General features: G+C 38.6%; 1 protein-coding gene across 1 annotated transcript; it reads right to left on the reverse strand.

Annotated features, from left to right (window-relative positions):
- Nucleotides 1–866: 866 nt before the first annotated feature.
- Nucleotides 867–37,362, reverse strand: cacng2a (calcium channel, voltage-dependent, gamma subunit 2a). The gene is made up of 4 exons (XM_056244175.1): nucleotides 37,320–37,362; nucleotides 36,652–36,810; nucleotides 9,593–9,733; nucleotides 867–1,919 (listed from the first exon to the last, which is right to left on the reverse strand). The coding sequence occupies exons 1-4, from the start codon at nucleotides 37,360–37,362 to the stop codon at nucleotides 1,375–1,377; spliced, it is 888 nt and encodes a 295-aa protein (XP_056100150.1). The 3' UTR covers nucleotides 867–1,374.
- Nucleotides 37,363–57,355: the final 19,993 nt, after the last annotated feature.

A 57,355-nucleotide genomic window follows, 5' to 3' on the forward strand; every position in this document is an offset into this window, starting at 1 on the left:
ATGAGTAAAAGAAATACATGTGGATACAAAGAAACAACTCAGCATTAAAAAAGCAGTTTTGTCGGAATTTGTTTGTTTGGCTTATTGCCAAAGGTATGTTATTATAATGATGAATAATAATTAATAATAAAAACCAAAACAGAAAGAGTACACAAAACATTAATATTTAACATTTTTAACATTGCTTTTCCCTTTATAATTATCATTATCCTTTAAAACTTAAGTTTCAAGAGCAGGTTCGCTGTAAATTTATAGCATGCATTTAATCTTTGTATTCGTGAGTCACTTAGCTTCGTTTCTCGTAATATTTCGTACTTTATTTGTCGCTTGCGTTCTTGCAAGTATTTATTTAGAGTTCAGCATCCTCTTCTTTTCCTCCCCCCTCCTCCTTCCTTTTTTTCCGTCTTGGCAGTCGTTTCTGGAGTCTTTCAGTGAACTCCGACCCCTTTTTTGTCGCTCGTGTCAGAGAAGGGCATTGCGTTTGGTTTTCTGTCGTTCGCTCCCATGACGACCGAATGCGATAGTAGAGAAAAAAAGGAAGCAAAAAGGGACTGAGAAAAAGACGAGAAGGTTCTTTTAAAAGAATAGAATTTTGTCTAAGGTTGAACGTCTTTGTCAGTCTCGTGTTACAGCAGCTTTGCAGTGAAGATTCTCTGTGATTTCGTCCATCGTCCAGCCACAGTCGCAGCTTAGGGACACAGAGTCTCTTTTCCAACAGATCATTACCCAGCAAACAGGTTTGACTTTTTTGCCTCTGAAAAGTCTTGATTATTATGTTAATTTATTTATAAAATGAATAGCCTACATACATATATGTATGTATATATATATATATATATATATATAGCCTATATATATATATATATATATAGTACCTTTTGTAAGAGATTGCAGACCAGGCTATTTCTTACTGAATACCCTACTGCTGTGGTTCACAGTTTTTTTATGCAAATAACAAATTAAAAATATAAATAAATATGATGAATATAGTGGAGAGGGGAAGAAGACTTATGAGGGAGCAGTAGCTTGCTGATCCATGTAGACCGACGACGGGTGGTGAAATGTTTTCTTAACAAAAACATGTCAAATCAATGCCACAAGCTACAGCTCCCGTGTCACGGCACAACCCTTCTGCATATCTCTTATCGCCTCTCTCCATTTCAAACCAGCCTCATTTTGTCAATGGCAAATGGCAAAATCATGCATACATGTGTAATCTTTGATCGAAACGTAAAAATCCTCCCGGTTCCTCCGAATCGTGAAAACGCATGGTACATGAAGTTTGATCTGTAGCCTAATATTCCGGGCCTCCGCCCCCCTCTGCCCTGCTCCCGTCTCCCTCGCCCTGCTATCTGTACGGGGGGAGGTTGTGGCTCATACAGGGGTGGTGCGTCGGTTGGCTGTGTTAGTGTGGGATGAGTCTTTCAGGTCCTTCTGGATGCAGTTGTGGACCTGCAGGAAGTTGTGGTCCCTCTCCGAATTGTAGGTGGCAGTGGGGGTGCCGTGGCCACCCTTTAGGGTGTCGCCCCCACGGGTTAGTGTGTACATGGAGATCTCGGTGGAGGGCAGAGCCCCGAAACCCTTCAAGCCCACCGGCGAGGTGTCGCGGGAGTGTGAGGGGTCCGTGGAGCGGGACGAGGAGCGGGAGCGGCGCCGGTAGCGGTACCGGTAGCTGGGGATGCGCGTGATAGCCGAGCCCTGCAGGTAATCTGCAGCCCGCGCACCCGCCCGCAGCTCCCGGTGCCGGTCGATGAACATGTGCACGGCCAGCACGCCCACCATTTCAGCCATGATAAAGGACAGAGCACCAAAGTAGAAACTCCAGCCGTACGAGTAGCTGTTCTTTTTGGAGTCGCTCTTTGAGGGATCCCCCGCATTGGCTGATATGTACACGATCATGCCAATGATGTTACTGAGGCCTGTGGGGAAGAAAGCAGAGATTTTAACCCCCTAGCTATGGCTAAAATGCTTATTCACAATCTAGCACGTCTTCAAGTGACTTTTATAAAATAAAAAAGTGCCATCCCTGCAATAGAATATAAAGTCATTTACATGTAAACTAAGGTTAATAGGCCTCTAAGGGTGCTGTGCAGTGATATACACGTCAATAACAGGGGTAAGAGATATGATGAAAAGAAGAAGAATCATTCCACAAAATGAGAGCTATTTGTGTTTGAAGACGTGTACTAAACACAAACATTTGATATTAAGTGTTTTGCAAATGAAGGACAAGCATTTACCATGTGCACATTGCCAGTCATAGAATAATTATTTCTAAATAAAAATATAACCTTTATAATTAAATATAGTTCCCCCTTTAAAGGAGATCAGTCATATTAAAAAAATGTTTTGAATTAAAACAGGATCATTCATTTGCCTGTGTCTGTGAGTTCTGATGCTGCACCAATTATTTACCTCAAAAAACAGTGACTTGTCCCTTTAAATGATCTGAGCATGAGGAAGTGACATCAGTCTTCAGAGGAGCCATCTTTAAAAGCTGGTAAGTTTGACTCTCATTCAACAGTTATAATTTGATGGGTTTAAAAAAAAATAATGTTTGACAAGTTTTGTCCAGCCCAGCATGACAAAATAAACGGTGTTTATTAATGCTAATGCTAGGAGGCTGTGTTCTTGATTACATGGATTAAAATGTGAAATCCCACCACTTTCCATCCTGGTATGAATTGAGGTACAACCAGTCTATGGGTACAACACGTATACACTTCTGACTTTAAATCCGAAAAAAAGTGAACATTTGAATTTTAAATCAGAAATTGAAAAGATGTTCCTTATACAAGAGGTTTATTCAAGTTATTGTCTGTATGAATGTTTGTGGTTTTGAATAGATCTGAAATATAAGAATTGCAATATTATAAATCATACAAAGACATACAAATTAACATTTAAAGAAAACCTGACATGCGGTGCTTTCTTTAAACAACTTATACCTCAGTGGTACAGTTATCATCAGAAGTTGATCTTTCATCATTTCTATAATCTGCACTGTGTTCCACAAAGGTTGAAATAACTTAAATTAGCACATTATCACAAGAAAAAAATATGTAATTTCAATAATAGACAATTTTTTTTCTTCACATTTAATACATTTTCTAAATGTATCCACCATTAGTTGGTAAAAAAAAAAAAAAAAAAAAATTTAGACCCTGGATGTGGCTGAGGATGACAGAATCATCCTGTCATCTCGATGCCTCACAAAATAAACTGTGACTGCCCTCTAAATGGTAAGGTTAACACAGGCAGTTTCACAATATCCTTAACCCCTTAGCCATAAACTAAACACTGAGTGCCTTAATTTGTCAGAGGGAGCAAGTAAATGAGAAGATCAGAGTGAAGAATTGAATTTATAACGGAGACTAGAGTGGGTGACCTCACAGGAACATGATCTGTGGCTCACTGCTGACTTCAGTCACACTCTGGTGGAGTCGTCTGTGACGGAGTGAAACCACCATGATGGATCACTGGGAAAGTGTGTCAGGGACACCATATTTTTAGAGTTTAATCCCAAATGGCCTTTCTAAGCCTAGCTACAGAATCAGGACCAAAGTGAAACAAAAAAAAAAGAAAAAAAAGAAAGAAAAAGAAATCGACTTGCTAACTAGCTACTGTATATCACTGAGGCAGCTTGTTGAAAAAAGTCCAGTGCAAGACTGTTTCTAAGTGATATCGTGCTGATCTGGGCATTAAGGTCAAAGGTTTGGTTTCAGAAAATCTTTGTTTTACTGAATTGCACTGCTAAAAAGTATCGGGGGCCAGTTGACTGAACTGTCACCCTGTTGGGTCAGAGAGATACATGCATGTACATGCATTATATCTTGCCAAGTTAAAGTTTTTGTTGCAAATTCTGCTTGTCAACTTGTCAGCTTTTCAGCTAAATAAACTGGCTAAGATGAGCCTGAAAGCGATTTGTGGTAGCATGTTTAAGAAGGGGTTGCAATAATAATATATATGGTTGATAATAATATATATCACCATATAGTTTTTTGTTATATTATTTCATTTTATTTTTGTCATAAATTACAAAATTACATTCAATAGGACAAATTCAATATAAAAAATTCAATTAAACTAAGTTTTTCAGGTATAGGTTTATTTAACATGTAGTTAGAAATGTAATTGCAAATGATGGGCATTTTGACATAATTGTGTGTATATTCGACCATTCAAGTACACCGCATCAAGATTATTATTATTTTTTTAACATCAAGCACGTCCCAAATTCATGATCGCCTTCTGAAAGAGGCAGCTTTCCGTGCACGCACGTTGGCAGTGTGCCACGTATTGCGCTTTATAATTCTTTTTTTTAACATCAATCATGTCCCGCTCTATTGTCTCATTCATGCGTTTCATGACTCCGAAGTGTCAATAGGGATCTCCCAGTCACGTGACCCCTAGCCGCGTGTCAGCCATTTTGACGGAATACATCTGTCGGCTACTCATAGGCCCTGTCCCAAATGGCACATTCCGGACTTGTGGACTTCCTCAGAGTCCACACTTCGGTGACGTCATGTAGTGCAGACCTATAGGGCCCTTCGCGCGAGTCCGCGAGGGCGCATTGAGAGGTATTTTTGGGACAGACTCGATCGCCACGCCGGAAACAGGAAGACGGTCTGATTGTTGTTATGGACAGGAGCTACAGGTTCGGGGAAATATGCTGCCTATTGTTGTTGTGTTTACATATGACTCAGTAAAGCCCTGACATTCTGTTCTATTTATTTAATGAATCATAATGCGATCGTATTATTCAGCTCGCTATTATTAGCCTATGTTTGAGACATCAACCACTGGTCGATGATCATAATGTTTGTATAAACTTGTCATAAAAACCGTAATGATAATTACACTTAAATATTTTCTTCTCAGCCATGTTAACAATTGTCCGTGAGCGAAATCTCCTCCCATCCGTTGTCTGATTGGCCTTTCGCAAGGATTCCTGGGTAGTTAAAGTGCGTGGAGCCTGCATCTATGCGGGCTTCGCGGAAGACCGCTTCAAGGGTACAAAGGGGGCGCTGCTGAGCACACTTCAGAGCGTTAAAATGCTAAATGGGACGGCCTACGGATTCGTAGACTCGGCGAGCACGCGCAATTTAAGTCCACGAGACCGAAAGTCCGCATGAAGTGCGCCATTTGGGACAGGGCCATAGATCCATTGCCGTGGGTAATATATATTATAATATATATTATAATATTATACTAATAATATAATTATTAGTATAATTAGCCTAAATATTGCAATACTTTGCGCTACAGTATTGATATAATTGCATGCGCAAAATCATGGTGCAAAATATTTTATCTTTTTACAGGCATTAAATGTGTAGAAAAACTTCCTGACATTGAGTTCGGTGACATTACAGCTACCTTATTCACTTCCCATCACGCTACACCGGAGCTTCATTAAAAGAAAATTATTTTTCAATCATCACCGCAAAGGTTGGTCAATGTATTTTTATCACCAAATTATAGTACCTGTAATAATTTTTAAACTGAGTTTACAGGGAAAAACACAAAACAAAATCACCAACAAGATTAAGTGTATCTTTAATGAATTTGTTTTATCTGGTTTGATCCAAGAAAAACGAAATAATAGCCTATTCTTATAAGTTATATACTTTTTTATACTTATCACTGACTGTCACTGTAGTATGATAAACTGTCATTGAGACTGTTGTCTCAACCTGTGTTTCTAACGATTAAAGAAGTGTCAAATAAAATACAAGATCAGCTTTTGGTATTTGAAAACGAAAGAATGTAATGTGATAATTATACGCCTAGCGAAGTAACTGATCTAGGAATGCATACATGCGTTTTGCCTGTTTATTGCCGCCAACCACTTTTCTCCGTTTTGTTTCTTTTGGGATACGGTATAAAGATATTCCTTTTGTATTATCACGTATCTGATCGCATCCAAATGCACAGCATCGCTCGGGCATGATAGGAATATTTCGCGACGAGCTGTATTATCACCGGCGGTTTAGCATTTTCTATTCCGTCAAGATGGCAGCTCCAAAAGGCGTGACGTCACGCGGGACGTCCCTATAGTGCTGTGCGACACATACATATTTACATACCGCGATATACAAGATAGAGCAACATCTATAACTACGTTCACACCGCCGCCGACTTGAGCGTCAAAGAAGCTCTGGCCGCCCTGTCAAGGATGCTTGTCAAAAAGTACGGGGAAGCTTGTTGACGCTTTGGATGCTTTGAACGCTCTGACGTTACAGGGAGAATAGAAGTGTCACAACATGAAATGTAATAAACAGAAAAAAACAAGCAATACATTGAAGAAACCTTTTATAATGACAATTATAAACACTAGGTAGGGTTAGGGTTAACCCTTCCACAGTATATCTATTAGGTCTATTTTTATAACCGTTTTGGTCACATTTGGTCAGGAAAAAAAGAATAGTTAACTATTATTATTATTATTTGCGGTCAAATCGGTGTCACCGTGAGCAAATGAATTGCATTCCCGCTTTAAAACGAGCGTTCGTAAATATTTCAAATAAAAGTTCCACTTATGCGGTCCCTATAAGCAAACAACGTCATGTCATAAATGATAGGAAACCTGTAGGAATCCCAGCAACGGCGATTATTAGCTTCTCTTCCATTTTCTTGGAACTAATGTTTTGGTAGGAACGAAAGTTTACATTGTATGTTTCTCCGGAATCAGCCAGCGCGAAGGACGTCTATATTCCGATTGGTGGGCTGGCGTTTTGCCGCTGCTTGCCGCTGAACCACATCACAGCTCATTACCATAAAGTTGAGCTTCTTTCAACTTTCTGATTTACGCTCAAAACGCCCAAAACGCGACGCCGATGGATTTGACGCTCCTTGCAGCTGAGAAAATCCAGCTTCCATTGAAAATGAATGAATTCCGGCCGCTTTGGAAGCTCAAGTCGGCGGCGGTGTGAACGTACAGTAATGATAGACATTTTATACCGTCGCCACAACATATACCGTCATACCGCCCAGCCCTAATGTATGCCATTTATTTTCTGACAAGTCCAGCTATAATGCCAAATTTATTTGTAAAGAAAAAACTACACATTTGAGAAAGAAATGTGTGAAAAATCTATAATAAATAACTTTTAAAAATGATTTCATTATATAGTATAGACTACCGTTCAAATGTTTTTTTTTTCAAGATATTAATACTTTTATTTAAAAATGATGCATTAAATTGATCAAAAGTGACGTAAGACATTTATAATGTTACTAAAGATTTCTATTTCAAATAAATGCAGTTTTTTTACATTTAAAATACATGTCGTATATTTTACATATAAAATATATTCAAATATAAAATGTCATTTTAATTGTAGTTTTATTTCAGTAAATACAATAAAAACATTTTTACTGTATTTTTATGATCAAATAAATGCAGACTTCTTTCAAAAACATTAAAAAGTCTTACCAATCCCAAAATTTTAAATATGTAAACGGAAAATGATAAATGTTATCATTTATCATTTCAATTTGATCAATTTAATGCATCATTGTTAAATAAAAGTAGGCTATTAATATCTTTAAGTATACATACAAAAAGATACATAAAAAATTTAAATATTCACAAAATTGATTAATTGGTGGGCACGTAGAAATTTTCTGGCATGAGTCGGCTAGCAGGAAAAAAAATCCTTACTGTTGAGCCCTGATTGGGGTTAATGCATTACACAACTGAAAACCTGTGTTGGGAGAAATAAGGGTATATCTGAGGAATGCAGGCATTGTATGAGTTGTAGTATGTGTGATCATGATGAGTAATGTATTTCTAGAGAGTGTGTGTGATGACTATCAGGGTCATTCTGTGTCAAATAAACCTGAAGTCCCTTGCATGCATTATTATATGCATTTTATTTTTACACAGAGATTGGTAGGTCTATTAGTAAAATCTGTTGACTTAAGCAATCTTTGTTTCATTATATGCCAACGGTTTGATCAAGTTTGCATGCCTGAAACTCAAAAAGTATTATAGATATCTTAATATCCTTTTACATTCTGGTTCTTAACAATTTTTTCTTTTGGTCTCTTCATTTTAAATGCCCTCGATTGTTCAATCCCAGAGGGACTTGCTAATGTGGCTCCTTGAGTAAATTGGTAAATTGTACAAATTTTCTTTTAAAGAGGAATATCGGAACAACAAATCATATTAAAACTAGAAATGTATCAAATTTTTCAGCTCAATTGTATAATATATATACCTGTCTAAGTGTCATAAATATTCTTTTTCTAAAGTTGTCATGCATGTAACTCTAATAGTATTCAAGATATCTTAATATCAGCTGATTTTGGAACCTTCATTTTCAATGCCCTATATAGTTCAGTCCCATAGATATGGGGATCTAAAAGCAGGTCAATGTTCAAATTGTTCAATTTTATCCATTTGAAATGGTCAAGAATCAAATGTAGGTAACTTTTTAAACAGCTGATACTATTTAAAGAAGAATGTCTGAAGAACAAATAACACAGAAACTAGAAATGTATCTAGTTTTCCTCTATCAAAAGAATTGAATACAACACACCTCTCTGAGAGCTAAGTTTACATTTTAGATTCTTGTTCTATGAACATTTTCTTTTGGAATCTTCATTTTTAAGGCCCTCGATTGTTTAATCTCTTTGATATAGGTATGTCAATGCGGTAACATAGTTACGAAACTGCATGTTTGTACTCTTGGTAGCTTCAGAAGCTGTTAAAATGAACAAAATCCCATCTTCCAAATATCCCTAACAATGATTAAAATATAGATTCTTATAAATGCATGTTTGAGAGCAAGTTAATGTGCCTCAATTTAACCATTTTCTGTGGATTTCTGGTACTCAGAGAGTTATGTTTTATGAAGTTCTTTTGATAGAGGGACACAAGATACATTTCTAGTTTAAACATTATTTGTTCTTCAGATATACCTCTTCAAAAGGAAAAAGTATCAGCTAAAAGTGACCCACATTTGGTTTTTGACCACTGAAAATTTGTACAATTGACCAATTTACTCATGGAATCGCATTAACATGTCCATATCTCTGGGATTGAATCATCAAGGGCCTTAAAAATGAAAATACCAAAAGAAAAGTTTGTTAAGAACAAGAATCTAAAAGGATATTACGATATCTTTAATACTTCTTGAGTTACAGAAATGCAAACTTGAGGCAAAAAAACACAAGAAGTGCTTTTGGCCATTTTTGAACTGTCACCGTTGGCATATAATGAAACAAAGATTGCTAAAGTCAACCGATTTTACTAATAGACCTACCAATCTCTGTGTAAAAATAAAATAATGATGCTGCCATCTTTCTAAAGTCATTTTCACCCCCCTGTAATTTGGCTCCAAATCTCAGGGGAAAATTGTCATTTTGACCCCCCTATACAAATAGTGGATTACTCAGTAAATTTTATATTTTGGCTTTCATCACTATTTAGGTTTGTCTTTCTAAAGAAAGAATATTAACAAAATAAAAAATCTGAGCCAGGGGAAGTTTCCAAAATTTGTTTGATTTGACACAGAATGACCCATCAGTGACGTACAGGCTTCAGTAAATGTTGGTCAAATACTCTTTCATTCCATAGTCTCACCTGCAGACACAAAGAGGATTCCTGCACTGAGGATGATATTGTGGCGGGACTTGTAGAACTCGCTGGCAGCTATACACAGGCCACCCATGAAGAGCAGGATGACGCTGAGGATGGGGAAGATACTAGACGCTCGCACGGCCCCTACAAATGGAGAGACAGAGAAGAAGGTGGGGTGAGTATAAGATGTTCTGTTACTTGTTGAATGAATCCGTGTAAAAGAGCAGAGAGAGGGAATGAGACGAATGAAGAAAGCTGTCATTTCGGGTGATTTTTAGCAGCTGTTCTTCTCTGAGCACATTGAGCACAGCCAATCAACACTTTGCCAGCAGAGTAAACAGCTCCCACACCCTTTAAAATGCCTGTGGAAGAGCAATCAGAGGCCAAGAGCCTCACCAAACACTTGTGCCTAACTCAAACACTCATGTAGTCCTAGACTGAACAGGACAAGAGACATTAGGCTGCATACAGATGCCTCTATTTGCACGCTTTAACAAAGTATGTTCATAGTGAGACTTCAACAAGACTTGGCTTCATTCGAGCCATGAAATGACAAGTGAATGTGTTAATGAATGTTTTTAGGCCTGTCTGCCAAGCCTTCAACTCACCAATAAGTTTTTCAGCTGAACATTTGTGCTGCTTAAGGGATAGTTCACTCAAAAATTACAATGTTGTCATACTTGTCTCATCTTTGTGTCATTTTAGACCTGTTTTCCTTCTTCAGTGGAAAACAAAAGGAGATACTTTGCAGAATGTTCATGCAGATCTTTCCTATAAGCACACAGTAACCAGTGCCAATCTCCAACCTTTCTTTTTTTTTTTTCGCACTTGGCAGAGACTTTTATCCAAAGTGAGTTACATTGCATTCAATGCATACATGTTCATACTTGTCCTGGGAATCGAACCCTTGAACCCATTGATAACACCATGCTCTACCATTTTGAAAGCTATAGTGACCAAAAAAAAGTGCTTCATAAAAGCGCCATGCATCAATCTGTCTCTTTCCCTCAGTTTTTTTTATTTATATTTCAGGTCTTCTGAAGCTATACAATTGCTTTGTGTGATCAATAGTTTGAAATTATAGACATATTTCACTTAAACTCTTTGCTGCCACATTGGTTTGCAATGAACAATGGGTGAGAAAACGATAATGTTCATTTTTGAGTGAACTATCCTTTTAAGATTGTCAACATAATATGACTCAAACACTTAATAGTTCTGTCAACTCGTTCATGGGTTTATGTGAAGAATGATGCTTATGCAGTATTATGGGCTGTGACATTAGAGTACAATATTTTGTAGTTTGAGATGCACTGTAAACCCTAATGCTCAAAATAATTAATTGGTTTAAGTAGGGTAAACTTACCCCCGATGATCCGGGAGCTGTGGATTTTTACAAAACAAATAACACGCTCCAGGTGGAGTTAGAAGCTCGGGGTTTTTTCTAAAACCACTTTATTTATGTTGTTCTGTCGGATTATAGTGTCGATTTCACTGAATATGATCAAAAAAATGTTGCCGACGGCAGCTTTAAGAGCAATTAATATATATGAATACAAAATAAAAAAAAACTGCCAGTTCTGCTTACTTAAACGTAAAATTTCTTAACTTAAATTTTTTTATATAACTGATTACCACAAATTTTTTTTGTTGCGTTTTTCCAACTTATTCGGATTTAAAGTGTACTGTATGCGCGCAGCCCGATTTTTCTAACCATGTGTGTACGCTCATCTTGCAAATGCACCTTGAATTTTTGCACTAATTTGTTGGTCCACAAGGTGGCAAAACTGATTTGGGCCGTTGTCAAAAGAATTGAATAAAATAATGAGAAGGGACAACAACAAACTACTGGAGATGGCAACAACAATAGACTTTTGTAAGAGATTCACGTAACTCAAGTTTAAGCAAGTATAATGTTTATCAGTCGTAACTTCTGGAAAGAAATAGAGCAGGAACTGGACAAATCTTTCTAGTGTGCATGTGTCAAATGCCTGTTTGCACATGCAAAGTATCAATGGAGTATACTTTGAAAGGCTATGCATTTGGTTGTATGCATATGCTAAGCATTCACGCCAAAACTGAAGTATACTTTAGTCTGCTTTTATCATGCAGTAGTGTTGTTCTCTCCTGTCCTTTTCCTTTTACAGTCTTTCTCAATTCTTACTGCTTACTCATCTCTTACCTCTTCTCCTTTATCTATCTCCATTTATATAAAATACTTGATATGCAAAGTTATGCTTTCATCTGGCTAGTTAAATTTTCACCACTTCATCTAGTCTGCAAGCACAGCAGTTTTTTTTTCTGTCTCTCTGTCCCTCCCTGCTGTGCTGTAAACCCTGATGTGTGGACTGCATGACAGGACTGTGAACTCTTGCTGGCTAAAGCGGGGTCTGAAGGTCCCCTGAGAGGGTCATCTGCTCTTCTGTCCTGTGCTGTCCTCACCTTCACCCTAAAACCACTGCACTTGTGCCATCTGCTGCAGATCACACGAGAAGCCAAAGTCAGCTACCACAAACGTGCGTCAGTTTTACTGCTAAAACAACTATAGTGCAGTTTTAGCAAAATGTTGCAAGATAGAAATACCTAAAGTTCTTAAACTGTTCTTTTATGAATATTTTACTTGGTAAATGCATTGAATATGCACTGTGCTAAATGGCGATATCTGCTGCATGTGTTATATAAGGTGAGATTTTTCTAGTGCCGCAGTTATTCTCTCACTCTCTGAGAAAACTAAACGAGACTTCACTCGAAGTGATGAACGGCATTTTAATTTTCTTGCGCTTTGTTCCGTCCTCTCCTATCTGTCTCTTTCTCTCTGTTTTTCTCTCTTTCCACTCAATCTAAGTGAGTCCCTAATAATTCTCAGTGTCTTGTTTTATCTTTTACTACCATGTTCCACTAGTAAAACCATATGAGGTCAGGAATTGCCATTTGTACATGTAATTGCTTAAACACATGTCTTGAAACTATGCCTCGTATTCTCAAAACAGTAAACACAAATCCATAACGTCTCATCCAATTCCCCAAACATCCTATTTTCAGGTCAAAATGATGCTCCACAATTAAAACCATTCACTCTTGCTGGAAAACCAAACTTTTCCCTCACACAGGACACACAAGACGTCAAAAATATACACACTACAACATAGTCTTACACACTGGTGCAATAATTTTAAAATTAACATTTCCAACATAACAACATAACTTGTATGTTGTCGTTACAACATAACTGGTAAGTTATGTATGCCCCCCCCCCCCCTCCTCCTCCCCACAAACCTTTTCACATGATGAACACAAAAGACACAACCAATGGATACATTGGCACATTTTTATTCATTCATGTACTACACAGTACAACACACACACACACACACACACAAAAAAACAAAAAAACTTTTTTTTACTCTCGGCTCTAAAATTGTTTTTATATTTACTTACGTAAGATGTGTGTGAGCATCATATGACAGTAAAAGGGCACACACAAACCTTATTCAGATATGGAATTGTATTGGACTGGTAAAGAGTGTTTGTACATACGTGACAGGAGGGCCTCCACTCAAGGATACAATATGATGAACAAATCTAAGAATGTTCCACATATGGTTGAAATACCATCACTGGCCTAGAAAGATAACATTCTGGGAGTCAAGACTATAAAGGAGAAAGGATGCCCTCCCTTCACTGTCACACTCTGCAGCCACTCTGTGTGACTGTACGACTGCACGACTGCTGGCCTTTTCTTGCAAGAACGTAAACCTCATCAAAGACAATTGGAAATGTTTGTCTCTTATTCAGTGATATAAATGTGTTTGCCACCACACCCACCTGAAGGTTCTGATGATGGAGGCGACAGTGAAGCGACTCAAACTTGGCTGTACTCGTTGCCCATCCTCCCTCATAGTCATACCATGGACAAGGACATGGCCAACTAAAGTGGCTTGAATTTCATCCGAGACTGCTTGTCTTCTTGCCCTTGCCCTTCCTCCTCCTCTTCCTCTCCCTCCTCGACCTATTGCTTAATTTCTCTGTGGATCCATTGTTCCAAAACTCAGTAAACTGATTTTTTATATTTTATAAAAGATTTTATAACATTTTATCTATCTATTGAAGGATCTGATTGATGTGTTAAATTTTGTTTTCACCTGCATGGGTTATTGTGTGCTAACTGAGCTAAAGCTGTGCTGACTTGAGTGAACAATATTGAATGCTAGTGCATTCTAAAGGACCACATGGTGTGTAGGCAATGAGAAATGAAGGGATTTTTGTGTAGAGTTTTGCTGTGACAGTTCAACAAATTTGACTAATGTGTCAAAACAGGGGAATTGGTGTTCATAGTTTAGTGAAATGGGTGTGCTTTTTGATAAATGGCATTATGAAATGACATTGAAATTTTAGTTCAAAAGCCTGGTTATAGTGTTTATGCAATCGAGAAAAACTGTAAGATAAATATGTGACTGTACACAATATATATTCATTATAAACTCTCTTTCTGTAATATTTATTCCACATTTTACTTCTATGCCAAACTAATGCAATGCTTTTAAATTAGCTTTATTTGGATGGTTAGGATTAGAAAATATCACTATGCAGTTAATTGTGATGAATGGATGAATATAATTCAGTTGCGTTGATTACAGGTTTAATCAGTCGACAGCATTAGCATTTTTTTTTTTCATTTTGAAAAAAAGGAAAAATACAGTTTCATGGCCTGTGAACATTGTCTATTCCTACGCCATTGGCAGAAAAGTTTATTTTGGACCCTGTTTGCAACTAAATAAAGGTGGATTTTTTTAGATGGATGTCCTTTCATGTTCTCTTTATCCTGACTCTTTTTCCTCATCCCCCTCTCTGTAGGGTGTAGAGTTGCTGGGAATGGTCTGATTAAATATTAAGGTGTGTTGGGTGCTGACCCTGGTCCTGTCTCCCAAATCTCTTTCTCTCTCACACACACACACACACACACACACACACACACACACACACACACACACACACACACACACACACACACACACACACACACACACACACACACACACACACACACACACACACACACACACACACACACACACACACACACACACACACACACACACACACACACACACACACACACACACACACAACACCCCCCCCATCTCACATTAACCTGGGGATATTGACATGGCCAGTCACAGAGAAGACATATCACTCCTTCTCATCCATCAGCCTCATTCACAAAGACACGAGGGGGGCAGGAAAGAATGTGAGGCAGGATGTGAAAGTGGGAAAGGAAAATATAATAACCTAAATCTATTGATTGTTGACACAAGCGTTTTTTAAAACGACAGGCTTGATGGTGACAGAAGTGTCCTCGGAGACCAGGTGTTGATTTTCAGCTGTTGTCAATGGGATTCGCCGCAAATGTTTCAAGCTTTAAGGTAACGGATATTTTCAACAGACAGAACATGCTTTACAAAAATCATTCCAGAATACCTAATATGTAATATGTTCTAAAAGCTCAGTGAGATGCTGAGACATTCCTAGAAACAGTGTGAATCTCTCACACAGACTTCATACATTCCTAATCAGCCCTGTGAACTCACGTGGGCTCATAGAGACATGCTTTCACTCATAAAAATCTCCAGTCGGCACTCGCAGCTCTGTGACCTTGGCTTTGACCTCTCGGATCAAGCAGCAGCGCTGTATCCATGGCTGCAGAGGCTCTGGAGGAGGAAGAGAGAGAGGCGGATTCTCCCCAGGCTCCCTGCACTGATCACAGCCGGAGACTGACCAGCCTGAGGGCCTTTTCACACTGAGGCCGAACATTTGTTGGCAAATTTTCATTGCAAACAAAATTTTGAATAGAAACAATGGGTTTCCATTCTACCCCGTGCACAATATTAATCTATCATCAGACCTATTTTTTTTCTTTACGAAGAGTGGTGCAATTTTATTTGTTTGTCCATTAAAAAAATTGACCAATAAGTGATGAGCTTTTGATCATGATTCTAGAGCCAGTTCATTTCATGAACCATTTGTACTACAGAAATGTCTCTTTTGGAAAGACTGGTAATATACACTACCGGTTAAAAAACAGGTTATTTTAAATTTTTTATTCAGCAAAGAAAAATATTAAGTAGCACAACTGTTTTCAACATTGATAACAATAATTAATGTTTATTGAGCAGCTAATCAGCATATAGCAATGGCATCATGTGACACTGAAGACTGGAGTAATTACTTTTCCCTGGCACTTTGAATTAATCATGCATATTTCCCACAATGTATTGAAAAATGCTATTAAGCTTGTTAAAATTTTCATTTTGAAAGGTGTGTGCACCTAGTCTCACGTATAGCCAGAGCTTTAGACTAACGGCAAAAGGTCTGGACTCCATTGCAGCTTTCATTGGCCAAAGACAGACCCAGATGATGTCTGACTGACATGTAAAGGTGTGAATTTCATTTTAATTTAGCCCTATGATTATTCATTTCATCTTGGTGTGAATATACTTTTTGTCTGTGATCTATTGCACTTTCATCTTTCCATTTGTTATGACTTTGTTTGGCTCCATTCTGTAAAGTTACATCAAACACATTTTCGTGGGCTTTTCAATTTATGTATGAATAAGTATATTTTCATTGTCTCCTGCTCTGTTAGTCTGTGAGGCTATTGTGGACCGAAGGCTTAGGATGGAGGTTTGTTGGGGAGCTGGACTGATAATGATGCCCCAGGGTAAGCGCGTCTCTTTCGGCAATCTGCCCAGACTCCCCAGGCATGACACTGGCACGAAGCACAGGGAAATTTTCACACAAGCCCTGTGTAGCGTTTGAGGGTCTGTCAGGGGCAGAAACACTGCCTAGGGGTTGTTATTAACATGGTGGAATGGGCAAAGAGGAGAGAAGAGTCATGGGCAAGTCAAGCCTGAAGCAAGGAAAAGAGAGGAGCATAGCAGCAGTATTTTTTTTTATGCCGCCTTCTATTAGAACGCTTTGTACTGGTGAACTGGGGCTTTTATCAGAGGTTGTTCTCAGACTCAAAGCTGTACACAGCCGGCCGGGGCTATTGATTAAGTTATATTACCAGTCCATTCTTTCATTTATGCTTTCGAAAGAGGTTAACGTAAAACAAAAAAACACCCACCCTTGTAAAAAAAGTACTGGGTCCCCCTTTTGCGGGATGTGTTATTGAACCCATCGACAATACTAAGGCAAATGTATAAATAAATATATAAAACATCTAGGTGAACATCAGATTATGTGATGGTGTTTGATACCAGACAGAAATATTATAGAGATGCACTGATTACAATTTTCTAGGCCGATTACAATTTTTCATTGAGTTTGACCTGCCGATACAGATTTTAGCCGATTCCGTTTTAATGTTTTTTAACCACTTTACAGCACACACAAATATTTATTTTCTATATATATATATTTTTTTTATAAAACATCATATTTTACCCAAACTGAATAATAAAAACAAGTTTAAATGGGTACATTTTCTTTGGTCAAGTCTTCATTTTCTTTTCTGACATAGCCTACTCCAGTTCTTGTTAAGTCATGCAAATTATGTGCATTTCAGGCACTTTTTGTGTGAAATCATTTATTTTGTCCATCAAAAGTGTGCTTTCACTTTAATTGAGCGTGAGCAGCAGCAAAAATAGACACTAGCCTACTGGCCGAAACCCCCGCTTCACTGCTGCTCACGCGACGCTCCTGCTCGACGCTCAAGCGACGCTCCTGCTCGCGGTGTGAATGCACTCATTGATTAACATGCATGACGAAAAGCGCTGCTCACCCGCCGCTCGCGCTTGCGGTCTGAAACGGCCTTAATTCACGAGGTTTCCTACATGTGCGTTGATGCTGATGTTGCGCGATGTTAATCATGCGGCGCCCGAGTGCATTTGACATTTGTCATGGCCGATCGTGAAAATCGGCGAATTCCGGTCACCAGCTGATCAATCGGTGCATCTCTAAAATATTAGCATTAAAAGTATAATGTTCAGATAGGCTATGCGACAAATTATTATAATGCTATTTCATAACAATACTCATAATAATATAAATATTTTTACGGGGGTTTTTTTGTTGCTTTTTTTTCCTTCCAACTTGCTGCGGCCCCCACTTTGAAAACCCCGGCCTTATTATATACCACAGTATGATTATCCTATTTATGGGCCATGCTTTGGTACTTTAAAAATTACCATATGGTACTGTGGTAGATGTCCAAATTAATACAATACTCTCCAATGTTTTCATAATAGCTCTTTTATCTATCTTTATCTATCTATTTATTTTCATAGTAGCTGATCTGCCTGCCTGTCTATGTCCGTCCGTCAGTCCAGTAAACCTTCAAACCCGTTATAAGCATTTTTCAAAACTTTCAAAGAAGTCATTCAGTGTGAATTGTACTGGTGAATCCTGTTGGCTACGCCAATTCAAATACAGTTAAAATGTCGAAGTCCTTCTCAATTAAGTTATGAATGGCACACAATCCTAGTAACAGTCTAATAAAAGTTCCTGTGCAAAATAGCCATTTTTCATAAAGACAACCTTTATGTCCAGCAGTCACACCATAGCACAGAGTACGTGAAGATTATCCTGTCACTCCCAAACTCAGCCACAGCTAACACTGGCCTGGGCCAAATTAGCACTTTCACCTCTCGCCCTGCTAATGGCTGGTGAGGATGGGAGGACGTGAACTGAGGTTCTTGTCCCATAACAGATAATAGAGGGAGATCTGATCAGAGAGGTGGTTAGGAGACGTGCGATTATCTAAGAGGTCATGGTTTTGATTTAAGTGGAGGTCAAAGATGCTGGCGGCTCGAGCAGACCCTTCAGGGTGACGCTGCTCATGATGACGAGTGGCTTGCAGAGCACAGGACTTTAGGTTTAGGTATCTGTTCAGAAATCTGTTAGCATCCCTATTCACCTCAAGTTATGGTAGTTAGTGGGGGCTAACAAGGCTATGCTAACCAGCCAAACCTTAAACCTTAGGTGCAACACACCAACCAACTCATAGATATGCCTAATGCTGCATGTATGAAATAACTGCTTAGGAACAACTGCTTGGAATTAGCGGGAGCTGCTACACATGGGGCATAAATAATGCTCTCTCACACTCACATGAATACACATGTAGCGGAGGGAAATATGCCGCAAATATGCTGTAGGGGAAATGTTCAGCAATATACTAGGGAAGATCGAGTGAGCAACAGGATCTGTGTCCCCCCACCCAATGCTTTTGGTCTTGGTACAACTACTGAGTTGTAAGTTGTGCCTATCGTGCTGCAGAGTTGGTAATGCTCAAGAGGCGGCGAGGTGGGCTCCAGGATTTACTCAGTGCACGGCAGCTACCTGAAGTGTGTATGTGTATATATAAAACTCTCGTTAATTCTAATTAACTACAAAACCCACCGTCCCCGGATCCAACAGGATAGGTCAGACGCCCCCACTCCTTAGTATAGCCTAAATAACCCAAAAATTATAACAGGGATATAATAAAAACAACATTTATTGTTGCTGCATGAATTTTAGTTCTAAGCTTTCCTTGCTTTCGAAACAAACAGATTCAAATGCAGTAAAATCACAATGAAATAAAAATGTAGAAAACAATAAAGAAAGAAAAAGAATCAATAAATTTGTATTGGTTTCAGTTCAATCTCCAACAGAGTCACCTAACTGAAACAGTTCACAGATTCATTCAGTTGGCTCAATCTTACAGATAAAGTTCACTTGGATGATCACTCGGATTCAGAAGTTCACTTAAGAAAAGTTCACTCCAATTCGGTTCAAAAATATTCAAAAAAAAATCCAACTCAAGAATCCAGGAAAAAAATGAAAGTAAGCACGGTCCACTTATGAGTTCACGTGTTCAAAAAGGACAGTTATACGTACAAAAACAGTCCATGAATCCCTTTGCAGGCAAATTCACTTATCACAGTTTCAGGTTAGATAACTGTATGATTGAACAGTTCAGTTCCGATCACTCATAGACAAAAATTGGTATTTGCTTACCAGTTTTCAGTAGAAAAGGAAAAATAGTGTACTTCACTTTCAACTCGGGGATGAGATGCTGAATGATGTGCTACGGAAGGCAGGGTAATGTCTCTTCACTCACTAAACCCTCTGCGATTGTCCTCGCGATGCTGGTGACAGCCGCTTAACTCGACGAGGCAGAAATCTCAGCTGATGGGGCGCAATGAGAAGACCAACAATACGTAACTCTATCCGACGACACAGCAAATATTCTTCACTCGATCAGTGACAGTCTTCACAGTTTCAGAAACAGAAACTGTTTTAAACAAAGAAAACGCGAGAGTGTTCAACTCCTTCGCGGCTGAAACTTTATGAAACTAACAGGCCCCGCTTCACACATAAACACGGCAAGAGCTCGTTTTTCACTCATTACACAAACTTATTCACATTCACGAAGACTTGTAGACAACGTCACGCGGCTCTGATGTATATTTCGGATCTTGACGTAACTTTTCAACGAGATTAAACACCCGAGTTTAACATTCACCGTCAGCTCACCGCTGCTCTCTCTCTTCTCTCTCCTCGTGCAACTCTCAACACTCTTAAGCCTGGAACACACCAAGCCGACGGTCGGCCGTCGGGCAGTTTTTGTGCGTCGGCCGACTGAGTTTCCTCGGTGTGTTCCGCACGGTTCCGTGCCGTCGGCTGAAATTGGTCCTCGTCGGCTTTGTTTCGGCCGATTCGACATGTTGAATCGGCGTCGGGCCGTCGGTGAAAGAGGGAACTCTGATTGGCTGTTCAGCTTAGTGAAAGAGTCATGCACGAGAATAATAGCAAAACAGCGAGCAAAGAAGTCAAAACTCTACAGATAGAAGGCTGTTCTTATGTTACGTCATCTTACCTGGGTGTTCCTTGGCGAATATTTCAATATTAACACGAGCGGAGTGGAATAAATTAAGTGTTTAGCAGGATTGATATTTAAAAAGGTAAGCACGCACTGCTTTGTTTATGGTTTGTGTATCTGCAGCCGACAGCGTCGGTTTCCCCTTTTTGAATGACGAATATGGAGAATATATCTGCAGAAATAGACAGTTTTCTCATCTACACTCAGGCGCAGAACGCGCATTCTAGCTGACAGTCGGCTGTAGTTCTCTCGGTGTGTTCAAGTGCAGCTTTTTACCCCAACGAGAGGCGACAACACAGTCGGCTTTCATCGGCGCTAGTTCGTCGGCGTCGGCTTGGTGTGTTCCAGGCTTAACACACACTAACATAAAAAAAAATGACGTCGCAGCGCGTCATATCCACCAAAATGGCGACGCACGTATCAGATATCAAAATAAAAGTCTCTACAACCGAACTTGTAGATCCCCTACACACACACTTTCTTTCTGACAGTGGCTGTCTTTGAACTTTCATTCTATCCATTGCTCGCCGTCTTTCCCTCACAGTCTCACGCTCATGCTCATTGACAGCATTGTGGAAGAAAATTAACATTCACACTTAATCAGCCTCCCACAGGCTTGAATGTGCTGATGTGCAGGACAGGGTCATGCTAATCAGGTGCTTTAGCTTGCAGGCACATTGATTGAATACTACAAACGCTTATTAATCTAGCCCTGCCCCAGCACCTTGCCCTCTCACCACACACACACACACACACACACGCACACGCACACGCACACTGCAGCTATATAATCCTAATCACCCATCTAACAATTAGGTATGTACGAAATTACATATTTTCAAAACCAACTAGTCTGTGGGTTGTCTGTACAACTAGTCGATGAATCAGTCTTAAGGAAGCAGGTTGATTTCAGGTTCATCGGACCGTAATTGAAAGTGTTGTTCACACAAGATGTGTTTTTGTGTTCTATAAAACTAGACAGATGAGAAGAGAATGCAATGATTTGGTGACTGGTAATTAAAAGTTGGACTTTTTTTGACTTGAAACAATCTGCGACGTTCGAGGCAGGACACTCAAAAAACAGTGTGAGATTTGTGTGCATGCACACTCAGAGAGGCTTAGGTAGCAGATAGGTCATGTTGGTTGTCTATTTTGACATTTTTATATATAGCGGTGCTACTATTAATTTGCATGTTGTGCTTTCGCTTTTAAACACTTTGCACATTTAACTCTCTCGAAATCTTTAAATCTTTCAGTAAACATTTGAGGTATATTCAACTGCACAAACCCAACATTTATTTGATATATATATATATATATATATACAGTATATATAGTAAAATATTGTGAAATATTACAATTGAAAATAACTGATTTTTATTTTAAAGGGGTCATGAACTGCATTATTTATATATTTATATAAATATATATATATATATATATATATATATATATATATATATATATAGTGAAATATTATCACAATTGAAAATAACTGTTTTCTATTTTAAAGGGGTCATGAACTGCATTTCATGTTTCCTGGGGTGTACTTATAATGTTAGTATGATTTTTACATCAAAATTGCCATGATTTAGAAATAAAAGACTAATCGTGAAAAGTGTTGATTATAGCATTATAGTTAGATAATGTATTTTCATCTTACTAAGATAAACAATGTGAAGTTGACCGTTTAGTCACTAGTTTGATTTACTGACACATAAACAAATGATTTTGAGACAAAGAACATCTGACTGTACATGAATCATTACATATCAGAATCATTTTATTTAGACACGTACACATAATCAGTGCATATCAAACGATCTGTAATAAAGCAGTGACACATAGTAAACTTTTTTTTTACCCACATAAGTGTGTTGCGCGGCTTGCGCCATTCCTGATTTTTTTTATTTCAGTCTCTCTGCAAATTCAGCGTCAGAAGGAAGGTTATGCAGCGACTGTTTTTCCACAACCTGGCACTGCACAACATTTTACACTCTTTAAAGGCATGTTTATTGCTTAGTTGCTCGATCCAGTGTTAACGTCACATATGTCATTTACCTACTACTTGTCATGCGCGAATCAGTGGCCGGGGCTACAGTGGTAATGATGTAGGCATTGATCTCCTTCTGTAGAGGCGTTTTTTCAAATATCTATGACGTCATAAATCGGCACCTTCCAAAAGCAGTCGTTCTCTGGGCTTGGTTTCAATAAAAGCTGTTTTTGGACTAAAAAGGAAGTTTTCAGTTCTGAAACTGAGGACGTTCTTATAGTAGTATAATGACCTCTAATACTGTATGTGTAACGCTAAATCCAAGGAAGACGATGATGAAGCGAATATAACATAAGGTTTATTTAAACAACTCAAAACTAGACAGCCAACATGCGAGCCAACAATACCGGACAAATGAAGAGTGGACAAGGAGGAACTTAAATATACAGTGATGATGACAAAATAACGAACAGCTGTAATAATCAATGTCCATAGAAACTAATGAGTGGTGGGAAACAAAGACAAAGAAACACACGTGACTAATGAAAACAACCTAAAAGTCCAAGAACTGAACTAAACTGATCATAACGGTGACAGAATGCCCCCCGTCCGGGAAGGCGCGACCTCGTGCTGTGATGACGATGACAAGGGAGGCGGCTTTGGAGGAGGACAAAGAGGTGGTGAAGGGATGGTAAGGGTTTGGCGGTGACGGAGGAGTGGAAACAGCCCGATGGCACAGACCCAGAGCTCTCCAGTGCAGAGGAGCCAATGTGGTGTAGTGGCTCGACGTCACCATAGGGCATCCCCGGAGACGGCACAGGGCTGTAAACATCCGGCAGTGGCGGGGCTGGTGATGGTGGCAATAAGAATCTTGACAGAAAGACGGTCAGTATGACACAGTCCATGCAGGTCGATGAAACGAATAAATCATAGTCCATACCGTTTTGAGTGCTGTCTAGAAACAGCGATGATAAACGTAGTGGTTGGGATAGGGTGGGAGTCAATACCTCCTCACAGAAGTCTATCAGCCAGTCCTCGGTTTCTGTTCCGCTGATGTCGGGCTCACACCCCTGGTCAGACTCACTCTGGGGTACCTCTTTCGGGGCGATTGTAAGCTCTGTCCTCTGGCTCACTCATCGTGGCGGGTGGTCCCTCTACGTCTGCAGGGGGCTCTTGAGATTCTTCCGCGGTCGAAAGGGGTAATTCAGGCTTTGGATCTGGCTGTGTCCTGGATCAGGAAAGGATGCTCTCCAAACACTGGATGATGGCTTCCTTCCAGTTCAGTCCAGTGGTGTCTGGGAGGCCAACGGGATGATGGTAATTTGCCCCGATCAAGAAAAGTGACTTCAGGGTCTCGTCGTCATAAGGGCAGTTGACTGCGAGATGGCAAAACTCCTCCGTAAAGATTAAAAAGTCGTGGCGTAATCCATTTCGGGTCCTGTATTCTATAATGCTAGATCCAAGGAAGACGAAGCGAATATAACACAAGGTTTATTAAAATAACACAAAACTTGACAGCCAACATGCGAGACAAGCGTGTGAAACAATAACAATACCGGACAAATGAAGAGTGTACTAGGAGGAACGAAAATACACCGTGGCGTGATGATGACAAAATAACGAACGGCTGTGATGATAATCAGTGCCCACAGAAACTAATGAGTGGCGGGAAACAAAGACAAAGAAACACATGTGACTAATGAAAACAATCTACAAGTACGTGAACAGAACTAAACTAAACATACCGGTGACAGAATGTCAAAAGCTCAAGGAAACTTGGATTTCTCAATTTATGACCCCTTTAATATATTTTAAAATATAATTTTTTCCCGTGTTGTCAAAGCCATTTTGGTGTTTAAAACATTGTGGAAACCTGAGAACATTACAAGGCTACTAGATTTAGGGTTAGGGCTATCAAACTAAATTCTAAAAAATAAATATAATTTCCAGACACAAATGGCTGAGAATGACATTATCACTCTAAACGAATATGCTTTTATCATAGTAGTGATAAGTGTAATGGGGATTGTGGGTCTCACATTAATATGTGATATCTATATCAGTGGTTTTGTTTCTGAACCCTGATTAACACTGCACATTTACTGGCAACCCAACATGGAAAGTAGAAAAATATTCTTGATCTTAAAAAAGTAAACAAATCTCTTTAAAGGGGTCATGAAATGAGAAATCCGATTTTCTTTGAGGTTTTGACATAAAAGATTCATCATATTATAAGAATATCATGAAAGTTTCAGAACTGAAAACGTCCTTGTTAGTCCAAAATCAGCTTTTATTGTTAGCAGGCCCAGCGAACAACTCGTCTTGGAATGTGCCTCTTTATGACGTAATAAGGCAGTGAAAGACTGCCTCTGCAGAAGAAAATCAACTTTGACCCCGCCCACTGGCGTTAGTGAGATGAGGAGAGAAAAGAGCACAGGGTCACTCACTGGACTAAAAATAACTTTACCTTCCAAAGGATCCTAATGCTGGGAATGTGGTTGTTTATTTTCAACAATGTGAATGTCTCAGTTGAACATTATTTATTCGTATTCGGTACAATATGGACTCGACAGTATTGCCACAACATGTAAGTAACCCTGTTCATTCTAATGCCTGATCTGTGACCAGTGATTTCTAATGTAATGATTTGTGTAGCTACAGTCAGATGTTCTTTGTCCTGTCAGTAAATCAAACCAGTGACTAAACGGTCAACTTCACATTGTTTCTCAATAGGGTGAAAATAATCTGTTATTTAAACTGATTGAACTATACATAGAAAGCGATCAAAGAACGCTTCGTTTACAGTAGATGTAGCTGTCAATCAAACAGTGCGCACTGGAGCTGTCAATCAAACAGCACGTGTTTATCAGTGACTGAGTTCTGGACTTGCACCAAAACTCCAGTAATAATCAATGAATCCCTTATTTACATTGTGTTTGCACTGTTAGTTATGATGAAAGCATTCGTTAGTGTGCAGAAATCGAGTTGTAATGACGAGATCGCTGCATACATGTCTGTGATCGGCTATGCTCATCACTGCAACCTTTCAAGCCATGATCTATAATGCTGATCTAATTGCATTGCTATAATTATTATTTTTCATTAGTAGTTAACATTGAGAGCAGTAATAGTAAAACATGCTAAAAGTTTTCGAGAGAGTTCCACATGTAATACTAGCTATTTCATATGCAAAGATAATAGCCAATCACAGCAGTGGGCGTTTACACTGAAGTCTCACAGCAGACACGCCCCTTCAAACAGAGCGTTCAAATCAGAGGGCTAAAGTCAGGCTATAGGAAAATGCCTTTTATTACTAGAAGTATTTTACTTTTGAAGTAAAAATCATATTAACATTATAAGTTCCCCCTTAGGAAACATTATGAAACAATATAACAATGCAGTTCATGACCGCTTTTTTATGGATGGCTTTTTTCATGGATGTCACACAACTTATCCATGATGACATTTGGCTGATTTGGTTTCTTTTACCAAGTGAATAAATGCACAATCACAATGACAATTTGCAGCAAAATACCAGAGTTTGATTGCCATCAACATAAACAACAAAAGATATGGGAAGCAGTTTCTCCTTTTCAAAAAACCTATTTACAGTATGTTGTTATGGTATAGTTGCATTTTCTTATTTGCATTTTAGAATTATATTTTCCCCTGCTATCCTATAAAAACACAACCCACCAGTTGGGAGCCACTGATGTAAGTGCTATTTCCTTTTTTTTCTGCCCATTTCACACTAGACATGCAAGCAGAGTGGAAGCAGCGCACGAGCAGCATGTATACAGAGCAGACGGAGCACAGTGCTTTCACACTGGCAGCATGCCGAGCTCGCAACTGAACCGCTGCTGAATGTGCAGACCTCCAATCACGTGCTTTTGTTTACGATCACCGAAATACTCAGCTGTGATGCATATAACATGTTAAACCATAACATGCGTAGTGTGGTATTTTTTATGAGAAAATGAATCTTCAGCTTCAGCTATACTTGTAGTTTAAATAATTTAAACATGCTTTTGTGGGCTTTGCAACTCCTAGTACAATAGTCTCTTTTGTTGTTGTATTTTTCACACAGTGCTGAAAGTCATATGGTGACTGTGAAACACAGTAGACTTCACTTACACGCTTTTATGGTACAATTGTTCATTTTTCGTGTCAACCCATGTTTATTTTATCACTGTCACTTTAATTCAGCATGAGCAGCACAGCAAAATAGTTCTGCGCCAAAAAAAAAGAAAGAAACAAAAGTGTGTAGTGTGAAATGGGCCCTACAGCTCCTAATTTATAGCCTAAAAAAAGCATTAAACTAATTGATAAACTTACTCCAAGCCAGTCATGATCATGCTGTATTTACCTTTTTCAATTGCAATAAAGTCTTTTATCTGTCCATTTAAGACCATCACATATCCGCTAATGCCTTAAAACACTCATATCATTAAACAAACCTGGTCAGATTCCTCACTTTTTTAAATTCTCCTTTACAAAAGGATTACAAAATCCTCCACCTATTACCATTGAGCTCCACTGATCTCTATCACAGTGTGCAGTATCATCCTATATTTCGTGCCTCTCGAGCCCAAAAAGCGGCTGCTGCGGTCCCGGTAATGCTGGGAATCTGGTACAGTAACAGTACACAGTGATGCAATTCACATGACCAACAGGACAACTGTGGTCTAAATATATCAATAATGCAGAGCATGGCCTTTGCTATTATGATCATGGATCCGTCGGCTGGGCGTGTGGAATCTCTATAAGTTAAGCGATGTCATATCAGGTGACGCAGGCAGTGGCCTGCACTCTCATGTGTATGTGTGTGTGTGTGTGTGTGTGCTCCATGCCCAGGGCCTGAGGCTTCAGTGGCATGTGCCCCATCCCCCCTATCACCCCTATGATGAATTGTCATGTTTGGAGTAAGAAAATGAGAGAGAGAGAGAGATAGCACCAGGAAGAAAGAAACGTTTAAAAAAAATGAGGTGGCGAGGGAATGAGGATTGATTAAATCCCAGCTTGTACCGGTGATCAGGCCGGATGGTGGGCCTGCTGGTGTCGGATGGTGTCTTTTATTGCTATCTACTATAGCAGCAGTCCATCCTCTGCCTTGAGCTAACCTACTGCAGCCTCCGCACATGCAAACCCGTTGCTGTTCGGCCAGCCTCATTGATTTTATCGGCCAGTGTTTTGGTATGTGTGCGTCTGTGTGTGTGTCTGGGTCATCCAGTCACAGCCAGTTTTGGCCACACCGTGTGCCCGTGATGGGGGAGAGCCATACAGACACTGATACTCCAGAGCACCTGCTGGTAGTCGACATGTAGGTTCAGCAGTTCACACCATCATGATAACTAATGTACAAAACACTTCGCGTTTATGATGAAACTTACAAACGCTTTGTCTTTATGAAACTTATGTGTCCCTGTTGTGAAATTCTTTAATTTTGTTGTGATACAATTTTATTTAGTGTAGTTTAATGCAAGTGTCATGCTTTTTCAAACTAGAGGGGGAGATGTTTTCAGGTGAGCTGATAGTTCAGCTTCCTCAAAAATAATCATTTTAAATGAATAATTAAAATCGATTAATTTGAACCTATGTCCACTTGTACTCTAAACTTATCATATATAATTCTAATATTTTCTTCTTTGATTATGTCAGAGCAGGGCTTTTCAAACTTCATGTTTAAAAATCCTTTTATACCTACTGTGCGAGTAAAAATAAGAAGTGTGATAAATACTCTCTCTCTCTCTCTCTCTCTCTCTCTCTCTCTCTCTCTCTCTCTCTCTCTCTCTCTCTCTCTCTCTCTCTCTCTCTCTCTCTCTCTCTCTCTCTCTCTCTCACACACACACACACACACACATACACACTCACACAACATTTATTTGACCCCATTATTGTAGTAAAACAGTAATAATATTAAAAATGAAAATATCGGTTTTAAAATATAATTTGTTCCTGTAATGGAAAAGTTGAATTGTCAGCATCATTACTCCAGTCTTCAGTGTCACATGATCCTTCAGAAATCATTCTAATATGATTATTTGCTGCTCAAGAAACATTTCTTATAATCATCAATGCTGAAAACAGTTGTGCTGCTTAATATTTTTGTGGAAACATGCTACATTTTCTTTGATGAATAGAAAGTTGAAATCAAAAGAACATTTATTTGAAATCTAATATTATCAATGTCTTTACTGTCACTTTTGATTCATTTAATTAAAACTGGCTGAATATTAATTTCTTACTGACCCCAAACTTTTATACAGTGGTGTGTATACTGTAAATTACTCTTAAAACTAGTGAACACTAGTTGACAACATTGTCAATAAAATTAAATAATCACAGTTAATCTCATGATTTCTAACCAGTATTTTGAATTCAAATTAAATAGTAATTTTTAGGTGAATTTGAATGTGTAAAAATTGCACACATTAATTCTGACAGCCCTAACAATATATACAGTAAAAAACAAAATTGACCCTAGTCATAGGGCACCATGTTGGGACTACCCTCTCAAAATGAATGGGTGCATGATCCCCCTTGTTTAATGGTCAATGTTAGTAGTATATTTTAAACAGAAACAGGCTAAAGCTAATGGCTAATGCTGTGGCTATCATTAGCTGGATGAAGGCAAAACAAAATTGCAGGGATAAAGAGAAGGAATGGAGCAGATCGCATAAAAGAATACATGCGAAATTAATTCAGGCATTATCTCTTTTACCGTTTTCACCCTTATTACTCCTCTCTGTCTGTCTCTAACACCCTCTTGTCCCTTCTACCAGCTGGTTCACATTCTCAAAATCTCTCTCTCGCTCTCACTCTCTCAGTCCCTCTTATTCCTTCTCTTTCATCCTCCCCTCCCCCTCCTCTCAGCGCTGTTTGGTCCTGTGGAAGATTGCAGCTCTGACACGGCATGATCTAAAAACCCACTGGCGCTTCAGAATGCTTCAGCACTCTTATATAACAGTGTGTGGATGTGTGAAATGCCTGATTCCACTGCCTAGGCTACATACCCATGATCACTCCAACAAAGAGAAGCCTGCCACTGATAGGGCCTGTGTGAAAGTGTGTGTGTGCTTGTGTGTTTGTAGATGATGTGCTGTTATATGTCGTATATTTATTTCATGATTACCCTCAGAGAGCGCACACCCGTGGGTGCTTGAGAATCAGTGCACAATTCCCTCATAATAAAATGTGCATGAATCCATACAGTAGTTTTGCATGTAAGTATGCAAATGTTGGGCTCTAAAAATACAGGCATGAATATACATGCGCTTTTATGTGCAGTGTTAGAACAGATGTGAACACTGACCTGTTTTCCCCAAATCTTCATTTGCACTGTGTGGTTTTTCAAAAAAGGTCAGTTCTTCGGTGTATCGCTAAACTGTATGACGCTTTCTATGACATCACTTATGTGTCACTTCACTAATGTGGCTCCTTGGTTGAAGCTCTGATTCCTTACATAACTGTTTCACGAGTGGTGGAGAGGAGAGCATCCAAACCACAGTGTCTACTAAAGCACAAGTTATGATACTAGCAGAAACCTCACTTCTAAATGCATCAACAATTCTCCTATTCAGATTTAGTCCAAAAGCTCCTCCAAATGTTTGTAAGGGAGTGAGTTGTTGAGAAGATTTTAGTAAAAGATGCCGTTGTTATTCAAGACCCCAAAGCAATTCCACTGGCCGAGAAAATTATTGGTACTTTCTTTGGTGCCCAACTAGAAATTATAGAAAATCACTTTAATATTTATTTCAGTATTCAGGCTAAATTCAGAATACCAAACTTGCATGCTATTACTATTTCTGCTATTTAGCCAATTGTGTACAAGAAATATTGTTGGATCTTATGACAAAATTGATTGTGATGTTCCTTATTGTAAAGTCACTTTGGATAAAAGCTTCTGCTAAATGTAAATGTAAATGTAAATGTAAATATTGCAGTAAGAGTAGAATGGTAGTATGCTGTTCCAAATTCAGCCTTGGTCTTGATCATGAGAATATGGTAATTAATGTATTTTAAATTACATTTCACATTATATTGCCAAAGCTAAAATTGATAAAATTAAACATTTCCCTTTGTGTTTTCAGTCAGCCTTTAGTTAGCAAGCTAACAGCCAAGCCTACCTGTTTAGCATAGCGCTAACTGGTAAAGAAAAGCTATCAGATATATAAACAGTGCAAAAGTGACAATACAGAAATGTATAATGTTTCAAAAGATTTCTATATCAAATAAATGCATTTTTAAAGTGTCCTGATAAAAAAAAATTGTATCAGGCTTTCCACAAGAATAACAACTGTTCTCAACATTGATAATGATAAGAAATGTTTCTTGAGCAGCAAATCATCATATTATAATGATTTATCGATCGTGTGACTCTGAAGACTGGAGTAATAATGCTGAATTGAGCTTTACATCACTGGAATGAATTACATTTTATAATATATTAGAAAACAGTTATTTTAAATTGTAATAATATTTCACAATAGTACTGTTTTTTTTCTGTATTTTTGATCATGAGACAAAAACAATAAAACATTTTACCGGCCCCAAACTTTTGAACAGTAGTATAGATAATCGCTTTGCAGGCCTACAGTTGTAATCGAAATTATTCAACCCTCATTGCAAATCAGGTTTATTAGGAAAATGTACAGACTTTCAGATGTTTGCAATGAACAAATCAAACTAAATTTATTTTTAAATTGCTCAACACAACATATTATGTTTCAAGTGGTTTCAGCTAAAAATGCAACTTTTAATGACTTCCACAGTCTTAAAATGATTCAACCCCCTGAATAGAATCCCTAACAACAGCACAAATCTGTAAAACAGGTGTTGTTAGTGTGTGTTTGAGGGTTCAGAGTGGCTGCAAAGGTCTGCAGCAAGATTTGGTGGCAACAGGCACTGCGGTTTCAGCTTGCACAGTAAGGTGAGTACTAAATGCATGCGGTTTCCATGCCAGAACTCCAAGAGGTACACCACTGCTGACCCAAAAGCACAAGAAAAGTGCTCAAAATCATATAAATAAGCCATATAAGTTTTGTGATTCTGTTCTGTGGAGCGATGAAACAAAACTGGTACTTTTTTGGTCCTGTGGATCAACGGTATGTCTGGAGGAAGAAGAATGAAGCATCTGCTGAAAAGAACACTATCTACAGTTAAACATGGTGGTGCTCGGTGATGCTCTGTGGCTGCTTTGCATCCTCTGGCACTGGAAACCTGCAGCGTGTGGACGGCAAGATGGAAATCCTAGGAGAAAACGTTATGCCGTCAGTGAGGAAGCTGAAGCTTAGACTTTCCAACAGGACAATGATCCCAAGCATACCTCAATTTCACCAAGGCTTGGTTGAAGAAGAAGTCTTGGAAGATTCTACAGTCACCTGACTTGAACCCCATATACAATCTCTGGTGGGTTTTGGAAAAGGTGGTCGCAGCACGTAAACCCAAGAATATTACTGAACTGGAGGCCATTGCTCATGAGGAATGAGCTAAGATTCCTCAGAAACGCTGCCAGAAGCTGGTGTCTGGTTAGACATCTTGTTTGCAGCAGGTCATAACAGAAAAAGGGTGTTCCATGAAGGGGTTGAATAATTTTGAGACTGCAGAAGTCATTAAAAGTTGCATTGTCAGTTGAATTTGGGGAAATCACTTGAAACATTTGTTGTGTTGAGCTATTTTGATTACTTTTGTTTGATTTGTTCATTGCAAACAGCTGAAAGTCTGAATTTTACCAATAAACGTGATTTGCAATGTGGGTTGAATAATTTCGATTACAACTGTATATTAACAGATACTCTGTATTACAACATGCTTTTTCAACAAGCAAATATCAATGCTAAAAGTGCACTTGCATGCTGCACTACCTGTTCAGCTAGTCAGTTCTTGCGGCATTGCATATAGCGCATCCCTCAGTGACTGGTATGCTCTTGAAGGATTCAGAACAACTTGGTAGTTAAGGTTAGCTAAAACACCCACAATGTTTGTTACCTCGTATTGGTAAAAATAAGGAAAATGTAAATGCATGACTTACTTTTGAAACCTACACCACTGTATCTGCTCACTCTGTAGATCTCCAGTCACTCAGGACACAGTTGGTGACCAAAGTTACTACAGAACAGATTTCTAAGAGGGTAAGACATAGACAGGCAAGGAGAAGAAAAGTAGGAAGAAGAGGAGAGAAAGTGAGAGAGACAGAAAACTGACCTATATAAGAAAGAGGCTGAAATATTTATGGAAGTAAGTGTCCTAATTCACAAGCCACTGGGAGCGTTGCGGCCTATTCGTCCAATTGCAGCTAAGGAAAAGGACAAACACACATGCGTTCATATATACTGTACGTGCACACACACACTCAGGGCGTGTAAGGTCTGCGGTAGTTCTCTGTCCCGGCTTGCATGTCATCTCGACTACTCCTTGTCCACTAGTCCCAATATTCACCCCTTTCTCTGGGTGTCGTTCTTTGAGCGGCTTGAACTTGTTGTCTGAACTGTGTTTATTGCTAAACATATGGGAAGGCACAAGTGCTCAAACTTTGAGCCTCAAAGCACCAAGACTCATTGGCAAGGCTTTATCTGTGGAGTTAGCATGCAATGTGACTGACTCTGCACCCACCTATAGCAGCCCAAAGCGCGAGACATGCTTGGACAGATCCAACTCAGACGTTCAGATTGAGACCAGGGCGCTCAGAGAGTGAATGCATCATTATGACAATTAACGATCAACCGCAATGGGGTCAATGCTGCCGCATAACTGCGTAACCTGCGCTGTTTAAATGCATGAGCTATAATCACAGGCTTAGTGAAGATTCAATTACAGCAGGTCAGGCACCTGTTTGGGGTGATGCATGAAGCTTCGATACCGAAGAAGGCTCTGTACTGAGATAATTGTATGGTCTTTTATCTGATATCATCATCTAACCAATGGGTGTTCGGTTAAGTAGGTTAAACGGTTCTGACTGGATGGGCAAATGCTCTGAAGGATGAGCCTGATTCCTTGGCTGTGATTGTAAGGCTCTTGGCTGTCCATGACATTCTAATATATTATTATTGCTAAATGTTACAGTCTGAGCTGATTTAAACAAGAAGTAACATAGTTGAAAATGTTATATGTTGATTTGGATCAGTTAGTGGTCATTCCGCTGGATGAAGCATAAGTGAATAGCACAAAACTCAGGTGTCCCATGTGTTTTACTTGACACAGCATTTCAAAAACCTGGTGCTCATGGTGATGCGTCACAACAGCCATGCTTAGTTATTAAATGTCAGTGTTTTTGTTTGTTTTATACGGAACAAATGTATTTACATTGTGATTTCTTAACTATATATTCTTTATATTTTATAACTAACATTCTGCATAGTTAAGTTTACTTTATTGTGCACGTGCATCATTTTGACAATGACTGGATAATTCAAAACATTTATTTTCTTTATATATTATTCTATATAGATAAAATTGTTGGTGAGGCTCTTTTGCTTCAGCATGCATGTGTATAGAACAAATTTAAAACTCAGAGTTTCCCCCGTCGTATGGGAAAATACGTTTATATCGATATATTTATAATAATAGTTATAAAAAATAACAAAGAACACAGAGTGAACTGCAGCAGAAGAAGTGCATGATCCAAGTTGTCCAAAACATTAGATATGCTTTATAATAAGCACTTCAAACTAACTCATAAGCTTGCAGTTTAAAGTGCCTTGTCCTCCTGTCAGATGCTTGTGCTGTTTAATGCATTTGAGACCTTTTTTCCTCAGCGCATAATTTACATTTTACGGTTGTATCATTATCTATAAATGTTAAAGGTCACACAAGTATTTCCATTTTGCATAATGGCTCATCCTGACAGCAAGCGAGTCTCTGTTACACTTCAATAAAGGAGTTGCGGACCACCCAAACAAACGGAGCGCAATAGTGTTAATTTCAGTAACAAAATCTATGACAAAAAAACTTTTGTTGATGACCTTTTTTTCCATGACTAAGGCCGGGCAACCTCACACTACAGGACTGTAAGACTATCTGAACTGCTGTGGTGCTCACACTAAGTTTTCTTGTCATCTGTCGTCGTCTTGTCATAGCAACACACATAGCCTACTACACAACAAAATGCTGACGAGGTGCACAAACTACCAGACATTTGGTAAAGAGGCAGTCCTGACCAACAGAGGGGGGAAAAAATTAATTCAAGCGAGAAATTCACGCAAGTGATTATGAGAGCTTTCCATTTATACCATCTGCACTGTGATTGGCTGGATTAGTTCCACCTCGTCATTGCATTGCACGCACTACAAGATCACATGGCGATAATATCAACTGATCCGGGGGTTTTGTCGCAGACCTTGGAAATCTGTCTGCGACAGCAAAATCCAGCCGAAAGTCATGTAGCATAAGCTTGCCTCAGACGAGATGACATCAACGTCATTAAATGATAACTGCTGTACCAAAAACACACCGAACTGTGACTTCAAAAGTCACAAATGCAAACTGTTAAGGTGATGATACACAGGACAACTTTTTGAGCAATGTTGCTTGGCAATCTTGCCGAGCGATTGTTGCTTGGGCACTTTCCCATTGAAAATGGGCAATACATTTCTATCTGGATAATTTAGATCGGTCGTGGGCCCTGTGTCTCATCTGCTTGCCCGTTGACGGCAACATTGCCCAGTAACATTGCTCAAAAAGTTGCCCTGTGTATCATCACCTTTACACCCCTTGTATGTTTTACTTAAAATCCTTTAATTACTGTCATGATGCACATTTTTTGGTTTCGTCTTCATCGTTTGAGGAAATCCAAAAAACTATTGCTAACAAACGTTTTCGACAGTAATTTCGTTGACAACATTAACACTGCTTTAGCACTTGTTCAGCCAGTCCAAAAACAGTCCCAATGGGCCAGGACGCGCCCTGTAAATCCGGCACTTAGAAAAATTTTTCCTCTCTCTCCAGTCTGCCATTGTCCTCTTCCACAACAGTTCCAGAATCTTTAATTACTCTTGGTTGTTACCATGTTGTTTCCAGTCAATTCAGGCCCTTGTTTTGATGACAGTAACTGATAGTCCTGCTTGAGAGTTTAGGATTGATGCATGTGGCTTGTTTGACACTCACTTCCCGGGTCTGCTTGCGCAGACGAAAAAAGAGTGGAAATCAATGCTCTGTGTTTACGAGGGAGCCAGTGTACTGTAATCGGGCCTAGTTGAGCTGTACTGTACGAGCTAGAGAGTCTGCCGCTGCTGAGAGTCTAAACAGAGTGAGGAAACATTCACACTCTCCCGCAGAGACAACAGACCATCCTTACACGGCTGAACAGCATGAGAAAACCAAAGATATAGGTGGAACAAAGTAAAAACTAGGACATTACTTGAAATACATCTCTATTGCAGTTATTAGTGTGAGAGACATTTCATTGCCAGCAGCAACAGCTGCCAGGCCCAGACAGAATCTATTTTTATTTATTTATTTATTTATGTATTGATTGCATTTTTGCTGATTTTTGTTGTTGCTGGGAAATCTGCTGAATTTTGTGAAAAGAATTGACAGTAAACATGGTAAAATGTGTTAATTGCCAGTTATATTACTGCATTGTTATTGGTAGCTAAAATGACCCACATTATTTAATGTTTTAATAGAGTTTTAATATTTGATTACATTTTAATTAAAAAAACTTAGAATAAGAATAACTGTTTATTTAAACAGCGGTTAGAGTATTGCATTCCTATTTGTAGCTGAAAGCTAAAATAATCCACAATATTTAATATTTGAATTATTAATACAATTTTAATATTTGATTACCTTTTTAATTCAAAACAACAAAGAATGACAATTTTTTTAAACAGCTAGTGGTTAGAGTATACATTCTTATTGGTGTCTAAGAGCTAAAATATCCAGCATATTTTATTATTTTTTATTTGAATAATAATACAATTTTAATACTTTTTGAAATATTTTTTAATTATTAGCAAAGAATATGTTTAAGTCTGTGAATCATCGGAAACCTGCAGAGTTTTGGGGGCCTGGAAATAACCTTCCCCAAACTTTTTTTTTCAAAGATTGTATGTAGTTTAAGGAACCCATGTTGTTTCAGCAGTAACAGCACTTGGGCAAAAATAGCATATCTGGTACTACTTGAAATGCCTCACAGATTGAACAAGGAAGAACAAGATGGTGAGAACATGAATACTGTCACAGAAACACTAAGGAGGCACTCACGTAAGAAGTACTCTGAGGCATCTGCTTCATAATCTGTGTCTTCTGGAAAGTGATCTATCTGCTTACACAATCCTTTGAAGTTTCCTGTAACAGAGAAACATAGTTGCAGAGTTAGGTTTGTGAATTCAAACACCACATTTCCACGTTTTGTACAAGTTTATGCTTATTCAGAGGGCACTGAGGGACATGTAAGGATGTTTAGACCCAGCGCACATGCACTCGGGTTGGGCTTGGCTACTCAAGCGAGCCCGAGGATGCGGTTCGGAGCAGAGGCCTGTCGCGACGCCACTCCAGCAGCAGGCGGTGGCTTGTAAACAAGAGCAGCACAGCTGGTGAAGACCTGGAGCTGCTCCAACCGCTGTGCTATGGGAAGCTCATCTCCTAATGTTCATTTATTAAGCGTGCTAGAAGAACCTGACATGCTAACGCCCAGGTTCAGACACTTTTTGGCCTGCTCAGTGAGGAACCTGCCACCCTCCGCCACTGCTTTGGCCCGTAGCGCATTACAGGTCAGTCAAGGTGAACTGGTGATGTGGGCCTGCAAACAGCAGCGATTACCGCAGCCTTTGATGTGTGTGTGGACATAAACAACGGGCACGGCACCAGGAGCACAGTGCCAAGCTTATGAAGTTGTTCATATCAACCCCCCCCCCCCCCCCCCCCGTTACCTCCCCACTCTCCCTCCTTCATCTCCCACTCTCTCTTTTCCATCCTCCCATGTGTTTCTCTAATGATTTAATCAGTTTTTTCTTCTTCTTCATGGTGCCAGGTGTTGCTGGGGATATTTTGGCTGGGAGGCAGAACATTAGTGGCATGCTTGTGGAGATGAGATGAGAGTAGAGGCCTATCAAAGAAGCTTTCATGTAGGAGACAGATTTACACTAGTCTCTCTACTCCATACAGTCTGTTCCACTAGGCTTTCAGGTCGAGAAGAAAGATAACAGGCGAGCAGTACCTTCTGCTTTTACAGGGTTAGTCGATTAGGGGGTTTTGACTTTTTTTTTTTTTTTGGTCTGTCAGTATTGGTTTTCGTTTCAGTTTCAAGATGACAGCTTTTGCTTTAAGAAAATAGAATAATGCAGTTTATAAGAATACTTTGAGTTGAAGTTTGTAATTTCTGTGCCACTAGTGTCACCAAACGGAATTGCAATCAAAATGACTGTTAAACCAAGCAGGTCTGTAATACCTGGAGAAAAAGCTATCCGTTAGCATTCACATTCATCTCAGTGGCTGCTTGGCTGGAGCTGAAAATGCATGATTTAAAATCTGCAAAACAATTGTGTCTTGAAGCGAGTGGATTTATAATTAGAGTTGTAAAATGTCATGTGACTAATCACTCGAAAACTGAAAAAGAACTATTCTGCTTTGCTGGTGGCACAACAAGAACGTGCTCAGTCGCTCAGGTTTGGGACTGTGCACGTTCTTGTGGTGCCACCAGCCAAGCAGAATAGTTCTTTTTCAGTGAAAGGTAACGGGAAAAATGTCTTGCTTTTTGACATTCCTTCAAAAAGAATCGCCCACTGGTAAAAAAAATCTACTATAATATAATGAAATAATTGTGATTCACAAAAAAAAAAATATTTTGTCAGAATACATAGCAACTTTTTAATAGTGCTCAGTTACAGAAAGATAAATTAAGCCAGTGGTCCCAACCATTTTGATTCAAAAGCCCCTCAATGTCCAAAACAATCTTATAAGGCCATATAAAGTAAGGTAAGACATGTCCTCCAGTGTTCCTACTATAATTATGATAAATAAGCTGAGAAATAATCAGAAATCATAGTTATTAGTTTTAACTTAATTTAATGATGCAGTTTTAAGTTACTTTCTTTTAAAATATTAATATTCATATTAATTGTATTAATAATAATGTGTTCATTTGAATAATTGGGCCCTTGGAAGTTTGCTGAAGCCCTCCTCCATCACGGCATTTTATTATACTAAATTATTAGAATCAATTTCACCAATAAAGGGATAGTTCACCCAAAAAAGATTTTTTTTTCATTCTGTTACTTACTACTCTGTGTTTGTCCATACATTGGACCCCACATTCATTGCCTAATAAAAATACAGAGACAAAAATATCTTATTTGTGTTTCACAGGAGAAAGTCATACAGGCTTGGAACAACATGATGGTGAGTCAATGATGACATAATTATACTTTTTTTGGATAAACTATCTCTTTAAGTTTTGTCTCAGTGTAAAAAGGATGAAAATGTTTGCTAATAGATTTTATAGCAGTAGCAGCATCTTTTACTCTGTTGGATTTGTCAGTTATTGCATTTTATGCTGCTCAAAGCCATTTGAGGTTGGCTTTAATGCAATAAATGAATAATAAGCAAGCTCAAATATAGCTAATGCCGTTATGGTCAGATTGATTCAGGGATTCTGTGAGAAACCCAACAAATGCACAATGTTTGTGTTCGACACCTCTTAATCATCTGAGCATCAGATATGCAAGTGCTGAGTTTGTATGTTTGTGTATTTGTGATGTTCATTGCTCTGCTTCACCTTGCTGTGCTTTGGCTCACAATCAAACATTGCACATTGATTTCTATCAGTGAGCTCTGCGGCAATTAGCTGGAGCAGGAGAGGGAGAGAGGGAGATATATATATATATATATATATATATATATATATATATAGAGAGAGAGAGAGAGAGAGAGAGAGAGAGAGAGAGAGAGAGAGAGAGAGAGAGAGAGAAGATGAAAGGGAAGAGCAGGACAGAATAGAAGGAAGAACCGAACAAAGATTACAAACATAGAATGATAGGGAAAAGGTGGTATCCTTGAGGTAAAACAGAGAATAAGATACAGCTTGTACCAGCACAAACACTCATATAGTGTTAAAAAACTACTGTTAGTATTTACTAAAGACACACACAGTGAAAAATTAGCGCTGAAAAGGTGTGGACAGAGTTATTTTTTAGGCTGAACTTTTTGCATATGCATTTGTAAGAGTTTCCCTTTCAGACACAAAATTTACGGGAGGAGAGTGTTTGAATAAACACTCTCTGCGGTAGTCAATTTACTGGTATTTGTACCATTATTTAACACCCAAAAAAGCATGTCTAAACCCATTTTGCGCTTGACATGAATGTGATCGTTGCTGTTGAGGAGGCGCTGCAGAGAACAGAGAGCGCGTGTTAGAATGGAGAGAATTTTCTCCTCTAGTGTAAATTTACTTGGAATGACAGTGTGTAACTTATCTGAACATTGTTTGCCAAGCCACACTATTTTTTAGTTTGCTGCGCCTGTGTTGTTAGTAGATTACCCGCACCTGATTATCATTGTCTCTGCTTGTTTGTGACCCTACACTAAATTTGCTCTTAGTTGATTGTATTGTTCATAATGGAAATGAGCTGATAGGTCTGTGTTCTTTAATTTGCACATCGTCAGTAGACCGACCACTCCCATCTGCGCATTTATGAGACTGCAGTCTCGCGCTAATTTGCTGTTTAGTATATGGCCCTATGTTTCCTATTTGGCTGGTGCAATTCATGTTGTATGCGGGAAACGGTTGTAAACACATTTTACCGATAGTTATTAATCAAATAATAATAATCAAAAGATCGACAAGAGTCCCCTAACTCTTAACTCCTCTAGTGAGAAACGGAGTACAGCCATGCTTGTGTGAATATCTCAAGAGACTTCATGAGGACTTCATAAAATGATACCGACATTACTGTCATGAATTAAACGTCTATCACTAGCAAAGTTGAGTCTGAAGGTCTGAGTTGACCTTCCAGTTTCAAGGGCTGAGGAAGACTATGATCTGCATCGCTGATATAGGGACAGAGTCCGTCTTATTTAATCACTGTAATGGCGGAGAGGGGTCGTCGTACCCATCCTATCTCGTGACGTGTAGATGAGCTATGCATTGCCCTCCTGCTTCAGTTCCTCATAAAGCATGCAATTATCATTATGCTTAAAGGAAGGGGGTCAGGGATGAAGAGAAGAGGGAGAAGGGGAGAAGAGAGAGAAGGAGAGAGAGAGAGAGAGAGAGAGAGAGAGAGAGAGAGAGAGAGAGAGAGAGAGAGAGAGAGAGAGAGAGAGAGAGAGAGAGAGAGAGAGAGAGAGAGAGAGAGAGAGAGAGAGAGAGAGAGAGAGAGAGAGAGAGAGAAGGGAGAGGGATTGGTAGGGAGGGAAAACAGCTAATTTATGAGTGCTTGTGCGGCAGAAACCCCCGGTCAGCCCACGCACTAGGCTTTCCCATTCGCCATCAGTCGATGAACCTCAATCTCTTGTGTTCTCCATTTCCTAGCCTTTTCTCTCTGTTCATGTCAGTGGATGTTCGGTTTCCATAGACACTGCCTGAGAACTGAGGCTGCTTAGGTACAATCACATGTATGTGGGCGTTTTTTCAACTACATGCAACTACATGCTTTTTTGGTGGATTTTTATTCAAATAAAATAACAGGTTTCTTATGAAGGTAACATTAAAACGGTCTTAACCTTTAGCATGCATTTATTTTTGCTACTTGTCAAATGTCTTGTATTATTTATTTTTCTCTTGTCTCAGATCCACAATTTCAGCCTTGCAATATTTTTTTAATGGAAATTCATATTTTATAATTTATAAACTGATCTAAACAAAGTGAAATAAAAATAAACCACTCCAATATGTATTTTGTGGAAATTATTTGATCCTGCCTGTCTGCCTTGCTTGATTAAAAATTATTTTATCAATATCTATCAGTCAATCCTTTCCACCACAACTAACAATTTTTTAAGTTTTTTTTTTCTACTGTACTAATAGTTGAGAGGAAATACTATGAGATGTGATGAATGGAGGAATAAAAGAACAATAAGGGAAAATGTTGTAGTAATTTTACTGTTGTAGTAATGTATTAATTTATTGTGTAGGATTTCCAATTAAGCTAATTTGCCAAATTGTCCAAAAACCTTTACATAGTTGTGTGTATTTTGAAATATTACCTGTAAAATTAGCCTTAGCTTGGTAAAAGAGTCTGGCAGCTTAATCTAACATTTTTTGAAGAATGCCACATCAAAATTACTTATGATTACTAACAAGTGAGAGTGCAAGTGAGAGATTAAGTATTTTATTAATGAATTCAGATGTGAAGTTAATTCCAGCACACTCTCCCTACAGCAATGTTTTCTTTCTATGTTCAAGCCATTGGGGCCTTTATGCACCTTCCCCCTAGTCTTTTCTCATCCGTCGTTCCAAGTAAGTGCTGGATTGTAAAGATGTGCTGCGTGGGATTTACTGCTGGTTAAAAGTGGGACAATTTCTCTCTGCTGAAACTCCCCACTATTCATCTCTTTACTTTTTCCTCCCCCTTTCTCTCAGTTATACTCATTTAATTCAGAACAAGCCCTGAGTTCAATTCAGTTCAAAGAGAAGGTCTATAGACTGCTTAAAAATATATTAATTGTGTTGGTGTTAGTTAGGTCCCCAATTTGCCCCAATAGACATTCTACTGACGATAAGTAACTTTGCAACTACATGTCAATATTAAGCAAACAGTCTACTAATACTCTAAATAATAAGTGTTCGTTGCCATGTACTGTAGTTGCAAAGTTACGTATCAGTGTCTAAAGTGGATTATCGAAATAAAGTGTTTACTGTGTTGGCCCCAATCCGATATGTTTCTCCACTAGCTTATCCAAGGAAGACATCTTTGGTCAACCAGTATCATCAGAAACGCCATGCTGATTAACCAGCTACGTTTTGCCACACGTCGGACCAGCACTGACCAGCATAAACCAGGTTTAAGCTGGCCTTTTCAGCAGGATGTCTACTGAAAACATCAACTCAGTAACTATAGCTCAGTATCTGTCCTCTCTTTTGTCCTCATTGTTTCATTCTCCCTTTTTAGTCCTTTCAGCTTCTTAGAGATGAATGACCATAGAAAAAGCTTAAAGCTCATTGCCCAACGATGGCAGATTACTGCATGGAAAAAATGTGATTTTTACTTTAATTGTAATCTTTATCTTCCCATGCTTTTCCCTTCCGCACAATTTCCATTCAGTTTGAAAGATTACAGAGGGATTATTAAAGATAATTGGGAGCATTCTCTTGCAGTCCTCCTCTCTTCTCATCTCCACCCTTCATGCGGCTCATTAGATATCTGAAGTCGTCTTCCCTATAAAGAAAGTGTCACCATGCAGCCCTTCTCACTCATGGTATGTGTGCGTGTATGCGTTAATGGTTGAAAAACAACCATTGAGTGACCCACAGCTCTTTTTCTCTCTTGCTGCTGCTATCACAGACCAAGGATATTGACATTTTTCCTCGCCTGTCACCGACCCCTCGGTGGCCATTGTCCTATCATCGTCTGCTCGACTAAAGACAGGCATGCAGAAGAGCCGCCCACATGCTGCTCCCCTCCAACAGTGATGTCATCCCTTCAGCTCAAGAGAAAATCAATGCCGTTGCCCACACAGTTAAAGACAGAGCTGAAGAGGGTTCGTGTGTGTATGTATTTGATGTATTTGTGTGTGTGAGTGTGTGTAGGGGGTGTCAATCAGCTCAGTTCAACTCAGTGGAGGAGTAGGCCAGATTTTTGTTTTTTTGTTGTTTTTTTCTGTGAGAGCGAGAGCTTGGATTTTTCATCAGACTCCGCCCCATCTCATCTTTTTTTACAGGCCTGCTGCAGGTGGGTGTAATAGTTTCAAAAAGTTTACCAGCAGCATCATGAGCTGTGAATTAATAGTCTGAGTTTCCATGGTTACAGTTGAGGCCTATCAGATGGTCATATCAAGCAGCTATCTAAGCCTTCAATTTGAAAATATATTTAAAAAAAAAAAAAAGAATTTTTTAATTTTCAAGTAAAAAAAATATATTGCAAATATTCTTACAAAGTCCAGTCTTCAAATACATTTGGGGTAAATGCAAATGGTATTTTTTCCAGTATGTTTTGCACAATATAAATATATATAATATTTTCTCATAAAGACCTAAAAATAAATGTTGCCTTTACCTAAGATGTATTTTAAGACTTGAAATGTATTTTCTTGCCACTTTAAGTACACTTTGTACTATTTATTTTTTCACTTGAAGGTTTAAATTAAATGTATTTTCAAATTGAACAATATATTTCTGGTGTAAACTAAATGGGCCATCCTAGGCTGGTGTAAGCTGTTCTATATATGACCAACAATATATGAGGAAATATACCTATAACTAAAACTTATCCAATATGTTTAGTCACACTTTAGTTTGGGGAACACATATTCACTATAAACTACGACTTTTGCCTCAATAAACTCTAGTATTAATTAGTAATGAAGTTGCTATATGGAGTCTTGGAGCTTGTTTAAGATGGTCTACCTTGTCTCCCACCCAGGCCAAGCTGGTGTTAATCTGGTCTAACTGGTCTCCTAACCTTTCCTAACTGGTATTTATCAGGTTTAGCAGGCCCTCATCCTGTCTAAAACCATCAAAACAGACCAGACTAACCTAACCATCTTAGGCCAGTTTAAGCAGTTTTTTTTTCAGCAGTGAAGCTACTGAATAATATACGAATGTTACTTTGCTGTGGTTAAAGAGCCCTTAATGTTTGTACTGTATCTTAATAACCAAAGACTTTATTCCAAAACCACAGTGAGGTGTAGCAAGCACTCCATGGTTACCGTTGCCCTCGGTGATGGGGATGGATGGGTATGGGGTTAATATCTGCCGTTGGTGTGCTAACGATGTGGCCTTAATTAACAACAGTGGCAGCATAAGGCACAACAGACATAATCGGTGTATTCATCTTAATAATCACCCGTTATTAATCTCAATAATCCTGCTGGTGAGGTGTGTGCTGGAGTACGTCGCCAGGAGAGCTCTGCTCGTACCATTGCCAGCAGGTGCTCTGTCTGTGTGTGCATGTGCCTTGGCATAAATAATGATGCTGGATTGGTGAATGGGTGCTGTGTGTTTTGTATCGTTCCAGGTTAGGTGTAACAGCTTCAGAAATGAGATGCTCAGTAAATGTTACAGCCATTTTCCTAGTACAAAAATCCAGCTAAAACCAGCTTCTGATGAACTAGCTGGTTAATACTGATCATTTATAATAATTTATTAGCTTGTTCAACTTGATTTAGCTTGCATGAAGTTTTTCATATGCATCATATGTGTGTGAAACATTACTGTAGTGATACACCGTACACCTAGTTTAGGTCTTTATGAATACCAGCAAATTTATATAATCGTTAGTGCTGGCAATCGATTAAATTCAGTCAAACTGGTGTGCATCTGACAAAACAATGCCACTGACATATTTGAAGATTTACCAGTGCAAATTGCTTTAAACCAGATCAAACATGCATTTTAGTCTGGGACTAGCTTAAGATTTGCCTGCGAAACCGGGGGTAATTGTCTTTAGAAGTCAACATAGTATTTGTTTTATTTGCATATCACTAAGCACATCTCTGATTGGCATACAGTCCACAGCATTATAATTTGCAAGTGAACTTTTCATAATTAGAGGCCGCTTGCACAGGACACATTCTTGTACTCCTATGTTTTTATAAATTGTTAATCTATGGATACATGCAATTGGCCATCTTTGACAATTGCTTTATGTCTCACGGTTTTTCAGTGTCTTGTGCCTTGAGGACAGTGTTTTTAAGACACATGCTTACAGTTTAAAAGTTTTTTAAAATGTGTCTTTTTACTCCTGTGTTCTGCTTCATTTCAATCCAAAATTGTGGGAATGGACATTTGAGCCATTTTCTGAATTTCTCAGATGGTAGGAACATTTTACAGCAGTTTTGCAATTGGGTCATGACACATTATTAATTGTGTTTTTGCATTTATATTTTGTTGATTGACTTTTTTGTTCATATTGACAGCTCTAATATTCATATATTAATTGTAGAAGCTGAACCGGTTTGGTTGGGCTTGTTTTCTTAAAAGGAGACAACTGACCTCTAAATTCCTTCATGGATTTATGACATGAGAAATCATATTTGCCTTGATCTTTTGACTGTAAGAGATCTTTGTACCATTAAAACATCCTGGAAGTTTCATAGCTTAAAACGTCCTCCTGATCATAAACAAAGCATTTTATTTAATCAAGCTCCAAAAATGACTCGTTTTGATATTGCGGGATCTGTGACGTCACAGAAAATATATGTATGCATATATTTTATGCAAGACATTGACAAACAGTGATGGGAATAATATAAATAACGCCGTTACTAACGGCATTACTTTTTCCAGTAACGAGTAATCTAATTGATTACTCTTCTCATCTTAATAACGCCGTTCCCGTTACTGCCAAAAAATGCGGCGCGTTACTATAACTGATGAAGCTGGTTTTTTTTTTTCATCAGACCAACTAGATCTCTGAGCGAGAGGCAAATACTTTTTTTACTGTTCTTCCTTGGTTAGTGGGCAGAGCACGAGACAAGCGCATAAATGCTGACGACTGAGGGAGAGTAAAATGTCATTGTAAGCCAATCAGAGGTAGAGTTGGGCGGGTGTTCGAAAGCACGCATAGTAGTAGGCATTCGGCACTTTTGACTCAGCTCACTGAAAAGAGCCGGCTCTTTTGGCTCACAAACGGCTCTTTAAATGACTTTGACTATAATATATATATATTTTTTTACATAATTATTTAATTTCTATAGGCTAAATTTGTAAAAATAGAGTCGGCTCTTCAGATGTGCGAGCCAGCTCCCGACGTTCACCTAAAAGAGCCGGCTCTTAGAGTCGCCTCATTCGCGAATCGCGAACGACCCATCAAAAGCTCATTCGCGAACGAGTCGATCCATCATCACTAACGGCTAACGCTCATGAATTGCGAACGACCCATCATAACGCATAGTCGGACAGGACAGGACACACAATGAACAACACAAGCAAGCCAGTCAGTCAACAAGAGACAGGTATGGCGACGAGCTTAACAAGCTTAATTTAATTTTGCCCAGTTGTGGCCTGTTGAGGGGCAATAAATATCAAAAGTTCCAAAACATCTATTGTGTTATTTGCATTGATCCACTATATAAACATAATATCTACATGGCATTTGATTGGAGGCTAGTCTCACTTTGTCCCACAGCAACATTTTTTTTTTTTAGATGTGTGTACAATGTTTCATGTTTCTGTTAATAATGTATTGTATTAAGTGTCCATTTCATTATAATATTCAGATTTATCATAAATAATTGAACATGCACATGTATTGTAAGTTCCGTTAAAGAGGGGTAGAGGTGGGGTCACATTTGAGCATTTAAAATTTAATTTTACTTGAAAGTAACGCAATAGTTACTTTCTTAAGTAACTAGTTACTTTTAAAATTTGTAACTGAGTAACTAATTTAGTTACTTTTTGGAAGTAGTAACTAGTAACTGTAACTAATTACTTTTTAAAAGTAACTTGCCCAACACTGTTGACAAATAGCTATACATCATCGCACCATAGGCCCCGCCCAGTAGTGTTCAGTCACTTAACGGCTGACATTGGTCTACACTGGATGTTACAGTTGCATGTTCAGTTTCTGACATACTCCACGCACTTATGTCTGTCAACAAAAGGACAAATGGAAGAGTGAAAGAATGTTTGCTTTGACGTGTCCAGTTTAAACATCTCTTCTGCATGCATCTCTGTACTGACTTAAGAAGGATGCCAGCGTCAGAAACAAATGGATGGTTTAATTCAATGGTGTCCCGGATCGCGTCGGAGTATGTTTGGTGCATTTTAATTCCAGTTTTGTATAACGGCTCATCCCTTGTCATTGTCCTCTATCAATGACGTAATATCCACGCTATCCTCGGTTTCTGCTTGTAGAAACCACAGACGTATATACATAGAATCCTCATTAGCGTCCGTTTCAATGGGCGATATACGTAAGGCGCTAATGAGGATCTGTGTATATGTTTCTATGATACAATATTTTGCACGCCGCTGTTGTGTCGTTCAGTAATCATGGTTCAGGATTATTGATTGCGAGTACAGCAAATCCCCCCAAAAAAGTGTAAACGTAGATCAACTGAGGCAAGCAGGCTTTGGGAAAAACAGAGAAATAAAACAAGGATCAATATCGGCGTGGCGTTTTCAGGATGGAGAAAGCTCCGTGACAAACTTGGACGAGACACAGCTCTCGCATGCGTTTTAATAGACAGGTAAGCAAATATATATTGTACACATACAGTTATATTGCACTTTGTTTGTACTTCAGTAATGCTTATCAAGTCTGGTGACCAAGTCTATGGCAGTGAAATTAAATACAGTATGTTTTGCACAAAAATATTTAGCCATTACTTGCAAATACTGTGGTTTCGTTCAAATTTACTTTTAGCACGATTGTTTTAAATGTGTAAAACTGCGCAGCATTAACCCACCAAATCATTTGACAAATAGTCACATATCAGTAGCAGGCTAATATAGCATTACATGTCATGTTCCTTGCAGCTAACTCATTACGATGACATAAAATAGTGTGATCAAACGTAGGCTACAGGTAATACAAAAACTAATTTATTACCTCATCCGTGAACATGATTCGTGAATTATACCATACATCTCTGGATGGTGAAAACAACATCTCCCATTGTTCCACTCTCCTACAAAGCGTCATCAAGCTTCGCCTTTGTTATTGTTTTGAAAATGCGACCTCTAGCGGAGAAAAATTACATATTGTAGCTTTAACCTCAAGGAACATATTACAATAAAAAAATACATGTCATGATAAACCCTTAAACTATATAGATAAAGGAAAGAGGAGTTGTGAATAGTAGGTAGACATCTGAGGAAATGGGCTGCGATTTCCAACCGTTTTGGATTAAATGCTAGCCTTTATTTAGAGTTCTGAAACAAATGCATCTTTAGAAGGTTTAGACAGTGATTTGCAGTGCTAACCCAAGCATGCGCGCACACACACACACACACACACACACACACACACACACACACACACACCACACACACACACACACACACACACACACACACACACACACACACACACACACACACACACACACACACACACACACACACACACACACACACACACACACACACACACACACACACATCCTGTTAGTATTTGTGTTGACTTTTTGAGGATCAGAGATCCCTGGGCATTAGCTTTGATGCTCAGCTAAAAGCGGCCTGCACCCCACAGTCATCATCATGGAGTTCCCCCAACACACACACACACACACATCACCTCTCTCTACAGTGTGATACCCATCCCCCCTTCCCCTGGCAGACCTCCTTTCCTTTCTCAAATAACCTCTTCTTTTTTTGTCTTTTCCTTCCTTTCCTTTTCAGTTTTGTCACTTATATCAGCTTTCTCTCTCCTACATTTTTAACCCCACCCTCCCCTCTCACGTCTCCACCTGCCCCTCATGTTGGTGACAGCGGGTGAAGTTGATGTTGCTGAAGTTCTGTCTCAACCAAAGCTTGAAAATTCCTAAAATATTATGCCTTTGGTACTGCTGTGCAGAAAATACAAAACGGGCTACTCTGGGACTGCAGTCATGAGTATCTGACCCAGCTGAAATTCATATCAAAGCTATAGAGATGATCCTTAACTCTTTCTCTCCACTGGAGAGCTAATCTGAGACTCCAGACCTGTTACCAAGAACCAGGTCATCAGAACTGACGGGGTGCTCAAGTAAAGAAAGAGAGAAAGTGGAAGCAATGGAGGCAAGAGAAGGAGAGATGGAAAGAATGTTTAGGAGAAGTGTATGCTAGACTTGAATGCCAGAGACAAAGTGAGAAAATTAGAGATTGTAGAGAAAGGTTAAAGCAAAAAAAGATCAAAGATGAGAATCAGTGTCGGAGTATTTAGCTGTCTAGCCCACCTAAACTGGTGGCATGTGCCCATATATATAATATTTTTAATGAAAAATAATGTTATATTTAATAAGTTACATTATTATATGTGTATACATTTTTTTAATCGTAAATATATATTTTTATTAAAATATAAGTACTTTTTTTTTTTAACAAATAGTAGGCCTACATGGTTATCTATAATATAATATACTATAATATACTATAATATGATAATAATATAATATAATATAATATTCATTAAAATAATCAAATCAAATATATAAGCTAAATTAAACCAGCTTTTTCCTTTCGGATTCTCCCGAACATATAAACGAGGGAAGGGGGAACGGTGAAGAGCTTACACCTCAGATGTCACCCTGTCTATTTACCGCACATGGTGTCGCTAGTAGGACAACAGATATTCTTATCCTAGTTTCCAGGCAAACTTTTTTGGGTCATCCTCAATTCATTTTTCACCTTGAAGAAAAGAGCAGAGAACAGAACAGAACTCCAAATGAATGATAGACAAATTCATTAAACAAAGGACCATAGGACCCACATGTGAATGAGAGCAAATAAAAGGTCAAGATGTGGAAACATTTTGTAAAGAAACATGACTTGATGGTGCAAGGAAAGAGGGCAGTGGACATAAAGTATTTTCATGGTTCCTCACCAAACTATAGGAAAGACAATACACAGTAAAACAGAGTGAAGGGTGATAGGGATAAAACAAGTGAATGAGCACATGGGGAGAGAGGAAAAGGAAGATAGAAGGGAGAAGAGAGAGGAATGGGGCTTACAACCAATGGGGACTGGAGGGCGTTCTAAAAACAGCTGGTCAAAGATCTGCATGTGCTGTTCTTTTCTCGCCTCTCTCTTTTCTTTCTCATTCTCTCAGTATCTATATCAGGCTGAGGTACACCGTGTTCATGTCGCCTGAAAGGTGTTTAATCCCACACAGACAATGGTTTTTATTTTCTATATCTTTGCAAGAAATTCATTTTATCATTCAGTATTCCAGGTATTCCTCAATTAACTTGTTTTAGATCTTTACAAATTCTTATTTTAAATTTTTTTAAATATCCTTTCGAATACAATCGTTTTTGTGTCACTACCCTTCTAATGGGTCTAAAATGAGCCGTATTCATTCCCTATGTTATTTCAATCATGGCTGAGTGTTTCTTTGCTGGATCTTTGAAAGAAATGTAGAGATTGGCATGGTTTTATTTCAGTTAGCCTAATAGCTGGTTTGATTTGCATTGAGAGATGATCTTATGGAAAGTACCCCATGCCAATCTCTAGGTATGGTGAAGGGTATGTGATGCTGTGGGGCTATTTTAATTCCAAAGGCCAAGGGAACTTTATCAGGATGCATAGTATCTTGGATCCATGAAATAACTGGCCTTTAAAAATAAAAATCTGCCTGCCTCTATTGGAATTTAACATAGGGGTGTCCTGACTTATGCCCCCTGTATTTTAAGGAAGAACGTTTATTTATTTACAAATAAATGTATTTATAAATTGGTGTCCTTAAAGGTTGGATTTTTCCTCATTTTTTTAATTAAGGCATTTAGATCAATTTCCAAAAGATTATTTTTTATTCCTCTTTTTAGTCAACTTTAGTATGGGTGTGTTCGCTTAAGCACTGTAGGAACCTTTGTATTTGTACATTTTTGTAGGAACATATTCCCTGCAGAAAACTATTCACCTGCCACACATTTCACAACCCAACACGGCTGCTTTTGTATATTTCATGCATGTCTTATTTTATAAAAAAAAAATTATCACAGAAAATATTTGATATTTTGGTGAAAGACAACTGGATATAATATTTGAATGTTAGGCTACGGTTACCTTGACCTTGAAATCCATTATTAGTGAGAAAGAGAAACATGTCCAATACTATTAGCTAGCTTGCTGTTGATATATTCTATTCTATCTAATGTTAGCTAGGTCAACAAAATAAAAGTTGAAATGGAACGTTATTATATATACAAGTACATAATATTGTCACTGTCGGGCGGAAACCTTGTAGCATATTTCGTCATTTTTATTTTTTGTCATAAATCAATGCTATTGGTCACCCTTTACGTCTGTCAGTGGATTCTTCACCAGAACAAGCCAGACATACCGCCTGTCATGATTAAGCCATCCAAATTGAGGAAGAAGCATAGCTCAGAATTTGGATTCAATGGCAACATGACCATGGTAAGCTATGTGTCGAAGAAGAGAGAGGCTGTTGTCTTTCTGAGCACCATGCATGATGAAAAAAGTGGATGATAACAGTGTTAAGAAACCAGAAATTATCCAATACTACAATGTACTAGATGTTGCCACCCTCAATGCCTACACCAACTTCACTGCACAACACCCTGATTACATGGGTGATGTGACCAATGCACGACGGCTATACATCAAGGAGCTGTATGGTCGAGGAGCTTGTCATGCCCCATATGAAGAGGCGCTATGATTCATGTACAGTCAGACGTTCTTTGTCTCAAAATCGTTATTGCTGTTTATATGTCAGTAAATCAAGCCAGTGACTATACGGTCAACTTCACATTATTTCTCTTAGTAGCTTGAAAATAATCTGTTATTTAAAATGATTAAATGATATACAGAAAGTGATCAAAGAACGCTCCCCTTACAATCGCTGGAGCTGTCAATCACACAGCGCAAGTTTATCTGGACTCTTGCCAAAACTCCCATTATAATCAATGATGCTGTCTACACTGCACAATGAATCTCTTATTTGCATCATGTTTGCACTGTTAGTTATGATGAAAGCATGCGTGAGAGGACAGAAATCGAGCAATGATGAGATCACTGCATTCATGCGCTAAACAGACATGTATGTCATTGGCTAATGCTCATCACTGCAACCCTTCATGCAACATGATTTGTTAATCTCGACAGTTGTAATAGTAAAAACGAAGTAAAAGATTTCAAGAGAATTTCACTTGTAATACTTATTTCATATGAAGGATGTCAGCCAATCACAGCAGTGTACACTCAAATCAGAGGGCTAAAATCGAGAAAATGTCCTTATATTTATAAATTATGACAACTTTTGATGTAAAAATCATGTTAACATTATAAGCGCACCTCAGGAAACACTATAAAGTCAAAAAATGCAGTTCATGACCCCTTTAAAACAAGATACATTTGCTTGAAAAAAAAAACTGGTATCTTGAGTTAATCTTGAGTTAAGTTTATTTTTCTTTCTCCAAAGGCTTTTATTTTCTTGTTTTTAGATTTCATTCACTCATTAACCATTTCAGTTGTATCTGACTCTTGGTGATTCTATGGGTCATCTCTCACCACACGCGAGAGTTGTCCATGAATTTTCTTGCCAATGATTTTTTTTTTTTTTTTTTTCAGGATAGGTCGCTAGGTCTCATACACACACACACACACACACACACACACACCTACGGACAATTTAGCTTCTCCAGTTCACCTATACTGCATGTTTTTGGATTGTGTGAAACCGGAGCACCTGGAGGAACCCTACGCAGACACAGAAACTCCACACACGCAGATCCACGGCTCAGCCGGGACTCAACCTTCTTGCTGTGAGGTGACCGTGCAACCCACTGAGCCACTATGTCGCCTGTTTTTAGATTAAACAATACTAATTTTGTTAGATTTATGTAAATTTATGCAAATATCTTATGCAGCTTTGCTTCTGATGCTGATTAAGAAAATTATTTTTGCAGCTTACTACACAAGTCCTGATTTATCACATTTTGCCTGTGTTAAAGACTGATGTGAGTAGTCCTGTAGGGCTTTATTGGCCAGACTTTAAATCTGCACTTAGAAATATTATCAAAGATCATTGAAAATCAAAATGAATAAATTAATTTTACATTTCCTGAAGGAATTACCATGCTTAAAGAACAGCAAAAGAATAGCTTTCAAGTTTGTTTAGTTCTGAATTGCAGGATAAGAGCCACTTTCCCATTGAAGACATTCAACACACCTTTTCAGTTGATTGTGCACAAGAATGAATATTCACGCCATCTTTGCAGGATAAATGTGGCTATAAAATTATAATTGTATGCAAAGAAGAGACAACCAATCACAATTAGAGTGATAGATGACCCAGAAATTGTAATTCTACCATCACTCACTCACTCTCATGTCATTCCAAACTTGAATGACTTACTTTCTTCTGAGAAACACACAACACAAAACAACACTTTTTTTTTTAAATATCAGAATAAAGAAATTCATGCAGGTTTGGAAGGACATGAGGCTGAATAAAAGATGAATTTTTCATGAAATATACAAAGCTCTGTCACTGAACTGTTCTGTTCTGAAACTCTAGATGGCACAGGCTGATAGGTCCTTAACTCTATTTGTAGCGATCACATTGATATCTACATGGCGCTGGCAATCCTCTGAAATTCAACATCTAACATAATTGAACTGCCTTTCTTACGGTATATCACTATGCATTTTTGTGTGGTCTGCTTTGCCAATTCCTTATGAAGTAACCATACACAAAGTTCAAAATCATGTGTCATGTTAACAGTCCTGTTTAATCCTTAGAGTTAATTACTAGGCATATTTGCAGCTAGTGAACATGCAATATCGTGTTTGTCTGCTTCATAATGTAGTTGCCATAAGGATACAGAGACAAATCATTACTGGCATGTGAACTCTTTATAAAGTGAATATAGGCTTTCCCTTTCGTATTGCATTTCAAACGGAGCTCTTAGTACTTTTGTGCAGCAGCATGTATAACAAAATCCGATTGCAATGTTAGCTAATATTTCAACAGTAATGACACCTTAATTATTTCCAAGGGTGATGTTTTAATTTGTACGTTATTTATCTATTGTTCCAAATTACTTCTACATATACAAATAGGATAATAGAGGGTTTGATATGATGATATCAAATGGTTCTAAATTATCATACTATTTGTATATTATCAAAATGACTTAAATTATTATCAGCTTGCAACTTGATATCTAATGAGAACACACAGGATAGGTTGTCCTATCCCATCCCGTTCTGTCTATGTTTATCATTGTGCAGATGCATGTCTGGCGATGCAGCATTCATATTGGCTTGTATTGTCTTTCCATGTCTCCTACTTTGTTGGGGTTATTCTATGTTTGTTATATGTGCAGCAGAAGCATGTCTTACATGCTAACAGCAATGTCTGTGAACTTCTCTGTCTCTGTACTTCTATTCCAGATCTATTCCACCGAGACCAAATTCATTAACATGGCCACATCCATGACCAAGCATGTAAATAGGTGTAAAAAAAGAAAACCAATTGGAATTCATCACCTCTACCTCCACATGAGCAAAATTACATTTTGAATATCATCAGTTCTACTATCAATATTCTATCAATGTCAATACATTTACCTAAATGTTATGAATTTTAGGGGGAACAAAACAGGAAAAAGGCTAAAATTATCTATAAAACAAAGTTTGAATTGCAGTGATTTGGCTTGATTTAATTTAATTTTATTACTCATGATTATGGGATCATACCCTGAACAGAATGGTTGAGGAATATCAATAAAGTGCTGCACTTTTTTTGCACTTAAAACCATCTATTCTTATTCTACTGAAACATTTATTACATGTAATATTACCTTTCTGTCATGCAGATGTGAGGTGGTCAAACAGAAAACACACACATACTTAGCTCTGAAAACACATGGTTCATAGGGGGTGTGTTCACACTTCCCTTGCACCGCATGTGTACGTGTGTGTGCAGGCTCACTGTGGTGTATGCTTTGTAAAACACACCGAGTGACTGAGGCTGGGCTGCTCTCATTAACACAGCCACTGGCCGGCCATGAACCCCCACCGGCCAGGTGCTAATTTGATTTAGTTCACAGCGGCCATTCCCCTACCACTGAGGCACAGCCCGTCAAACCTGCTCCTCTATTCTAATATCACAAATACACATGCAACATAACATTTGCTTTACACACTTCCAGACATGCAGATATAACACCTACTAGTATGGCCTTCCCATAGAGCTTTTCTTAACAAGAAAGTACAACATTTTTTTTTAAGTAGTATACCATGGCAATACTATTTTTTTTTTCATGTACAATGGTAATCCCATGTTTTTTGACATGTTCCAATGAAGTGTCAAGTCAAATCACCTTTATTTATATAGCGCTTTTTACAATACAGATTGTTTCAAAGCAGCTTTACAGTGATACAAGAAAAATAATGCAACAAAGTTTGTTTCGGCTGTACAGCAGATCTAGAAGAAAATAGTGTCATAGTCCAGCTTAAGTAAGTTCAGTGATGGTTCATTTTTGTTGTAAAAAAGTTTAATTTAGTTCATTTATATATATAGCCGCTCTGGAGAAAACCGTGATGTCATCGTCAAGCTCAATTCAGTTCTCATATAATGGTGTCAATGCAGGCAGATCAATAATATTGTTGAATATTAAGTGTCCCCAGCCAGTGCAATGAAAACGTTTTTATTTTAATTAGTATTTGTAAATTTTAATTAAATATTTTATTTAGTTTTTATGTACCATCTCATATTTTTATCATCTCCTAGTTGTTAGGTTAGTTTTAGTTCCCCCCAGATTTATTTTAGTTAGTTAGTATTTTAGGGCTGCCATCCGTATCACCTAAATTTTTTAAAATTTTTATAATAGACCATGTATCAAAAATAGAATACAACTAAAATTAGTTTGTAGCCAATTTCTTTTATGTAATACGGTGGCCGAGGGAGGTCAACGCGCTGCAACTGAAGAAAACACATGCAAAGAGAAAAAACACCCGCAAATTAAGAAAACATCTTCATCAGTTTTACAACACGTGTGCTCCAAATACTCGCAACACAACCACGGACATGTTTCCAGGGGACCCCGATAAGTGATGAAACCGGCTGGGACGTGCTTATTGCTCATCGTGAGCATCCCTATGCCCTACTCCCTTCAAGGGGAAATCCCTTGAAGTGGGGACTTTGGAGTGAGCAGGGCACTTGTGTGTGTGTGTCATTATTTAGCCGTGTACTTGGTGAAGGGAGCAACAAAAGACAACGTAATTTCCTCATTATTTTCACCTGGGATGTTCCCATGACAACGCAACATGGTGTCCATCAGCTGAATAGCTAGCCTGACAAGCCAGACCCACATCAAGATGTTGGTGACACACCATTGGCAAAGCTCAATCCGAAGGGCGGGATAAACGGTTGTCTTTCAAATTCCCTCTGCACGCAATAGGATAGCGCTACAACCAACCAGAGCAACGAAGAAGGTGACGTAGTCCGAACACATCTTCCTTTTTTAAGAATGACTTCAGTGCCGTTCTTTGTTCTTTTCTCAAAGAAAAGCTTAAAGGGATGCTTCAGGATTTAGCATTAAGCTTTGTATTAGTAGAAAACTTGTAGTATTTTCAAATTACCGTGCTTTCCACCCTCATATCCCCCTGAGACGAGAGATTTATGTATTTTTTGTCTGGAAAAAATCCTCCGATTCATTGTTTACATGCACACCTTTTGTTTCAATCTAACTGAATTCATTCCGATTGGTGAATCTGAATGTAGTGTTTACATGAACGCTAAACAAGTGATCGGTTGATGTGCGTTTTAACATTGCTAAGAAAATTCCCGCTCCTCCGTGAGAGATACGAGACCCGTGCGTCTCACAGGTGTCACTCATCGGTAATCACGCCTCGTCCTGCTCGCCACAGTAAACATAATGAATGGCGACTCTAGAACGCAAAAGCCGAATCCCGGACATTTTGGGCGATCTCGAAACACATTTTCGGGCAGACTCATCACGGAGACTCACTAGTAGCCTAGACTTGTTGTTTAACTACTGCGCTCTGTTACCGGTAGGGGTGGCCACCTAGGGCAGCGAAGCAAGTCCATTCTGGGAATTGTTGTCTTTCATCCACATAAGCCAAAAATACATTTTCTGGCTTTTCTCAGTCTAGAAAGCTCCAAATTCAAAAATAATT

The sequence above is a fragment of the Rhinichthys klamathensis genome, unplaced genomic scaffold (assembly GCF_029890125.1).
Source record: "Rhinichthys klamathensis goyatoka isolate OS25496 unplaced genomic scaffold, OSU_Roscu_1.1 h1tg000937l_1, whole genome shotgun sequence".
Classification (NCBI taxonomy): Eukaryota; Metazoa; Chordata; class Actinopteri; order Cypriniformes; family Leuciscidae; genus Rhinichthys; species Rhinichthys klamathensis.

Coding starts and splice junctions, on each gene's coding strand:
- cacng2a (XM_056244175.1), bottom strand. CDS start 37,362: ATGGAAAAGAGAGAGTGGGAGATGAAGGAGGGAGAGTGGGGAG. Junction 36,811..37,319: donor GAAGGAGGGAGAGTGGGGAG/GTAACGGGGGGG, acceptor CTGAATAAGCAT/AAACTTGTACAAAACGTGGA. Junction 9,734..36,651: donor TGCCTCAGAGTACTTCTTAC/GTGAGTGCCTCC, acceptor CTCCATTTGTAG/GGGCCGTGCGAGCGTCTAGT.